Source organism: Rhinoderma darwinii, chromosome 9 (genome assembly GCF_050947455.1).
Source record: "Rhinoderma darwinii isolate aRhiDar2 chromosome 9, aRhiDar2.hap1, whole genome shotgun sequence".
Classification (NCBI taxonomy): domain Eukaryota; kingdom Metazoa; phylum Chordata; class Amphibia; order Anura; family Rhinodermatidae; genus Rhinoderma; species Rhinoderma darwinii.
This window is the reverse complement of record NC_134695.1, coordinates 89,174,106-89,246,194: the sequence shown is the minus strand read 5'-3', so window position 1 is coordinate 89,246,194 and position 72,089 is coordinate 89,174,106. Positions and strand designations below refer to the sequence as shown.

At 42.7% G+C, this 72,089-nt stretch overlaps 3 protein-coding genes, 1 long non-coding RNA gene and 1 other non-coding gene across 5 annotated transcripts in view; 1 reads left to right on the top strand and 4 right to left on the bottom strand.

Annotated features, from left to right (window-relative positions):
* Positions 1 to 12,080, bottom strand: part of LRP3 (LDL receptor related protein 3) — a 34,323-nt gene extending 22,243 nt beyond the window's left edge. Inside the window, exon 1 of the mRNA XM_075838445.1 lies at positions 11,770 to 12,080. Coding sequence (XP_075694560.1) covers positions 11,770 to 11,824 — 55 coding nt within the window. The 5' untranslated portion in view covers positions 11,825 to 12,080. The remainder of the gene's footprint in view (positions 1 to 11,769) is intronic.
* An 11,396-nt stretch (positions 12,081 to 23,476) lies between these two features.
* On the bottom strand, positions 23,477 to 23,550 carry TRNAT-AGU (transfer RNA threonine (anticodon AGU)). The gene has a single exon. It is a non-coding gene; the product is annotated as a tRNA-Thr (tRNA).
* A 2,037-nt stretch (positions 23,551 to 25,587) lies between these two features.
* On the bottom strand, positions 25,588 to 43,596 carry WDR88 (WD repeat domain 88). Its single transcript, XM_075838448.1, has 11 exons — positions 43,433 to 43,596; positions 39,805 to 39,915; positions 38,623 to 38,711; positions 37,892 to 37,955; positions 37,678 to 37,816; positions 36,680 to 36,809; positions 34,884 to 35,068; positions 34,209 to 34,291; positions 26,990 to 27,058; positions 26,617 to 26,709; positions 25,588 to 25,853 (listed from the first exon to the last, which is right to left on the bottom strand). Exons 1-11 carry the CDS (start codon positions 43,517 to 43,519, stop codon positions 25,707 to 25,709), a joined length of 1,197 nt encoding a protein of 398 aa, XP_075694563.1. The 5' UTR covers positions 43,520 to 43,596; the 3' UTR covers positions 25,588 to 25,706.
* Positions 42,697 to 49,642, top strand: LOC142661156 (uncharacterized). Its single transcript, XR_012850653.1, has 3 exons — positions 42,697 to 42,774; positions 49,033 to 49,287; positions 49,386 to 49,642. It is a non-coding gene; the product is annotated as an uncharacterized LOC142661156 (long non-coding RNA).
* Positions 46,319 to 71,728, bottom strand: GPATCH1 (G-patch domain containing 1). Its single transcript, XM_075838447.1, has 20 exons — positions 71,622 to 71,728; positions 68,321 to 68,455; positions 67,625 to 67,710; positions 66,646 to 66,806; positions 66,250 to 66,347; positions 62,782 to 62,840; positions 61,762 to 62,004; positions 61,348 to 61,495; positions 58,692 to 58,771; positions 57,765 to 57,978; positions 57,373 to 57,663; positions 56,457 to 56,635; positions 55,162 to 55,289; positions 53,800 to 53,939; positions 53,163 to 53,332; positions 50,950 to 51,148; positions 49,913 to 50,032; positions 48,959 to 49,080; positions 47,669 to 47,808; positions 46,319 to 46,495 (listed from the first exon to the last, which is right to left on the bottom strand). Exons 1-20 carry the CDS (start codon positions 71,692 to 71,694, stop codon positions 46,459 to 46,461), a joined length of 2,823 nt encoding a protein of 940 aa, XP_075694562.1. The 5' UTR covers positions 71,695 to 71,728; the 3' UTR covers positions 46,319 to 46,458.
* Positions 71,729 to 72,089: the final 361 nt, after the last annotated feature.

The following is a 72,089-nucleotide window of genomic DNA, read 5'->3' as shown; positions in this document are numbered from 1 at the left end:
TGGGTGTTGTGGTTGTGATTCCCCTTGTCAATGGAGCGTGTCCCTACACAGTGTCAGTCTGTGTACGGACGAGACCACCCCGCACCCTAACTGGTAACACACTGTTTTGAATTGATTCATACATTTTTGGAGGAATAACAGAGGAAATGCACAACAAAAATATACCTACTATAATACTACCCCCTATATACAAGAATATAACTACTAGAATACTGCTCCCTATATACAAGAATATAACTACTATAATACTGCCCCTATATACAAGAATATAACTATTATAATACTGCCCCTATATACAAGAATATAACTACTATAATACTGCCCCCTATATACAAGAATATAACTACTAGAATACTGGCCCCTATATACAAGAATATAACTACTATAATACTGCCCCCTATATACAAGAATGTAACTACTATAATACTGTCTACTATATACAAGAATATAACTACTATAATACTGCCCCTATATACAAGAATATAACTACTATAATACTGCCCCTATGTACAAGAATATAACTACTATAATACTGCCCCCTATATAAAAGAATATAACTACTATAATACTGCCCCTATATACAAGAATAGAACTACTGTAATACTGCCCCTTATATACAAGAATAGAACTACTATAATACTGCCCCCTATATACAAGAATATAACTACTATAATACTGCTCCTATATACAAGAATATAACTACTATAATACTGCCCCTATATACAAGAATATAACTACTATAATACTGCCCCCTATATACAAGAATATAACTACTATAATACTGCCCCTATATACAAGAATATAACTACTATAATACTGTCCCTATATACAAGAATATAACTACTATAATACTGTCCCTATATACAAGAATATAACTACTGTAATACTGCTCGCTATATACAAGAATATATCTACTATAATACTGCTCCTATATACAAGAATATAACTACTATAATACTGCCCCTATATACAAGAATATAACTACTATAATACTGCCTCTATATACAAGAATATAACTACTATAATACTGTTCCTATATACAAGAATATAACTACTCTAATACTGCCTCTATATACAAGAATATAACTACTATAATACTGCTCCTATATACAAGAATATAACTACTATAATACTGCCTCTATATACAAGAATATATCTACTATAATACTGCCCCCTATATACAAGAATATAACTACTATAATACTGCCCCCTATATACAAGAATATAACTACTATAATACTGCCCCTATATACAAGAATATAACTACTATAATACTGCCCCCTATATACAAGAATATAACTACTATAATACTGCCCCCTATATACAAGAATATAACTACTATAATACTGCCTCTATATACAAGAATATAACTACTATAATACTGCCCCTATATACAAGAATATAACTACTATAATACTGCCTCTATATACAAGAATATAACTACTATAATACTGCCCCTATGTACAAGAATAGAACTACTATAATACTGCTCCCTATGTACAAGAATATAACTACTATAATACTGCTCCGTATGTACAAGAATATAACTACTATAATTCTGCCCCTATATACAAGAATATAACTACTATAATACTGTCCCTATATACAAGAATATAACTACTGTAATACTGCTCGCTATATACAAGAATATATCTACTATAATACTGCTCCTATATACAAGAATATAACTACTATAATACTGCCCCTATATACAAGAATATAACTACTATAATACTGCCTCTATATACAAGAATATAACTACTATAATACTGTTCCTATATACAAGAATATAACTACTCTAATACTGCCTCTATATACAAGAATATAACTACTATAATACTGCTCCTATATACAAGAATATAACTACTATAATACTGCCTCTATATACAAGAATATATCTACTATAATACTGCCCCCTATATACAAGAATATAACTACTATAATACTGCCCCCTATATACAAGAATATAACTACTATAATACTGCCCCTATATACAAGAATATAACTACTATAATACTGCCCCCTATATACAAGAATATAACTACTATAATACTGCCCCCTATATACAAGAATATAACTACTATAATACTGCCTCTATATACAAGAATATAACTACTATAATACTGCCCCTATATACAAGAATATAACTACTATAATACTGCCTCTATATACAAGAATATAACTACTATAATACTGCCCCTATGTACAAGAATAGAACTACTATAATACTGCTCCCTATGTACAAGAATATAACTACTATAATACTGCTCCGTATGTACAAGAATATAACTACTATAATTCTGCCCCTATATACAAGAATATAACTACTATAATACTGCTCCTATATACAAGAATATAACTACTATAATACTGCCCCTATATACAAGAATATAACTATTATACTACTGCCCCCTCTATACAAGAATATAACTACTATAATACTGCCCCCTATGTACAAGAATAGAACTACTATAATACTGCCCCCTATGTACAAGAATAGAACTACTATAATACTGCTCCCTATGTACAAGAATATAACTACTATAATACTGCTCCGTATGTACAAGAATATAACTACTATAATTCTGCCCCTATATACAAGAATATAACTACTATAATACTGCCCCCTATATACAATAATATAACTACTATAATACTGCCCCTATATACAGGAATATAACTACTATAATACTGCCCCATTTGGAGAAAAATGGAAGTATTTTAATACCGCTTCATACAGGCAATAATATACACAAACAGGAAGAACAAATTTATCTGGTTGGAATTGCTCTTTCAGAGTGACTTGGGTCTGGCTCAGGTAACGACCTATGTGCCTAAAAATTGACCACTCAAACTAGTAATCAGAGATGTTTTCACCCCCTTTCACATTATTTATACAAGTTACTGCCTTTTATTTAGTGGCCGGGCAATAAGAACATTTATAGACATCAATAGAGAAAAAACATAAAAGTTAGACATTCCTAGCACATTTCTTGGCACATTGGCTCCCTAATATGAATGTATTGTGGCTAGACTGGCCCATTAAGAGATGACTACCGTGCTCAAGAAGTGATAATGGTCTCTTGAAAATGAGATGTCATCCAACAGACTTCTACTTGAGATCATTAGCAATAGGTCAAACCTATAGTACTGCATGTGACCGTTCCAATTGATCACCGGTTCAATCATTTTTTGAAACCGGTCAGAACGCCCAAATTGCTTGGGTGGTAAAGCCTCAAAATCCAGCCTGACATTTCGAGGGATTGTAGGCAGACTAGGTGGTGAGCCCGCCAACTCTTATCTTCCAGTTATGTTCTTTCATCTGTATTTGAATTTAATTAGTGAACCCCGAAGGCTAATCCCCAGCATCCATCTCTACATCAAGTCAGTAAATATTCTGCGATCGGCTGACAAACTGAACTAATTCTTCCCATCAATGGGATAATGATCAGTCTGAATTCATTTCTCAACAGCCGAGGAACACAAGAAGATGGAAGCGAGAAGCTGTCTCAATATTGACTTTCGAGTGTTGCCAGCAAGAAGACACTTGCCAAATTGCTGCAGGATTTCGAGCAACTAAGCAACTGCTTGCTCTATTGCTTTATGAAAGACGTCTGGGCCCACCTGCAAAAGTGGAAGCAGCTGAGGCGTGAGATGGGGGGATGTCAGGAGAGGAGACAACGGAGATTTACATAATGATAAAAGACACCGCAAGGCAGAAACACCAATGTCTCTCCCTTCGCTCCAGGTGCCAATGTGATACCATCAAAATAACAGACTTCTTAATGCTGTTCTAGGGCAGCTCAGATGTTTAACTCTTTAAGCTCTTGACTGGCACACACACATTGACACCAGAGAGAAAGAGGTTTCGTCCATGCACTGTCCTCTGCCAACCAGTTGAGTGCCTGGACTCGTAGGGCTCATTGACCTGGTCGAATTATGTGTTGTACAGATCCGTAATACGGTGCCCGTAGACTGCTATAGACCCATACTGTACCCATAATCCCTGAAAAATAAATGGTGGCATCCTCCAAGGCACCTCTTCTAAAGTAGAATACAGTGCCTCATGGCGGCACCATACAGCGACACGCAGAGTGCCTACAGGTGCATGGACCCTAGTAGTGGCTTATCCCTTTCCAAGTTGCTGTTTTCATTATTTTAGTGGGTGATAAGAACCTGCACAGGGATGTGGTCTCTGCAGGTCCGGCAATGTTAGCAAACAAAAAAGTGACAAATTTGCTTGAGTCATGAACATGGTGCAGGTGTTTAGAAGAAGCTTGGTGGTGTCAAGCAGCTCCCGAAAGGGGCCTCATTTTTGTCGTTGCTATGGCCCCCTCTATCCTCTATGTACGCCACTGGTCACTCATTATCGCATTGTGTGACTCTCTTTATCTAAAAACACATCCTTGGTAGATTTCTTATGGTTTTTAACCCATTATCGTTAATAGAGAAAGCCTCGGCATTGAAAATCGTGGTTTTTCAGAAAAGCACTTCTAGGAACCTTTTGCTATCACTGCTTCTTTCAGTGAACCGCAGAGCTAACCCGTGTTTGTTTGCGGTGAGGATTTCTGCAGCAACACTTCCCGTATGTATGAATATGCCCTAAGGGTAAGATTACACGTAGCGTAAATAATGCAAATTTTCCGCAACGGATTTGGTTGCAGCAAATCCTCAGCGTAATACAAGTAGCAGCAAAGTGGATGAGATTGGAACAAACAAATACTGAGCGGAAAAAACGTTTAGAAATTTGCCTGAGGTGCCTTTTTTTTAATCCGCAGCATGTCAATTATATTTGCGTAAACGCTGCTTTTTTGTTGCAGTTTTCCCCACTGAATTCATTGGGGAGGTAAAACCCGCAAGAAATTGCAGATGTTGCGTTTTTTGCAGCAGAAAAGCAGCAAAAAAAACGCAAATCAGGAAAGAAAATAAACCTTATACTTACCCAGAATTCTGTGTTTCTTCTTCCAGGCCGGCCTCCTGGGATGACGTTTTATCCCATGTGACCGCTGCAGCCAATCACAGGCTGCAGCGGTCACATGAGATGGAAAGTAATCCTAGGGCGGCAGAACATCAGGACATCTGAGGGACGCGTCGCCATGGTAAGTATCCAAATTTTTTTTTTTTTCAGTGCATGTTTTTCTGCAGCCGACGTTCAAATTGGTGCGTTTTTTCGGCTGGAATCCCCTGCGGCGACCAGGGTGGATACACTGTGTGCTTTTACGCAGCGTATCCGACCAGTGTGAACATAGCCTAAGGGTCTGAAAGTCAACCCGCTTTGGAAGTTGCACCTCATTGGGGGTCCAAAAAAAAGTGTAGCCTAAAAGATCATCAAAAGAGAGAGCGTCATCCAGCTCGTCTTCTGCTCGTTATATAGAAATGATTGCACTGTGTATAAAAATAAAAATAGGAATGTTCTGTGACCTCATTTTCCTGAGAGAATTCACTACTTAGAATGTTTTTGGACAAGCATTTTGGGAGTGACCCAATCAAATGTGATAACAATTGTACAGAATGTACAGAAAGTGATAAATTGGATCTTGGCTCCTGCTGCAAACAGAGAAATTGAGGGTGGGCGGATTCTGTAGCAGCAAGCTGCCCCCCAGCCGGAGCCAAAAAGCAAAAGCCCCTTCCCTAAATGTATTGTTTCACTTGCTTTAAAACTAATGGGATGGGGGGACAGGATTTTTAAGGCTACTACAATTGATCTCCAGAACACCCCAAAAAATAAGCAGCTCCAGTGGTATGTGTGTGTATATATATATTGCCAGTCCAGCAAAGTGCCGGAATCTGATTGATCTTCTCTACATTGCTTATTATATATGATCCCCATCATGCCAGTATTTTTCTCTAAGACCTAGTTCACATGTTGAAGATATCTGCGGAAATATTCTGCAATCTGATATCCACATTGTTTGCCTCCCATACTAAAGTTTGTTAAAAGGATTCTCCAGTAATATAGGATAGATAGATAGATAGATAGATAGATAGATAGATAGATAGATAGATAGATAGATAGATAGATAGATAGATAGATAGATAGATAGATAGATAGATAGATAGATAGATATGAGATAGATATGAGATAGATATGAGATAGATATGAGATAGATATGAGATAGATATGAGATAGATATGAGATAGATAGATAGATAGATAGATAGATAGATAGATAGATAGATAGATAGATAGATAGATAGATAGATAGATAGATAGATAGATAGATATTAGATAGATAGATAGATAGATAGATAGATAGATAGATAGATAGATAGATAGATAGATAGATAGATATGAGATAGATAGATATGAGATAGATAGATATGAGATAGATAGATATGAGATAGATAGATATGAGATAGATAGATATGAGATAGATAGATATGAGATAGATAGATAGATAGATAGATAGATAGATAGATAGATAGATAGATAGATAGATAGATAGATAGATAGATAGATAGATAGATAGATAGATAGATAGATAGATAGATAGCCCTGGTCACAAAGCAAATTTTATTATTCTCTAAGCGACTATCAGAAATTCTGACAGGGTCGTATGCAACTTTTCCCCATAGAGAATAATCGCATTGTGACTGCGACTTTCATGTACAGTAACTATACGTCCACGTCGCCCCTGCGTTGCGAGTAGCAGAGGAAACATTTCTGCTTGAACATCATTGAAGGGTTTGTTAATTTTTTTCACTTTCTTGTCAAAAATAAAATTATGATGCGCGCCGCATTCTCCGAGCCTGGCTCGCTCTGGTAAACAGGTCCCTGTGAGCACAGGCTTAAGCAGAGTTCACTGAAGATGAAAGACTCGGCTGTGGATTGCAGAATTCATCTGAGAGGTTATTTCCAAGCAACTCAAGACATGGAATAGAAGTGACTTACAAGCAGCTACAAAATATGAAAAACCCTGTTTAATATGTAATTCTGCCATTCGGTCACAAGTGTAAAGTCATAAGTACAAACTAGAAGAAACATTCCCAGGGAGACTGCAGGTTTTTTTTTAACAGTGACAGATGGAGTGCTGCCTCATGACAGCTAGAGTTCCCACATAACAGTGACAGCTGGAGTGCTACATGACAGCTAGAGTGCCCACATAACAGTGACAGCTGGAGTGCTGCTTCATGACAGTTACAGTGCCCACATAATAGTGACAGCTGGAGTGTTACATGACAGCTGGAGTGCCCACATAACAGTGACAGCTGGAGTGCTACATGACAGATAGAGTGCCCACATAACAGTGACAGATGGAGTACTGCCTCATGACAGCTAGAGTGCCCACATAACAGTGACAACTGGAGTGCTACATGACAGCTAGAGTGTCCACATAACAGTGACAGCTGGAGTGCTACATGACAGCTAGAGTGTCCACATAACAGTGACAGCTGGAGTGCTACATGACAGCTAGAGTGCCCACATAACAGTGACAGCTGGAGTTCTACATAATGACAGTCAGTGTCCACATTACAGTGACAGCTGGAGTGCTGCATAATGATAGCCATGGTGCCCACATAACAGTGACAGCTGGAGTGTTACATGGCAGCTGGAGTGCCCACATAACAGTGACAGCTGGAGTGTTACATGGCAGCTGGAGTGCCCACATAACAGTGACAGCTGGAGTGTTACATGGCAGCTGGAGTGCCCACATAACAGTGACAGCTGGAGTGCTACATGACAGCTAGAGTGCCCACACAACAGTGACAGTTGGAGTGCTGGATAATGACAGTCAGAGCGCCCACATAACAGTGACAGCTGGAGTGCTACAAAATTGCATAATGACAGCCATAGTGCCCACGTAACAGTGACAGCTGGAGTGCTGCATAATGACAGTGACAGTACCCACATGACAGTGACAGCTGGAGTGCTACATAATGACAGTGACAGTACCCACATGACAGTGACAGCTGGAGTGCTACATAATGACAGTGACAGTACCCACATGACAGTGACAGCTGGAGTGCCCCCTGATGACAGAGTGCCCCATAACAGTGAGAGCTGAAATTGCCCCATAATGGCAACCAGGGTGCCTCCCACAACAATGCGATTTGTAGTCCCTCATAATGACAGCCAAAGTGCCTTTATAGCAGTGACAGTTGGACTCGTACATAAGGACAACCAGAGCGACCACATAATAGTGAGAGCTAAAATGCCACATTAGACCGCCAGAATGCTCCAAAAACATTTACAGTTGAAGTTCCCCCACAATGAGAGTCAGTTTTCCACAGAAGTCATTCCAGGAACTTTTCCTACAACTGCTTCCTTACAAAGAATCGTGACGCCGATCGTAGCAAAATTGCCGCTAAAACTGCATTAATTAAAACATGATTTTGCAGTAGCCTAATGGTCCTTGCACACGGCCATATTACATATCCATATTTTACAGAAGCAGAACTTGTTGCAAATTTTATATGAAGGCAAACATCATTTTTTAATTGCACGCCATATTAAAGGAGTATTCCCGGAATTGACAATTATCACCTGCCCACAGAAAACTTGATAATTGTCTGATCATTGGGGTGCCCACTGCTGGGACCCCAAATAATGCCAAGAACGGGGGTCCCAAACAACCTGTCCCTCCTCACTGCTCCACTGCAGAGAGGGGGAAATCAAATGGAGCGGCGGTCGAGCATGTGCGCTGCCGCTCTATTCAAAGTCTATGGGAATGATGGAAACAGCCGAGTACAGCGCTCGGCTGTTTCCGTCAGTCCCATAGACATTGAATGGAGTGGCAGGCGCATGCTTGACTGCCACTCCATTCAAGCTCCCCCTCACTGCAGTGGGTGCAGTGAAAAAGAACAGAGGGGTTGGGCCCCCATTCTCGCTATAAGCGGGGGTCCCAGCGATCAGACAATTATCACCTATCTCGTGGAGAGGTGATAATTGTCGATTATGGGAATGGGGGGGGAGTGAGAGTCTATGGGTCCATAATATTAACCAGTGTTGCTCGTATTTGATCATTTTGCTCATTTACACAAGTACAATTATTGTTACAAAAGTCGGCGATCATTAGGATCTCAATAATATTCAGTTCATGTAAAAGGGCCATAAAGCGCGGTCAGATGATGAACTCCTTACTACTTGTCCACATGTGGCCTCTTTGGTAGAATGACCGGTGACAAAACCTAAAAATATCATCCAATGTATGTGATCGCTGACAACAAAGGAGCTGTCTGGTGTCATTAGGGAAAACAACACAATATAATGACCCCAGTCCCTGCTATTTATAACATTGTCAGATGCGCCGCGCCGTGACACATGACGTAATGTTTTATGAACTATGTTACACAACCCTTCAAGGAACGTATATAAGACAATGTCACACCAGCGCTTAATACAATGTAACCCTCCCAGGCAACTGTTCTGACCGCCACTGAAATCACTCAGACTAACCCTAACCCTAACACAAAGAAGTCGATTCATTAAATATGATAAGAACCAAACCCGGTGATCACCTCTAGGACTCGTATGAAATGCATTTATTTCATACATAGATATGTAGTATTAAAAATATATATATGGTCCCTGTTAAAGCGGTGATCTACAACCTGTGGCTCTCCAGCTGTCGTGAAACTACGACTTTAAGCATGCCCTGACACCTTGTCACGTGATGTTGGGAGTTGTAGTTTCGCAACCGCTGGAGAGCCACAAGTTAAAGGGGTATTCCGCCTAAGAGCTGGAGCACAGCGGCATGATTGATGAAATGCTGCTCTGTACAGACAGTCGGACCCCGATCCCCCATTCTAGCGATCGGTCGAGATCCCAGTGATCAGACCCTATCGATCAAATATTTATTAATTATCTAGTGGATAGGTGGAAAATGTTTCAGGCCGGAATACCCCTTTGACAAAAAATAACTTTCCATGAAGTCCTCCTTTTCCTTGATTTTGTTCTGTTTCATAATGCAAAAAATAATAGAAAATGTATATTTCCTGTTATACCAGTAAAGAATAGTTTTGGGTGAGGGGTGGAGCTTAGGCTCCTTTTCCACTGGCTAGGAGGCAGCCTGCTGCAGCAGAAAGCTCCTCCACTACTCTGTCAGCAATGGAGACCAAGCAAGATCAATCACTGCTCTTTTTAGCTTAGCATTACAGCTCCAGTCAAAAAGAAGGGACATAGGAGGTAAAGGATTCTTGTTTCTATGCCGGATGTCAGCGTGCAAAGAGTTTTTGTAAGTTCCTGAAACAAAAAGATGTTTTGTTTTGTTCCTTTAATAAATACATGGGGATGATAGGAATAGGCTATTTTACATGGGGCTGCTTTTCGATCTTATTTTGAAATAAATCTAGATAGAAAATAGAGAAGCTCGCTGGTTTTACAGGTCCAAATTGAGGATAGGCCCAAGAAGTAGGATTCGTGAGGAGGAGGGGGTGATGAATATTTTTGGAGGTCTCCACGCAATGATACTTCTCTTTAGGCCGGGTACACAGAGGGCATTTCTATGGCAATTACAGTTATTTGACATATTGAATGCCCCAACAGCCAGATGTCACATATAAAACAATGGGAAATTATGAATTCACATGCAAGTGTGCACTATGGGGCAAATGTACCAATCCTGTCGTACTCTGAATTTTTTTTATTTGACATATGTCTCTGATGTATCGGGCCTGGTTAATAAGAATCTTGCTTGGTTGCCAAGGGCTCAGCTTTCATTCTTTTATTCCATAGATACTTGCACCCGTGATTTCTCATTGGCAAAAATCGGACAATGCCGGAAATGTATAAGAGCTGTACGATGTAAACAAGGAAAAAAAAAATCCATTCATTAACGGCAAGCAGAGATCTTGAAAATAGTGGGGAATTGAAACACAAAGTATATTAGAATCTTGCAGAATTTTTACATTTAGAATGATTAAGATGTATCAAGTCTATGCTGTGTTGAAAAACACAATTCTACTCATTTAAAGGGGAATGGACGGTAGTATTCCTATATGACAGGCCGTTTAATGGGTTAGATATGTTTTCATATCGTTCACACTCGATGGTATCTTTGACAGGTGAATGTAAGAAAGATGGATCCTGACACTGATAGCATTGATCTCTATGGTGGAAGCATGAGATCACAACCTACGTGTACTAACACTGGAAATAATAGCACTAGACATACACCTTCTAGTATAATCCCAAATTTAAAGGGGATATACGAGATCGGAAAAAAGGGTCTTCTGTTTTTGAAAACAGCGCCACTCCTCTCCATGGGCCATGTATGGTATTGCAGATCTAGTAAACAGGACCGAGCTGCAATACCAGCAGCTGTTTGTTTTTTTTCTAATTTGATAAAAACAGGCATGAACGCACGGACGGACGGACATCTACCGCTGTGCCACCTGTCCTAACCATGTACAAAGCTCCTGTCAGCCAATGGCATATCATCCACACCTGTAATAATATTATAATGTGTTTGCGTTGGCTGCTGTCAGCTGTTCCCGGCTGCTATCTGCAAGAGGATAAAGCCCAGTGATGGATACAGGAGCAAAGGGAGGGCCACAGAAGCAGCCCAAGTCCTGAGTGGCACATTTAGCAGATGAGATCATAGTATTAACCCTTACCATTGCTGGACTGGAACCAAATGCAGACTATAGACAGACCCTGCTGATGAAATACAGCAATACAAACGACTGCAAGGACCACAATAGAACTTATGGTCATTTCATGGAACAGACACCCCAATATTATGCACAATCTAATACTCTCCTGTCTTGATCTTACAAGACATAAATAACACAAGCAACACCTGGATGGGGGGGGGTCACAGGTACTCACCAAAGCAAATGACAGAAATATGATGGAGAAAGTCCAGCCTGGCAGAGCTGTGCATGGTGTTGAGGGGGGCTGTGTTCCTTTGTCAGGCAGCCAGGGGGGTGCAGGAGGAGAGAGGCTCCACATCAGCTGTGTCTTTTGTTAGACAGGGGATGAGCACTTGTTCCAGTAGCAGCAGCACATGCATTAAGTGAGCCTGTGCCTGTGTATGTGCTGTATGGGAGGAGGAGTGCAGGCAGGAGGAGGAAGAGGAGGTGGAGAAAGGAAGCATCTCCTAGTGCTGCAGCTGATGACACTACTTCCTCACACACACATGCAAGACCACCTACCCCTCCTCTTCCTCCACTGTCCCTAGCACCAGTCCCCCCTATTCTAGCAGCAGGACATGCTCACCTCAATACACCTTCCAGCAAAATCCCCCTAACTGCTCAGTTCTCTGTGCCTCCCTCTCCTGGTCAGTCAGAGTACTGCCCCACAGGGAGCTCACCAGCCCCCACTATCCCTGCACTGAGATCATCTGGAATCCCCCTGGGTCTGTGTGACACTGACCTGTGACTAGTGCCTCTCAGCACAGCTGTCACTGTCAGTATATATTATGTATCTATGCAAGAAATGTATCAAATCCTAAAAGGTATCAACCTCTGCAGTAAAGGGAGACAAAAGAAATCTATTAATATTGGGAACTATTGTTTAACTAGCAGGGTTTATTTATTTACATACAGCATGGGAAATGCATATTAATAACAACAATAATACAATTTATAATATGTGTTTTAAAAATATAATAAGCGCAATATATATATATATATATATATATATACTACACTCAGAAAACGTTTATGTCAAACACTGGCAGGTAGGCTTTGTTCAGTCATGTACACAGTGACTCCACCAGCAGAATAGTGAGTGCAGCTCTGGAGTATAATACAGGATGTAACTCAGGATCAGTACAGGATAAGTAATGTAATGTATGTACACAGTGACTCCACCAGCAGAATAGTGAGTGCAGCTCTGGAGTATAATACAGGATGTAACTCAGGATCAGTACAGGATAAGTAATGTAATGTATGTACACAGTGACTCCACCAGCAGAATAGTGAGTGCAGCTCTGGAGTATAATACAGGATGTAACTCAGGATCAGTACAGGATAAGTAATGTAATGTATGTACACAGTGACTCCACCAGCAGAATAGTGAGTGCAGATCTGGAGTATAATACAGGATGTAACTCAGGATCAGTACAGGATAAGTAATCTATGTACACAGTGACTCCACCAGCAGAATAGTGAGTGCAGCTCTGGAGTATAATACAGGATGTAACTCAGGATCAGTACAGGATAAGTAATCTATGTACACAGTGACTCTACCGGCAGAATAGTGAGTGCAGCTCTGGAGTATAACACAGGATGTAACTCAGGATCAGTAATGTATGTACATAGTGACTCCACCAGCAGAATAGTGAGTGAAGCTCTGGAGTATAATACAGGATGGAACTCAGGATCAGTAATGCAATGTATGTAGAGATCTATGTATAAACTGTCAAATGGTGTTCCCTTTAATATTCTTGACCAGTAACAACACATGTATTGAAGAATTAAACTTCACATTTCTGTTCTCTTGCGGTTGCTGGGTCTTAGGGTAAATGCAGGTTTTGCTGCAGATTCACCGCAGATTTCACCCCTGCTACATTGAAAGTGGTAAAATCTCTCTGCAATAGAATAAGAATGCTGAGGATTTGAACATCTGAAGCAGTTTCTTCTGTGGAACAATATCCATAGGATATGGATGAGACTTGAAATATCTCATCCACTTGCCTTGTAATCTGAGGCAGAGTTTACCTGCGCAAATCCACAGGTAAAATCTGCAGGAAATTCACCACGTGTGAATTCACACTTAACGGCCCATTAACATGAAAGGATCAGGGTCAAGAATTGACATTTTTATTTACTAATATCTTTTAGCAGTTTTTTTTATTTATTTTATGTGAATTAATTTACCTTGAACATTCTTATTATTGTATTTTTTAATTCAGCAGAATTACTCATCCGGATTTCCCAGGTTTAAACTCCCGTTATTCCTCCTTTTACATAGATCTCATCTTTATTATTTATAGATTATTTTTTCATTCAGACATTTTAGCATTTACTTTAGAATTATTAATATTCATTGGGTGCTGGTTCTCCCCAGAAATTGCCCTCATTCTGTCATTATCTCCGGTCTAGCAGAAATACTATTTAGTGCATTTACAATATTCTAAAACCGCCACCAAATGGCAAACCCATAGAAGCAAACCACTTAATTAACCCCTTGATGCAATACTAGAGGGACATTCTCCACAATCGGACATATATAACGGCTTCTATTAAATCCATATTTTTGACATCACATCATCTTCCAATATTCTTTTTTTTTTCGAAAAAGTTTTTTTTTTTTTCTAAAATGGAAAAAGATTCTCAAGGAGTTTGCCAGATATGCCCCTCCTCTGCAAGCCCTGTCAACCAATCAGCAGAGCAGAAAGATTTAAGAGTTACAGTTCTAAGGGTCAGGCCTGTGGGGCCAGGGTTAGTTTGGACCACCCGAGTACCAGAGGATCCTCTGGAGGACCCAGGCTCTGACAAAAGAATGGGCCCTCATAGTGACATGTCAGAAGTTTTGATTGGTGGGGGTCCGAGCACTGAGACCCCTACCAATCGCTAAAACGAAGCGGCAGACGCGATGTGCTTCTTTTCTGTTCGGCTTTTTCTGGAAATCAATGTAGCGGTGTACGAGCTCAATAGAATGTCCATTAGCCCGTACACAGCTACATACTAAGTGGCTCAGCGCTCAAACGAGCACTTCTGCCGTTTTGTTTTAACGATCCATGGGGGGGTCTCAGTGCTCGGACCTCCACCAATCATAACTTCTGACATGTCACTATGACATGTCAGAAGTTTGTTGAACATTTAGTTACCCTTTAATACAATAGGGCCCGAGAGCTATATGTATAGATGTAGGGTTGGCCCTCAGAATGATGTCACCAAGCAACCCCAGGCCGACACTGGGCGGGGCTAATTTAATTTTTGCCTATATATATATATATATATATATATATATATATGGAACTGCCTTGCTGATATTTTCAATTATCCATATAGCACTTACCTTTGCGGGAGGGACATATTGCACTGTTTTGCTCATCCTGGGCCTACTGATTCATGAATAAAATGCTAAAACTTCAATTAAGACTGACACTGAGAACAGTAGGAAGGACAAGCTAACACTGCATAATAAAGTCAAAGTGGCAGAAATCTTTAGTAAATAAGTTCACTGTTGTAAGCCATGTCCCCCTTTTTTCTGGGGGGCTTGATAAATATGTCAGTAAGTCCGAGCTCTATTATTTTCACAACAGAATATTTTCATAATTACATTGATAAATATGCCCCGATGTATAGAGCAGATTAAAAAATACAACATGTATATACTATTTTCATCCACTCACTATGTAAGCAGAACAACGTCATCAGTTCCAGAGCCTGGTCAGCAAAACAGAATCTGCAAACATTATCACTATGTCCGAACATTGAGCTTATCATGGATGTAGCTGTTCACGGCCGTCGCCTGGTGGACACAGATAAAATACTTGTATTAAAGGGATTGTCCAATTTAGAAAACCCATTGTCATACACCCTATGAGGGAATTCTGAGTTAATAGAGAGGGGTCCTTTGCTCGGGATCTTGGCCAGAGTGCAGAACGATTACAAAGAGCGTCCTTCTCTCTGGAGGACCTGTCCTGCCCTGCATTACACAGACGACCTAGTTATATAAATGGCCACTGTGTAATACTTCAGTTCCCCTGTGGTGTCGCTGCAGAGGAATTGAACACTTACTACCAGGTTTCCCCACAGATTACAGCAGATCGCTGGGGTCCTACCAGGGGGATACTTTGTGATCAGCTTGTCAGGGAACCCTTCTAACAAGCAGGGATTATACAAAGCGGAGAACCCCTTCACAGCACTATATTCTTACCACCAAAATCACCGAAATCTGACCCTATTATAAGTCAATGGGGTCCATTGGGTGCAGTCTAGATCCGACACCATGTCATGGCTTTTATTATGAATAGAAGCCATGACACAAATGTGAACATAGTCTTATAGCACTTGAATTAATTTCATAGTTGTATCTGTTTCTGGGAAAGCTCGACGACACAATAAGTTTTCACCAAGCTTTCTGAAACTCCTGAATGGCAGCTCTGCCTAGTTATCCTCACTGATGCAATTGCTGTTTATAACGTGTAGGGGTTTTCATAAGTTTCCCAAAAGACATGGACATCTGGTACCCGGAGGCAGCCGGAGCAGCTGATCGGTGCGGGGTCCGAGAGTCGGTGGGGGTCCAACCCTCGGAACCCCAAGTGAATGTAGCTGAGCTGCAGTGCTGGACAAAGCGGCACATACGGACACGCCTCGCTGCCTGGGTAAACATTCAAGGAGATCCAACGCTCTCCTCCTTTGAGGGGATATAATCTTTTGACCATGGGGATCTCCTGATAGCCAGTGGTGTTCTATGTAGCCATTTGGCGCCAGGCGTCCTCTCTGCCGGCACAAAATTGCAGATGTTTTATTGTTCTGACAGCCAGTATGGCGCTGTACATGTTACCACATCCCAAATGCAAAAAGTTGCATTAGGCCTAGTTCACTTATAGCGCTAGTGAAGAGCCACATCGCTACCACACAATTTTCATTTGCTAAAAATCCCCTACACGAACATCTAACATGGTGATAAAATACCACAGCGGCCAGAACAACAAATAACCACCATGTGTGAACAGGGCCTTTAATGCCGAACACGACGATTTCAACTTAACATATGATGGACTCCGACTCTCCCCCAATGGCAGATGACGGGTGAAGGAGGGATAGGCCATGTTGGATATCAACATGCCCGATAATGTGTTCCTACCGGAGATAAGTGGCTGCTAGAGGTGTCCGGGAGCTGCTTATCACCATCTCCCCATTGAAATAAACATGCACGCTCAACCGAAACGAGCTTGCATGTTTATGGTGCAGTCAGGAGAAATAGCTGAGTCATTTCATGTGTATGGGCAGCTTTAATCTCAGGCTGACAGGCGTTTTATTCTCTGGCTGTTCATGGCTGACTCAGAGTGTATTTAAAACTCAAGCAAACTCATTAGCGGCTGATTCCTGACACAATAGTCGGCCCACACAGTATTGTTAGCAAAACAATTGCCAACGTCGCACCTTTCCCACTAACAAACCCAAGGGGAGAATGATTTATTCATTGAAATCTATTCATATTTTCTGTAAAATGTTCTGAACTGACCCTTGAAATGATGCGGAGTACACGGATTGTTCCTAGACATACCATTCAAGTCTCGTTGATTTTCCGATGCGTTGGCGTCGGGCTGCAAAAACGTAAAGAACTCTTCCATTGATTACTGATTTTAGTAGGTATTAATCTTAACATTTTAATGAACGTTTTACTGTGGTCAATTCCATGTCGGGCAGCACTTCCCTATGTGGGAGCGACCTATATTACTGTTCTGTTCATCCCGAGCCTCCTGGTGCACGAACAGAATGCTAAAACTACAGTTAACACTGACACACGGAGAAAGCAGTAGGAGAGGAAGAAGGAAGAGATGACTCTGCATAATAATCTGGGTCAAGTGATTATTACCTAGCACTAGTTACCTGTAATAACTCAGTAACCTCTGAATAATGTAAGGCCGAATGCACACTACGGCCGCGATTTTGCGGTCCGCAAAACCAAGGATCTGGTCTATTTGTCCATAAAAAAACTTTCGTAGTGCATCCGTGTGTGATTAGTATTCACGGATCCGCAAAAAAAAAAGTAAGGCTGGAATTGATGTCACTAGTCTGTCCCAAGCCCCTGAGTTGGTCACATGATCCGCAAATACGGACAGTAAAATGACATGTGCTGAGTTTTTGCAAACCGGACTCGCAGTCCCCACACGGATCCGTGAACATCACTGTCGTGTGCATGGGGTCATATAAATGAACGGGTCTGTGTGCTATCCGTAAAATTGCGAACAGCACACGGACAACAAAACCACGGTCATGTGCATGAGGCCCAAGACTTTATGCAAGAGGACAACTCTTATCCGGTCATCCCAAAATACAAAGGACTAGCCAGTCCCTCCCTTGCCGGATGTGTCTGGTTGCCGCTTATCCCCTTCTCCCTATGGCAGTATACATGCATGCTCAGCCAATATTCGAGGGAGATAGCCGTCAGCGAATATCTTATGTGTATGGCAAATATCTGTTCCCAAGTTATGACCAGGGGACCTCCTCCGACATCTGTATCATGTAAACGCCATTTGTGTGCAGCCCTACCAAGACACATAGACATAGTACCATTGAAATTCTGGGTACTACCTCGAAGAAGCCCCCCAGCTGCTACACGCACAGACATGTGGTACTCTAGTGAAGGTTGCCTATGGAGCCATGAGCAACAGACCCCCATGGGTGCTACTGTACCCCCTGAACAGTCCACCTCACAGGAGCACCCAAGGGCCCTGTTTAAGTATCCCATAAATATCTGATAGATGTGGGTCGCAGGTCTGGAACCTGCACCTATCTCAAGAATGGGGTCCCACAACCCCATCCCCGCTGGCAGCTGCATTCGGGTGGTGGAGGTGATCGGGATACCGGAAACAGCCTTGCCCACTGTTTCCATAACACCCATAGAAATGAATGGGAGATACAAAAACAGCATAGTTCGCTGTAATCTTGGGGGGGGGCACTGTCCCCATCCTCCACCACTAAATCCGCCGATGAAACCGAGGAGACAATGTAAGAGCTGCTCCTACACAGACACTGATGAGGAGACGGCGCTGTAGACAGAAATACGTTATACTCCTCAGTAAAATACTATTAGGCCTCATGCACACGACCGCATTGGTTTTGCGGTCCGCAAAACCACGGGTCCGTTGCAGTCCATCGGACCGCAAAAAACCCTTGTTGTGCGTCCCTGTGTCATCAGGACTCACGGATCCACAACAATTCACCAGTATTGGTGAATTCGCAAATCCGGACCATAAAATGACATGTCCTGAGTTTTTGCGGTCCGGATTTATGGCCCCAAAACCGATCCGTGTAAACCCCAGTCATGTGCATGGGACCATAGAAAAGAATGGGTCAGCAATTTAGCCGCAAAAAAGTTCTGGCCTTAACCGGTTAGATACCTGGACAGTGTTACCTAAATACAGCGGTCATATGTTTGGGTGGCGGGTCACATGACTGACGCCATGTTTATTGCATCCGGTTATCCTATAGATACATTACTATGGACTAATAAGTGAGCTATACCATTTTTTTCTCACACTCTTATAAGAAAGGTATGTGAGAAGAATTTCTAATACATGTAGATCAGAAAATGGTACGATTTCCTATTCTACAACTAAATAAATCTTCAGCAGACTCCTGTTGGGACACCTTTGATCAGTGCTTTTATCCCGTTGCTTAGCAACACCTGTTCGTTAACAGAAGACGGAGCCTGGGCGACGCAGAAGAGTGTAATCGCTTGTCTTCGTGCCGCCATCGTTAGTACATTTTAACAAATAATTAACCCACCTGCATATCACGGCAGACGGCTGCACAATTATTATGACAGTAGATGTAAAGATGTGGGTCATATCTGATGTATTATGTCATATTATTTATATTATGAGCCAGCGTTTCACCTATAGATGGGTATTAGGCACCAGTGCCAACGTTATATATATTTTTTCTTGCAACCTACCCAAAGACGCAATAAATACCTCCCACTATCGCACACGTTCGGCCTCACGCATACGGCAAAGTCCTGTCCCAGAGCTTATACGGAGGCACAGAGCTCCTTGTAAAAGGAGCAAATGAGGGCCGATTTCACGACCCACATTGGCCGGTGTAAAAGGACCTTTAGGGTATGTCCACACGACCTATTTTCGGCCATTTTTCCGGCCGTAAACGTCCCGAAAAACGGCTGAAAAATCGGAAGCAGAACGCCTACAAACATCTGCCCATTGATTTCAATGGGATATACGCCGTTCTGTTCCTACGGGGCGGTTTTTACGGCTCATTTTCAAAAAACGGCGCGTAAAAAGACGCCCCCTGTAAAAAGCTGTTTTTCATGGACTGTACAGAAAAACAGCTCCAAAAATGGCTGTAGAAAACGCAGCAAAAAACGCGAGTTTGATTAAAAAACAGCTGAAAATCAGGAGCTGTTTTCGCTTGAAGACCGCTCCGTATTTTCAGCCGTATTTTGTTAACTGTGTGAACATAGCCTTATACTAGGAGGTGCGGAAAATAATTCATGCCTCACAGCTGGTTGTGTGATTGGGTTGGAATAGTACAAATGGTTTTACAGGGATTTGGAAAGGAGGACGTCTTGTCCTTGTTCCCAGGAAGAGAAGATGCAGAGCATGTCAGGCTCTGTTCACATCACGTTTGTGAACTGCATTCAGCGTATGATCTGGTAAAGCTGCCAGCCGAACGTATCCATAGGGCCCCATTCACCCGGCGGTGTCCTTTTTGCATACGCCAGGCTAGTTTACATTGTTGTTTTTCTGTATAGGTTAGCATAGTAGACTACGCTATTCTATACAGAGGGATGCAGTTTATTACAATGGGACCCTATCGGCGAGTTATGCTACCGTATGCCTATACATCGCAGCCTTTTATCGGAGGTATACTGTACGACATGAAATCCTCAGACGTATACCGCCGACTGAAGGCTCAAAGGTGATGTGAACAGAGCCGGACTCTTGGGTCACTCTTGGATAAAGTCTATGGGAGTTATAGAAACAGATGAGTGGTTGCTTGCTCGCCCCATACCTCTGCGCCATCGCTTGGCAAGTATGGCATGACCCCCTTGCCCATTCTTCTTATTTGCTTGTATTGTAGTGTCCAGAAGAAGCATCGCTTAAGGTCTCACCACCAATGGGGAATGGAGCCAACCTGATCTGAGGATGCGCTTCTACATGACCCTAGAGCAACTGCATTCTCTATGGTATGTTTGTCCTTGAATTGCATTGGGAAAGAGTCTTAATATAGCAGAGCAAACCCACCATCTATATTTATCAATTGTGCCTAAAACCATGGGAAACTCTTTCTGCAAAAACCATGGGAATTACAGCTGGAACGATAAGGGAAATACGAAATGTTTATGTCCTGGAGCCAAAAGACACAGAGTTGTAGGAAAAAATATTCAACTGTGTTCTGGAGGGAGGAGAAGATATTTGGCATGCTGGGATTGAAAATGATTTAACACGGTCACTATTTTTGGAGGATGAATAATCATGAAACCCCTCAAAATAAAGTGGCGTGTCAGAAGTCTGCATCTGTGACGGACCCTCAACTCGGACCCCTGTGATCACTGGGATCTACAAACGGTAATGGGACTATAATTTGCAGGAAGCAGCAGTCATAGAATAGTTGGTCATTTGGATATCAGTGAATGCGAGAGGCTGTCAAATGACAGCTGTTCCATTCTCTCAGGGGCACCAAAGAACTGGGCACGAAGGATGGTGCACTAAACCACTCGCCACATGGTAAAGATTTGGTGCAAACTTTTTTTTTGTCTAAAAAGGCTGCCCCCACTGATGAAAACTTCTACACCAATTTCTGCCTGCTCATGATATTATCCAGAAAGACAGAATGGAGCAGCTGTCATCTGATAGCCTTTCCGTGCACAGATATCAAAATGACCAGTTTTGTGTGAGTGTTTCTGTATTAAAATTAGATGGGTCATTGTTTCAAGCCCCTCCTGGGTAGGTAAGACCCTTATGCACTAGGGGGGGCTTCCTTGCCTGTCTCCTCACGGACCCCTTTAATATTGAAACAGTGGTTGGTTCGCCCATAGGTTATTTGCGCCTGAGCTACATGTCCCTGAATTCGCAAACTGCAGAGCTAGAAGGTTATTTCTGCTTCCGAATAATTAGTTTTATAAATCCAGTTAATATTGAAAATAATTAATAAAAACGCAGAATAATCACCGTAATCATCGTGCCAGGAAACAAATAATTTGTCGTACAAATTAGAAACAAGATCGAGCTGCAAAGTTCAGGACAAATTGTTCCAAAACTAGTACAAAATAAATGTTAGGATTAGAAATGGTCGACGGAGCGCTATCTCAGTACGAAATGTATTTTATTAAATGCCAACTCCTTGCCAGGAGCGTTTTAATTCTCACACGCGATCGTTTAGCTGAGAAGCCTAATGTATAAATCTACAATACCCGACATGGTGTCAATAGGTCTGGGCATCCATGTATCAACCCTCAGGGCCCCCAACCAATCAGATTACAGCTGTCATATTTATAAGGCAATGGAATCAGTGACTTGATTGGTTGTTTAGGCAATTGCGTCACTTTTTTTTACACTTCCTGTACATAAATAGCCGCCATACATTTTTAATGAGGAGAAAGCATACAAGTAATCCCCCCCCCAGATTCTCTGAGACCAGGGGTGTAGGCAGTCGCACGCAGGCCCTTGTGCCCAACAGCCCCTCTGCCATATGAGAAGACACCTGTATTATATTTGGCACATGGTAGATGAGGTCAGCGTTATAGATTTGGATCAGGGTTAACGAAGGCACTGTGGCGGCATTGTTTATGGGGGCACTCTCTGATTAACATTGTTCATGGAGGCACTGTATCTGGCACTGTTTGTGGGGCCAGTTTCAGACTGACATGGATTATGAGGTCACCCTCGGACAGACATGGTTTACGGTGGCACTTTCTGGCAATTGATGGGGTACTACGACTGGCACCGTTTTTGGGGGCACTGTGGTTGCACAGTTATGGGGGCACTCTACGGCAGTGAATGGGGATGAGTCTGGCACCGTTATGGGGGCTCTCTCAGGCAGTTAATTTGTATACTGTAGCTGGCACAGGTATGGGGCACTCTGGCAGTTAATGTGTATAATGTGGCTGGCACAGTTATGGGGGTGCTCTCTGGCAGTTAATGGGGATAATGTGGCTGGCATAATTATGGGCGCACTCTCTGGCAGTTAATGGGGATAATGTGGCTGGCACAGTTATGGGCGCACTCTCTGATAGTTGATGGGATTTGGGGATACTTTCGCTAGCACAGTTATGGAGCACTGTCTGGAAACCTGAGATTGTTCTGACATCATTCACACTAGGAGTCTGCGACACGCCAGGAATACAAGCGATCATATGTTCTAAATATAAATGCCAAACATGTGAATCATCGTTACCTTATGACGTCACATGCGCACGCCGACCAGTCTGGGAGAACAGCAATGGATTTCAGGAACCTCTGTTCTGCCACTAGATGGCGCGCCACGCAATGTTTCCAACGTTCATTTGTAAAGCCGCCTGAAGAAGGAGCTCGGAAAGACGGCAAGCATCATTTTTCCGCTTAACCAATAAAGGTCTCATACCTACAATACTTTGGTCTTTTTTAACATTGCAAAATGTTTAGAATCTATGACTATATTATAATATTACGAGATATGACATCATTATATTCCATATTATATTCATTTACAAGCAAAGAAAACTCAGCGCTAAACTCTTCAGAGAGCAGAGGGAATTATGATGGTGTATAGATAAGGATTTCCTGATTATTTACTGTGTAAGGATAATGACAATGATGGGAAAAAATATATACGATGTTCAGCTCGATCAGGCCAATTTGATGAATACAAAATAGAATAAAAGAAAGAGGCGAAATAGAGTTAAGCGGAAAAGGCACCGCTGGGATTTGAACCCAGGATCTCCTGTTTACTAGACAGGCGCTTTAACCAACTAAGCCACAGCGCCGCACGGTGGCTCAGCCTCAAAATACACATCCTCAGCTACACAGTGTAACCATGGAGATGGCGGTATGGGAAACTATTATTATTATTATTTTCAACCATTTTACTGAATACAATTCTTTTTTAATGTTCTTATTATTCATTTTAGTCATTATTGGTTTTAGTATTTTTTTTAATCATTATTGGAAATAAATTGTATGAATGAATTTTATTTATATTAATGTATTTATTTGTATTATTTATTAAGTTAACCGGTTTCCCACGCAGCGTTTTGACATTTTCAGTGGCGTTTTTCACTGCGTTTGTGTTTTTCTTGGGGGGGGGGGGGACGCTGCACCAAGATTTTAGCGTTTTGTATTTTTTACCATTTTTGAGGTCAGTGGCGTTTTTTCTGGCGTTTTTCTACATGGGTGCCAGGAAAAGCCCTTTAGGCAAAAAAATGGCAGGAAACATACAGGTTACATTTAGAAAACGCTGCAATTTTTACATGGGATTTTTCATGCAATTTAAAACGATAGACAAAAAAAAAAATAAAAAATATGAAGAAAGCCTTGTTATTAAATATTATAAAACAATAAAAATATATATATTATTGATATAGGATATATTATTTATAAGTTGGATTCAGGGGAGTAAAGGCGGCCATACACCTGAGAGGGCACATTTGTCTGACCGCCATCTCTCCCGACTCCACCATAAATATACGCGCCTCGCCGTTTATTTCAACGAGGAGAATAAGCCGCTACACCAGGCACTTCTGGCAGTGACTTACGTCCCATGGGTACAAAGGATCAGCCCCTTTCCTCCTACATCTGCCCCTATACACATAAGATCGCCAAGTTTGGTTCGCTATTATCTTCTGTGTGCGGCGAAGATTTATTTGTAGTCACAAAACTCCATAGCCAAATAATCCCCCATGCCCACTTTGGCTGTGGCCTAACACACTTAGGTCCAGTTGATACCATGTATTTTGGCCCACCTTTGACGTGTATGCCGGGAAAAGCTCAATGGCACCCGTCAACCATAGGCTATAATGGTATTTGTTGAACGTATGCGTCAAACTCTCATGACTCTTTTCATGACACATCCGTTAAACGGATACCATTATAGCCTATGGGTGATGAATGCCACGGTCAGGCATCCGTCACCCGTAAGCTACACATCATGAAAAGCTATTGAAAAGCCCATGACGTATACGTTAAACGGATGCCTGTGACTTACACTATGCCATACAGTGGCATCAGTCAACCCTAAAGGGGATGGGTGAAATACAATAGCGCCCCCCAGAGGTTAGCTTTTATATTTCACCCATCCCCTACAGGTCTTCCCTCATCGTGGTTAATGATATGTGTTCTTTTGTCTAAAATCTTGATATCTATTTGATTAACATGGGTACATATTTCGATTCATTGCCTCTTTCTGCCATCATTGATCATGTATAGCTTTTTCATGGGTATGCTATAAGCCTTTACACCCGTTTTATCCTTCTTGGGTTTACATACCTGGGTGGCGGCCTAGGCCTATAGCCTATTACATTATCTATTTATTTGTTACGATACTCTGGGTAGATAAATTATATTCATTTTAGTGACTGTCGTATCCCGGAGAAAAGTTCGGTACTTTTTGTGGTCATTTTTGGGCTTTCCCATATTTTCTCTATACGTGTGCAGCACTTTGTGTGATGTATATTTTAGTGTGTCCAGATAGGTTATACCTGTATGATCTGCGCACATATGATTTTATTGCTCATACCTAGTCCTGTCGTGGATGGACGGATACATTGTTTCTGTGTCCTTGGATTTTTATTCCATCTTCTTGTCCATATTGTTTCTCTCACCTTTCAACTCTCTTTTTGATACGTTTGTTAGTTATAATTAATAAAGATATTATGGATATAGATTACGGCCATCATGTCCTCCTTCTTAGCTTGACATGTAGGTTTTGGCTTACACAGCTAGATACATATACACACACACACACACACACACACACACACACACATATATATATATACATTACTTTAGAGAGAACCAAGACCAGATTTGAAGGTGTAACGACATAGACATTTTTATTTCGTAATTCTCCATTTTTGAGATCCCTTCCTGGTTTAGGATAAAAATAAAAAAAATCTTATAAAAAATATCGAATAATTACATTATGTCACATGGCACATGTGCCGGTTTGGGGCACAGTGGGTATAGCGGGCATACTATTAGAAGGGGTAGAGAGGCGACAGAAGAAGCATTTGGTGATTACGTTTGCATTGTCCCAGTACATGACAGGAAAGAACTTCTCACATTCTTCACACTGAAAAAAGCAAAAAAACAACAACAAAAAAACATGGATTTTTAGTTAAAGAAAAACCAAACTTTGCATAAACATCGCAAAAAAATCTTTGCCTTGTGACACGCGGAGATGTATCTGCACCCACTAACCCCGGTCATCCAATCTGTCAGTAACGATTTTACACAACATATGCAAATGATTGGTCTAGAGCACTTGGGCCCTATCAAAAGCATTGTGGGGACACGCACATTGGGAACCCGCACATTTTCTTCTGGTACTCTTATTTAAAGAGGTATTCCGGTAATAACAAATTATCACCTCTCGCCAGAACGGGGGTCCCACGTCTCCACTCCCCCTAGCCGCATGACCGATGCCAGGAGGAGTTGAATGGGGCGGCAGTCGAGCATGCTCCCTACCGCTTTATTCAAAGTCTGAGGCACTGACGGAAAAACTACCAAGCACTATGATTGGCTGTTTTCCTCAGTGCCATAGACTTTTTTTTATTTTTAATATGATACATTTTTTTCATTAAAAACTTTTCAAGTTTACAACTATTAACAAAGAATACAAAACACAGACCATCCATCCCTCATTGACATATAATAAAGTGACCGAGCACATGCTCAACCGCTGCTCCATTCTGGTCATCGGTGGGGGTCCAAGCAGTCGGACCCCCACCAACCTAGCAGTTATCACCTATCCAGTGTATAAGTGATCATTTGTTATTACCGGAATACCCCTTTAAGAACATTGCTAATTCTAAATTATTGACAAGGGCAATTACCTGAGACAGCTGAGAGCCAATTGCTTTCTTGTTTTCAATTACAGCAGGTATTTCTTCATGATTCTCTATGTTCCACAATCGTAATGTAGAGTCCTGCGATGATACAAAAATGAATAAGTACACTGCAGTCACATGAACATCGCTTTTATCTTCAACATGACTGCTTTCATCTGACTGTAGCTCCGAGATTTGGAGGACAGGTAAAAGTGCTCATTACCACCGCCATACATGGTCCGATGGGTCATGCTGTAGAATCAGTCATGTATGGGGCCAGCAGTATCATTTTATTTCAATATTCATGTGCTTCTAATGAGCATCATTATTCACAAACGGCTATAATCGCGGATGGAGAAGAAGCAGCTCTTGTTTTCACCTTTGAAGAAGAAAGAATCCACTTTTTATTGGCACTCAATGCAACATCCAGGACCCAATCTGTGTGACCCTAACGATGTGAAAAGAATACAGTTATAAAGTACATAAAAAGATAGACAGATAGACATGAGAGACGATAGATAGAGAGATAGAGAGACAGAGAGACAGAGAGATAGAGAGACAGAGAGATAGATAGATAGATAGATAGATAGATAGATAGATAGATAGATAGATAGATAGATAGATAGATAGATAGATAGATAGATAGATAGATATTAGATAGATAGATAGATAGATAGATAGATAGATAGATAGATAGATAGATAGATAGATAGATAGATATTAGATAGATAGATAGATAGATAGATAGATAGATAGATAGATAGATAGATAGATAGATAGATAGATAGATAGATAGATAGATATGAGATAGATAGATATGAGATAGATAGATATGAGATAGATAGATATGAGATAGATAGATGATAGATAGATAGATAGATAGATAGATAGATGATAGATAGATAGATAGATAGATAGATAGATAGATAGATAGATAGATAGATAGATAGATAGATAGATAGATAGATAGATAGATAGATAGATATGAGATAGATAGATAAATAGATAGATAGATAGATAGATAGATATGAGATAGATAGATAAATAGATAGATAGATAGATAGATAGATAGATAGATAGATAGATAGATAGATGATAGATAGATAGATAGATAGATAGATAGATAGATAGATAGATAGATAGATAGATAGATAGATAGATAGATAGATAGATAGATAGGTTCCCAAGGAGTAAGCAGCACTGAACATGAGCTCCTGAGTCTACATCAATATATACCTTGTAATGAGCAAACTGTAAGGCATAACCTGGATAATACAGACTCCATGGAAGACAGTAGGAAGCAGGACTAAAAGTTCTTCATGAAAAATAAGAAATGTAAAGATTTGAAAGAAAAAACAAGAATTTTGCTTAGAGGACAGACTGCAGCAGAGAACATCAAGTCTGACCGAGTCCAGAGAACTGAGCATCCAAAAGGTAAGAACTTCCTGCAACACCAACACAATCCTACTAGAGAGACAACACCATAGATATAAGGATTTATCTAAAAATGGAAAATCACAACTTAGAACAAGAAATGCAGAATAAAGTAAATGTCCATAAGACGGAGTTTGGGATAGAAGATTCAGACAACAGGGGGTCAGGCACCTTGGAGATCACATACTCCGAAGAGCAGAGGAGCATTCAAGCGAGGAAAGCAGTAAAACATGCCACAATCAGACACAATCCAGAGACACTTTTTGCTGACTTTACCTCTAAAGAAGAAGTCAAGAGGAAAACAAATGTATTATTCTACACTGAGCACCGCTCCGCCTGGCACACAGCCCTGTGCCAGCACTATAAGGACATATCAAAGTGTGGCATCAATAAGGGCCGACAGATCAGAATAAAAGACCCAGGAAATGATGGGAGTATTACACTTACCATAAGTCTATACAATAACGGCAACGTTCTCATACAAGGCAATGAGGACAACCTAGAGGAATTCCAAGAAATCTTTCATCATATTAAAGACCAGGCCCAAACTTACAAAGAACAACAAACTCCAGCAACCCAGACCAGAGATGGACATACAGAGACAATCTCCAGCGACACCCCCCCCCCCCCCCGCTGCCCCATGTCCCAATGTCCCAATGTCCCACACCCCTCACCCGACACCCTCAGAGACTGTTTATCTCAATTAGAAAGAGACTTTGTACAATTCAAAGAAGAACTTCAAAGAAATCTCGGTGACAAAAACACAAATGACCAAGTAATTAAAGAGATAAACAAACTGAAGTGTGAACATGCATCAGCTCTGCAGGAAATACAATGTACACTCCGAGAGCTGCAACAAGAAAATACAAAGCTCAGATTAGAGATAGAAAATCTAAAACCACAAACACAAAGTCTAGGAGCAAGGGAGAGCGCTGACATAAGGACTGCCAATGACCAGGGCGCTAGTACATCAAATCACCCAAACCCAATAAATATTCCTGAAATTAATGAAAACAAACTAGGAGAAAACAGAGCGATACAAGTGGGTACAAAGCCGACCGCCAACCAATCCTCCAGCACAGAACCACAGCAGCACCACATAACACCACCAAGCAGGACCCAGGACACAAGCATCAGACAAGCCACCCGCAAGTCACAATGTCCTGATACTGTCCTAATAATTGACTCAAATGGCAAATACCTTAATTCACGGCGACTCTTCCCAGGAAAAAGGGTCAGTAAAATTCACTGTGCAACTATCCAACAAGTCACATCAGTCATCAATAACCCACATTTTACCAATCCAAACCATCTCATTATACACACGGGTACAAACAACCTCCAAGACCAGCAACAGCAGATTGCAGAACAACTGACCCAACTAGCAAAGACGGCACAACAAAAGTTCCCTGACAGTAAAATAATTATATCATCCGTGCTCCCAAGAAAAGATGTACCCAACGAGATCACCCAGGCCATCAACACAGAGCTGGCAGCGAACATCAGCTCAATGTCAAACATCAGCCTGGCACAACACCCCTCCATAGAGCAGCACCACCTGTATGATGACAAACACCTCAACAAACGAGGGGTCAGCCTTCTGGCCAAAGAACTGAAAGACATTGTGCTGAACAGACCCCCCAGACCTGGACCCCACACCACCCAAAGCCAAAACATGGAGACATCACTAACAATGAAAAGACCTCAAACTCCACACACCTCACTACACCCAGGAGAAAAACCCCTTTACCCAAGGTCAGACCAACAGAGGCAAAAGCCATGGAGAAAACCCCCTGCCTCACACAGAGACACGCAGAGCAGAGACATGGAGGAAACCCCCTGCCTCACACAGAGACACACAGAGCAGAGACATGGAGGAAACCCCCTGCCTCACACAGAGACACACAGAGCAGAGACATGGAGGAAACCCCCTGCCTCACACAGAGACACGCAGAGCAGAGACATGGAGATGATAAAGACCCTGCTCAGCACTCTATGTAAAAAACTAATGTGACTGTACAACACGAGAGCATCTACAACACATCCAACAGTCACATCTCCAGCCCGTCCTACACAGCGCCGCTCATTACAAGGTATATGGACACACAATGACGTCCTTTATAATCAGCAGCTGGAATATTCAAGGCCTCAACGCCTCAGCCTTTGGATGCAAAACTAACGATCCAGACTTCATCCAAAGACTGAAAAATATCGATATACAAATCCTCCTGGAAACATGGACTAGGACAGAGAATGAGTCCCTGGTGCCCACTGGATACAGGGAAATCTCTGTCCCCGCCCTGAAAAATAAACACATCAAGCAGGGTCGGTGTTCAGGAGGAATATTAGTCTGGTACAAGGAGGAGCTCCATGAGCAGATCAAAGCCGTGAAGCGAGGAGACAGCCACATCTGGATAAGAATAGGCAGCTCCATCCTCACCTCTCAGTCTGACATGTATCTCTGCGCAACGTACATCGCACCGCCAGAGTCCCCGTACTCCAACCCAGACAGCTTTGAGATTATACAAAGGGAAGCCGCCCATTTCCAGACCCTGGGCAGCGTTCTCATCTACGGAGACCTCAATGCAAGAACGGGGAGAGATAAAGACTACCTGACCAATGATGGAAATATCTTCATCTTTGGAGCAGAGGCCGACTGTCATAACTCCCTACAGAAAGAGAGAAACAGCTATGACAGCACCGTCAACAAAAGCGGGAAAAAACTACTGAATCTATGTCGAAGCTTAGGACTCCACATACTGAATGGCCGCACCAAGGGAGACTCTTTAGGAAGGTATACACTAAACTCCCATGTAGGCAGCAGTGTAGTAGACTATGCCATCACGGACATGGACCCCGCAAACATTGGCGCACTCATAGTCACTCCACAAACGCACCTGTCAGATCACAACCAATTACTTCTATACATCAAATCCACAACCAAACCATCTGCACAAAAACCACATCAAACCGGCCTCTTCAACCTGCCCCCATCTTATAAATGGTCCAAAACGTCAACTATAAAATATAAAGAGACAATGAACAGACCAGAAGTGCAGGAGATGCTTCACAACCTCTACAACAAGGTGTATGAGACCAGCCCAGGAGGGGTCAATCAGGCCGTAAATGACCTCAATAATATATTCTATACCATGGCAGAGAAGTCTGACCTGAAAAGATGTGACTACAAGAGGCCACAAGAAATACATCCTAACGGTTGGTTTGACCGTGAGTGCAAAGAAGTACGGAAGACCCTAAGAAATGCCTCAAATAAGAAGCACCGAGACCCAAACAACACCGGTCTGAAGGAGGCCTACAGCAACATACAGAGGCAATACAAGACCATCCTCCGAAAGAAAAAACAAAGGCACATCTCCACCAAACTTACCCAACTCCAAGATGCCCTCCATGACAACTCGTTCTGGGAATTATGGAAACACATGGGCAAAAATTGCAAGAAAAACAACCTTCATATTCAAAATGGCAACATCTGGCTCCAATATTTCAGGGACCTCTACAAAGATATCCCGAAAGAAGAACAAAGCCAAGAACAAAAACAAATAATATCAAAATTGAAGGCGATGGAGGAAACACTTAAAGTTTCTCAAAACCCCCTGGATACACCAATAACACTGCAAGAAGTAACAGAGAGAACCTCAGACATAAGGTGTAAAAAATCCAGCGGCCTAGACGGAATCTCACCAGAAATGATAAAACACAGCCCGCCAGAAATACAGGCCGCAATAGTCAAACTATTTAATATGGTGCTGAGTGCCGGCTACTTCCCGCAAATCTGGAACCAAGGCCTTATAACACCAATCCACAAGAGTGGGGACAGGTACGACCCGGCCAACTACCGAGGGATATGTGTCAGCAGCAACCTGGGGAAACTGTTCAGCAGCATCCTGAATAAGAGAATCCTCAGCTTCCTCTCCCAGCACAATGTCCTCCACCAAAGCCAAGCTGGGTTCATGCCAAACCACCGCACCACTGACCACATCTACACCCTGCGCAGAAGAACGGCCGATTTCCAGCAGAGCCGAGGAGTCAGACAAGGCTGCAGCCTCAGTCCAACGCTCTTCAACATCTACATCAATGAACTGGCCACAGCTCTGGAATCCTCCTCAGCACCAGGTCTCGCCCTCCATGACACCCAGGTGAAATTCCTGCTGTATGCAGATGACCTTCTGTTACTATCACCAACCGAGAAAGGTCTCCAAGACAACCTGCAAATCCTAGAAAAATTCAGCTCCACGTGGGCACTACCCATCAATGCAAAGAAAACCAACATCATGGTGTTCCAGAAGAGAAACTCAAAATCCCCCAGGCACCCGACCTTCACACTAAATAACGCCACAATCACAGCGACCGACAGGTACACCTACCTGGGCCTAGAAATCAACCAATCAGGAAGCTTTAAACAAGCCATAGAGATTCTGAAAGACAAGGCGTGCAAAACCTTCTATGCCATCAGACGAAAACTCTATCATCTCAAACCACCAGTGACGGTCTGGCTGAAAATCTTTGACTCCATCATCTCCCCAATCCTCCTGTATGCCAGTGAAGTCTGGGGTCCGGACACATACCCAGACCGGTCAAGGTGGGATTCCAGCCCAACAGAAATCTTCCACCTAGAATTCTGCAAACACCTTCTCCAAGTCCATCGGAGCACCTCAAATAGTGCCTGTCGGGCAGAACTGGGCAGATTCCCACTACACCTCACAATCCAGAAGAGGGCGCTATCATTCTGGGCCCATCTACACAGCAGCAGGCAAAGTTCCTATCACCATAAAGCCCTGTTACACCAAGGGGTCCCAGGTAAACCAGGCCCCCCAGAACATCTCACCCTGACCCGGCCTGAAGAAAATGTCACCCAGCGCGGCCTCACAAAAGCCGAAATCAAGAAGACAATAAACAAAGGCCAAGAGGAGTATATCAGTGACTGGAGGAACGACATAAAGACATCCCAGAAACTGACAATATACCGGAGTCTACAGCGGGAATATAAACTGGCGCCATATCTGGAGAAACTGCCAAACCCCAGAGACAGACAGATCCTGAGCCGCTACAGACTGAGCGCCCACAACCTGCTCATCGAATCCGGGCGCCACAGACAGACCTACAAGCCCAGGGAGAGCCGACTGTGCCAACAGTGCGACCAGGAGGCCGTGGAGGATGAGGCCCACTTCCTGCTACACTGCTCCAAATACTCAGCAGTAAGGGACACTCACTTCAGGAAACTCTCTGATCTCTTACCGGACTTCAGCTCCATGGAAGAGCAAGAGAAACTCTACATCCTGCTGGGTGAAGAGGAAACCACAGTGGGCACAGCGGCACAATATGTCACTGCATGCCATAAACTGAGAGAGACATGATATGCCATGGACTTGTATAACCCCGACCCTAGATATGTCCCTATCCCCCAATCCCTCAGTCCCTATCCCTCATTCCCTTACTTCTTACTTGCTTTGGCAATGCTAATATGTATTTGGTCCTGCCAATAAAGCTTCTTTGAATTGAATTGAATTGATAGATAGATAGATAGATAGATAGATAGATAGATAGATAGATAGATAGATAGATAGATAGATAGATAGATAGATATGAGATAGATAGATAGATAGATAGATATGAGATAGATAGATAGATAGATAGATATGAGATAGATAGATATGAGACAGAGAGACAGAGAGACAGAGAGACAGAGAGACAGAGAGACAGAGAGACAGAGAGACAGAGAGACAGAGAGACAGAGAGACAGAGAGACAGAGAGACAGATAGATAGATAGATAGATAGATAGATAGATAGATAGATAGATAGATAGATAGATATGAGATAGATAGATAGATATGAGATAGAGAGACAGAGAGACAGAGAGACAGAGAGACAGAGAGACAGAGAGACAGAGAGACAGAGAGACAGATAGATAGATAGATAGATAGATAGATAGATAGATAGATAGATAGATAGATAGATAGATAGATAGATAGATAGATAGATAGATAGATAGATAGATAGATAGATAGATATGAGATAGATAGATAGATAGATAGATAGATAGATAGATAGATAGATAGATAGATAGATAGATAGATAGATAGATAGATAGATAGATAGATAGGATTCAATAACATGCAGTTCACCTGTAACTAGGATAACATACCTTCAACACAAGCTTCTTGCACTTGGAGCGCACATCCCAGAGGACAATTGTTCTATCATATCCTCCAGATAATAGGACAGAAGCTGGGGGGGCAGAATACCATGATATTACGTGTCTCAGAAGGACATTGGTTACGATTTGCATCTCATGTATTTTCCATATTGATACATACTATTTAGTGCTATATAACAGTAAAAGCCCTTTTACACGGGTCAATTATCGGGCAAACGCTCGTTCATCTGCTGATTGTATCGTTTTAAAAATCAGAAATATTATGGTTGTCGGCAGCACATCTTGGTGTGTAAACAGGGAGCCGTGCTGCCGACATGATGATAATGTATGGGGACGAGCGATCGGAGTAACGAGCACTTGCCCTCATACTAGCTCCTTGTGAAAGGAGCAAACGAGCGCCGATCAACGAGCTGTCTTGTTGATCGGTGCTCGTTTACACTGCCCAGGGTAAGAGGACCTTTAGGCTCTGATCACACTGGCATTATGGCTTCCTTTTTTACAGAATCCAAGATGGATATGACAGATTCATTGTAACTCGCTGTGATCCGTCATAATCTGTTTTTCTCCACCAATTATCTTATAATGAGTAATAATCAGACTGCCAAAAAGCAAATAAACCTGATGGAAATAAATACAAAGGAAAGTACTTCCAATTTAACTTACCGTCCTGAGAGAACACACAGGAGCTGACGGATCCCGTGTGGGCGTTGAGGAGACGATCTGGTCCGTGGTGGCGAAATTCTCCAGTGTTAACATCCCAGATCTTTAAACCTTTGTCCCAAGACGCTGTACACAAAGAGCGGCCACTAAAACTGAAGCCACAGTCTGAAATAACGTTGTTGTGTGCTCTGCAATAAAAAGAATATAATAATGTGTATTAAAATTTTACCTGGTACAATGACAGAGCAGAGACACATCCTAGGCATGTGATTCATATCATGGAATTTTCCAGATTGCGGCCTTTTCATTTTCTGATACAACGAGAAAAATCAACCTACACATAAGAAAGATTTCTGAACAGATTTAAAGGGGTATTCTGAGGATAGACGATGATGGCATATCCCTAGGACAGGAGCCAGAAACCTTTGAAACTCCAGCTGTTGCGAAACTACAATTCCCAGCATGCCATGACAGCCTTTGGCTAGAATAAAAGCATTTGGCAGGTCAGAGCACGCTGGGAGTTGTAGTTTCTCAACAGCTGGAGTGCCGAAGGTTGCTGACCCCTGTCATAGGATATGCCATAAATGTCTGATTGGTGGAGATATGACCATTACGCCAGCAATGTCTAGAAGAAAGGGACGGCAGTTCTAAGCAAAGCGGCCTCTTTGTTTTTTGGGGTTTTTAGGCTGTGTTCAAATCTGCGTTCCAGGTTCCATTGTCTGCTCCATCATAGGAGCAGAACAATGAGAATATCGGAAACATTGGATCCGACGCATGACGGAAACCAACGGCACCCAAAGAACCTACTGACTTTGAAGGGTTTCCATCATAGTTTCCGTCACTTTGCTGGACAAAATAGCGGTGAATGCCGCAAAAACGACAGAATCTGCGACAATGAAGATGTCCACCGGACCTTCACCATTGTCACTCACTCCTACAGGAACGTCAACACAGTCATATTCACTAGAATGGGGCTGTGATGTAATACCAGGACAGCACCCAAATCTAAGCCCTGCTGCGTCACAGAAAATTATATACCACCTAAAGGCTAGGTTGAGAATTGCGTTGTGGTTCCAGCTTAAAATAGAAGCCAAAATGCATTACCGGATACATCGCACGATGAATAGCAACAGCGCAATTCACTTACAATGGGTTCATTGGGTTCCGACGTGGCGTCTGTTGTTGTGACTGGAAAAATAGTGCTGCAAACATCACTAATCTTTCTGTCAAAAATGATGGAACTGTTGACGGAGGCTGACAGCGGTGTGAACGCAGCCTAAACGTGTTCTATACTTTCATAAATGGCTCCAGGGACAGGAATTGGGAAACGGATTGCAACTTTCTAAACTTTATAGGGTATAAACTTTTGACATGTCATAGTGACATGTCAGACGTGTTGATCGTTGGGGGTCCGAGAACTGAGACCCCCACAGATCGCTAAAACGAAGCGGCAGAAGCGCTCATGTGAGCCACTTAGTTTCTGATCAGCTTTTCTCAAAAGTCGAGCAGTTGGTGTATAGGCCCTTAGACTTTCTATTGAGTCTGTACACATTACATTAACTTTCCGAGAAAAGCCGATCAGAAACCAATCGGCTCAACACTCACCCGTGTGCTTCTGCCGCTTCGTTTTAGCGATCGGTGGTTGTTTCTGTGCTCGGACCCCCACCGATCAAAACTTCTGACATGTCACTATGTCAGAAGTTTTCTGAAAGTTTAGTTACCCTTTCAAAAATTCGTACCACATCCCGATTACTTGCTCTGAGACTCCATTAGAACCTATTAAATGTATTGTTTCTTACCGGTTTAATTGGATAGTTGTACGTTTTGCGGTTATGTCCCACAATTTTACAGATCTGTCAGATGACACAGAACAAATTCTTTTACTTTCTGGATCAAAACAACATCTTGTTATGGTGGACGTGTGATGGTCTGAAAGAGAGAAGATGAATAATGTTTTATTAGTTAGGAAAAATGGCGTGTTTTTTGTTATACATTAACCCCATAAACCCTGCCATGGCACAACATCAGTAGATTATTACAACCTATATGATAGTAGGATGTCTGGTAAGAATTGGAAACATTCCCATTAGACTTAGTAGACCTTTATTCCCCTATATCTCCGCTGTGTGGTAGAAGGATAGTGACAACTCCTATGTGTCATAAAATAGGGGAGGGGGTTTAAACCCACAAAGAAATTGCGTACCTTTACCAACACTTTGGTTTACTTATCTTGTGTTTATTGTGAGAGAGTTAAGCTATTAGATCACATGTCTGACAGAAGGCGGAGCTAAACTGCTGTCTGTTTCCAAGAGCAACCAGCAGAATTTTGAAAGCAGCTTTGTATACGAATGAAGAAAACAAGATACCAATAGCTCAAAATACGTACAAAATAAAGGAAGCCAAGTATTGGCAAAACGGTTTGTCTTTTCATGTAGATTTCAATGCCAACGTTTTGTCAAAAGATAAATTATGCTTAATAGGAAGAATACAGTGTAGTAAATATAAATAATAATAGATCAAGGGTCATAAGTTTATTTGTAATAAACTAAGAGTAGTTCCCAATCTGTAACTCGTGTCTAGAGTCCAGCCAGTACAGGTCAAGGCTGAAGAAAACGCTTTACCCAAAAGGAGACGTGGGATGTTCTTGTCACCCAAGAAAAAATAAATCTCGGGACCATATTCTATCACAACACACAACGGTCTGGCTGCTGATAAACGCCCTGTATTGTATGTGGCTCACAACGTCACACAGGTTGGGGACCCCTGCACTTATATATATCATTAATGAGGGGCTTACCGTTAATAGACATTACTTTAGAAGCTGTTGCGCAATCAATGATACAGACGCCATTGTCCACATCCACGCCACATACGATGTACTTCCCATCTCCTGAAACATTACACGATGTAACAAGGCCATCCAGACTCACCGACCACTGGTAACAGAAAATATTATATATATATATATATATTCAGTCGTGTCATAGCAGTCATTAAGTAACAGGACATACCAGTGCTTTCCCGGTCTGCATATCCCATAGCTTCACAGTTTTGTCATAAGATGATGTCACCATCCTAGAGCACAAGAGAAATATTATTATCACACTGGAAGGGGACATATTAACTGCAAGAAGACTGGTCTATGAGGGATCCGTGAGAATGGGTCCCGCACGGATGCAAATCGTCCGTGAGAAATGGCCGTTTTTCATGGCACGATTTGACACCTGTTCGTATGAATAAGGCCTTAATGTGTCAAAGTTCTGACATACGGTCCTATATATGGCACTTCTGATGGTGACACCTCTGAGAACACGGGCCAGAGATAATACCCAACTGTACAGAACTCACACTTGTTACTTTTAGAGCAAAAAAGAATAAAGCATCGCAAGGCATCCTGTAACCACTGCCATAGCAATCTTTACCATATGGAGAACCAGAGGTTGCAACGCACTGGTCTAGATCCTACACTTGTTTTACCCAACGCCAGCCATATGCAAGCAGTCGATGGTCTCTTCAGTATACAGCACCTCGTTCTCTTCATGCACCATAAAACTTTCAACATGAACTACATGCAGAACGGTTTAATGGTTGCACAAATCGAATTCTACCCCTGTCCATATTCCTATAAGCTATATTTCTCCCGCAGCGGCCACCTCAATGGGAAATAAATGTCCGGGCGCTGCTTCCCTCCGTCATAACAACTCTCTTTAAGACAACACCTTTAAATCCAAAAAATGTTTACCTTTTGTTGTCAGCTGTTGGATTGCACTCAGAGATAGGACCAGTGTGTTCATCTTTAAACTCACAGATAGAGGAACAGGTAGAGAAATCCTAAAAAAAAAAGAAACCGCAAAAATTCCATCCAGTCAATAGAAATCACATTCTGTTAAAATGGAGGTACACTTCAAAGGGGGTTTCTGGTTTGGACAACCTCTTTTCTGTGGGCCGACCCCCTAAAATATAATCTATGGGGCTCCCGACGCTGAAACCCTTAGCAAACAGCTGTCATCGCTAAGAAATCAAGCATTACACAGCATGGTGACCATTAAAAGTGTGTTTCCAGAATCAACAATTATCACCTATTTACAGGATAGGTGATAACTGCCCCCAATGATTGTGAGAATGGGGTCCTGGACCCCCAGATCCTCCTCACTACACCCCCACAGTGAGAAGGAGCTGAAATGGAGAACGAGCATGCGCTCAATGTCTCTGGGCCTGACGGAAACAGCCGAGCATTGTGCTCATCTGTTCCCATCATACCCATAGACCTTCAATAAAGCACATGCTTGAGCGCCGCTTCATTCATTGTCCTACTCACTGCGTTTGAGCTGTGAGGAGGAAGAGGGGGTTTGGGACTCCTTCTCTGGATTATTGGGGGTCCGATCGATCACACAATTATCACCTATTATGGATAGGTGATCATTTTTTATTCTAGATCCATAAATCTCCATTGATTTCACTGGACAACAGCCACCCGTCAGCATGAGAACTTCTCTTTGCAGCAGCTACTCTACTCTGGCTAATAAAGGGGGTCTCAATTGACGGACCCCTTCTTGAACCTTAACATGTTGCAAAGCTCTGTGCATGGACAATGTGCGGCGGCACACTGAGTCCCTAAAAAACCTTTAGACTCTGTGTGCAGGCGTCTTTATCGAGAATACCAGCGTACAAAAGAACAGTTTGGGCCCATAGCAGGTTAAGAGCAAAATATTAAATACAACTGCTCCGTAATGCAGCCGGGAGGGTGAGGACGGCAGAAACTTCATCTTCATCAGTCATTTTTCTTCTCCTGGGCGCCCAGTCATTAATTGTTCAGACTACTGGATGTCGGACTAAAGGTAAAGCATTGTAATACACCAATATGTTAACATCCACAAAGTCACATATAAAAGCGTAGTACCTGAGGCACTCAGAGGTAACCTACCCACAGTTTTGCTGTTCCATCATGGGAACTTGATAGGATTTTTGTATCCTCAAAACAGAAATGGCAGGAACTCACAGCCCCTCTGTGCCCCTTCACGATTCTAAAAGGAACCTGCAAAACAGATCATTTAATTATAGAACATAATATAAAATAATTCAATATCAGTAACAAAAGAATCCGGTGAGATTAACGTAATACTATTTATGTATTCCTCATTATTTTTTTTATATATAAGAACGAGGGTTACTTGGCACCTTGAGAGTTATATATCTTTATATAAGGATTACCATTAGGGCATGGCCACACGTAGCGGATTTGCTCTGGAATTCCGCAGGGGACCCGTTTCTCCATTGCCTTCCACAGCTTTGTGGTTGGGTTCGTTTGCACGTTGCGGACAATTCCGCTGCGGAGCATAGGCTGCGGTGCGGAATTTGGTGTCCGCAGCATACAATGGATGTTGCGGACCTGTGGCGGACTGGTTGCGGACTCATTGCGGAATTTCTCCATTGACTTCAATGGAGATTCAAAATTCTGCAATGAAGTCCGCAGCTGTCATGCACATGTTATGTGTGCTGCGGAGCGTATTGGTTTTTTAACATGACATTTATTCATTCTGGCTGGACCTATGTGTATTTCTAGGTCTACAGCCAGACTGAGGAAGTCAATGGGGCTCCCGGAATTACGGGAGCGTTGCTAGGAGACGTCTGTAAATAGTCACTGTCCAGGGTGCTGAAAGGGTTAAGCGATCGGCAGTAACTGTTTCTGCACCCGGGACAGTGACTACCGATCCCAATATACAGCAACCTGTAAAAAAATAGAAGTTCATACTTACCCAGAACTCCCTGCTTCTGTCTCCAGTCCGGCTTCCCAGGATGACGTTTCAGTCTAAGTGACGGCTGCAGCCAATCACAGGCCAATCACAGGCTGCAGCCAATCACAGGCCAATCACAGGCTGCAGCCAATCACAGGCCAATCACAGGCTGCAGCCAATCACAGGCCAATCACAGGCTGCAGCGGTCACATGGACTGCCGCGTCATCCAGGGAGGTCGGGCTGGATGCCGAAAGAGGGACGCGTCACCAAGACAACGGCCGGTAAGTATGAAATTCTTTTACTTTCACTAGGGAAAGTGCTGTCCCTTCTCTCTATCCTGCACTGATATCCTGCACTGATAGAGAGAAGGGAAGCACTTTCACCTCAATACGCAGCAGCTAGTCCGCATCAATTTACTGCACATTTTGGGCAGATCCGCAACAGAATCTGCAACGCAGATTCTGTGCGGCATTGATGCGGACAGTTGCGGAAGAAATCCGCTACGTGTGGCCATGCCCTTATGGCTATCTGGCCGCACAAAACGTATGTTTACTTGAATTATGATTAAATGTTTATATTAAAGACCTATTGGAAACAACGCCCTGTGTGGAAATGAATGGGACATTTAAATAGGCATTGTACCTTTAAATGTCCGCTATAAAAACAGCTAACTCTGTGAACATGATTGACTGCCTCTGATGAAGTCCCTGATTGGATGAAACGCGTTAGCTAATTGCACGGTGGTGAGAGACGTCATCGCACCGCATACTTCCGGCGTGGTTGTATGCAGCACCACGCCACTAACCACGCTGTGGTAATCGCTACCCTGGCCCTTTTTTCATATCTATACAAAAGTTGCAGTTTGCACTTCAAACCTGGATATCTCCGTCACGGACGAGAGAAGAGGACGATTTCCTCAAGAAACAGCCGTAACCTGAAGCACTTTATTCAATTACTTTGACATATAATTGTACGTAATATACCTTGTTGAAGCAATCTCTTTACCTGGCCAGGTAGTGTTTTTTTACTGGTATTAGTCTGTGGGAAATCGTTATTTCTTTTTTTATATAAATAAATTTGCTACATACATATTTTCTATATCCTTACGAGCTTTAACAAATCTTTTCCACACGCTGCGTAAAATTTCCGACCAGAAATTGACCCGCGGTGCGTATTTTTCATACCGCAGAATGTCAATTCCTGCTGCAGAAAGTGGACTGAATTGCTGCGTTTTTCAGAGATGTCGCCATCTCATAACAATGTGAAAAACGCCGCAAAATACGCACCATTGAGCCGTTTTTTCGTAGCGGAAATCCTGCTAGATTCTGCGGAATTGCTGCAGAAATTTTCTGCAATTCCGTTAAGTGCGGACAACCTTTCTGTCAGGGGAACCCACGAACAGAAACCAAATGGAAACCATAGCTTTCCGTTAGCTTTACCATTGATTTCAATGGTAACGCTTCCGTTGCGAATGGTTTCTGTTTCTCTCTGTTCCGTAGGTTTCTGTTAACGGAAATCATTCGCTATGGAAGCGTTACCATTTAAATCAATGGTAAAGCTAACGGAAAGCTATGGTTTCCATTTGGTTTCTGTTCGTGGGTTTCCCTAAAGGAAAAGTCTGACAGAACCCACGACATGAACCCTGACGCAGATGTGAACGAAGCCTAATTTTGCCCTATACGGTATATATTTATGCACTTTGTGGCGGTATTATTTTGACTATATATATTCCAAACCTGCGCTAGAAAACTGCAGAACCTTATTGGTTGCTATGAGCAACATAATTGCATTATAATTTTGGGGTTGTCACTAGGTGCAAACATCAGGATGCAACCTGGAAATCAAGTCTTAGGCCTCATTTACACGAGCGTATTATACGCGCGTGCGACGTTAAACTGGTTCAGCACCATGGACAGTGACTTCCGCTCCGAAAATCCATGAACCTGTAAAAAAAAAAAGACGTTCTGACTTACCGATAACTCCGGTCCAACCTCCCGGGATGACAGTTCAGTCCAAATGACAGCTGCAGCCAATCACAGGCTGCAGCGGTCTCATGGACTGCGGCGTCATCCTGGGAGGTGGGGCCGGATGGCAAGAGAGGGACGCGTCACCAAGGCAACGGCCGGGAGCCCGGACTGGGGGAAGCAGGAAGTTCTTGGTAAGTATGAAAGTCTTTTTATTTTCACAGGTTGGTGTATATTGTGATCGGCATTCACTGTCGAGGGTGCTGAAAGAGTTACTGCCGATCAGTTAGCTCTTTCAGCACCTTGGACAGTGACGGGCCTCGACTACCTCATCTCTATGATGGCGGCTGCGTGAAAATCACGCAGCCGCGCATCATGACACACGGAGCTGTCAAATGCCTTTTGCGCGTTTAAAACGCAACAAGGCTGCGTATACGCAGTGCATACGCCATGCATACGCGCGCAAAACGCAGCGTTTTTTGCGCGCGCAAAACGCATACGCTCGTGTAAATGAGGCCTTACTGTTATGCCGGAAAGATTGTAGATGTGGCAGAAACACTACTGGCACCAGTACCCTAGTATTGATTAGCAGCCCTAGAAATATACCTCAATGGAAGTCATTTTTATATACCTGAAGCTTTGCTTACTGTGAAACTTATATATAAAGTTTAGTGAGAAAAAAAAAAGGATTGCCCAAAACAACCAGTCAGCTTGCTTCTTTCATTTTCTAACTGCCTTTGAAAACGAAAGCTGCAATCTGATTGGTTGCTAAGGGCAAACACTTATCTATCAATTCTAATGCGCTGCGTTTTATACACTGGCGTTAGGAAAGTGCTGCTGAAAGACGACGACCTGGGATAATTTCTCACTGTGCCACACGTTCTCCGCGCTCGTTTTCGTCTCCATGTCAAGAAGGCTTCGCTTTCCGTTTAGCGGCATCTCCCCATACAACGCAGCTAGACTATCGGCAGCACGTCCGGAGTTTTCGTCCCTATAGCAACTAGCTACAGAGGCCGCGCTGGCCCAAACTACTGTAGTAACGCGCCATCTATAGGCGACTTTGTGGTAGTTTCTACCTTTTAACTAAAGTGCAAACTCACTTAGTCCTGCCCTTCACTTACCATATAAGATGAGGGAGGTTGTTTTGTCCACTTTATTAAATACTAATCTATATTCTGGTTGCAACTTGCAGGAGATACCTCAGGGTAACCTGTATTTTAGGAATGACACATTAGGGAACACGTAAAATTTAATGAAAACCTTTAGACTAGGTGCCGGCCTACACGGTGACTTTGGCTGCAACACAAATCACACGACAAAAAAAACAACGCTATTTCGCCCTGCTTGCATCGCAGGCTATGAAAGTAAATGTTGCCGTTTTATCACCGGCCGGTTGAAGAAACCGACGCAAAAAAACAAAAACCTGCTGTTTTTTTTTACTACGGTCGTGTCGCGCCAACCTGTGGGTCACATCGCGGCCACATTGATTTTCATTAGCTGCAACGCAGGCAGGGCCACACAGCGATCTTTCAGCACGCGATCTGTGTCGCAGCCAAAGTCGCAACAAGGATTTTTAGACCCCTTAAAAGTAGTGGCCCAATTTTATTTATTTCATCTAAACTTACCTTTGAAATTCACCACATTCATGCTATTTTAAAGGGTCGGAAAGAGACTTGTCGTGACCGGTGACGCTTGGCACAGAGGATGAACTAGACTTAAACACAAGACTTCGGTCAGGAGCAATTATGGGATACCGGAAGCAGGATACGGGAACACTCGGAACAGGATACAACTAAGGGGCCATTTGCTAACGAACATGGGTAGACAGAACAACGCTCAGGCGAGGAGGAAGAGGGCAGAGTCCATTTTATAGTCCAGGGTGTGAAGGGATTGGCTGGAGAACTAAACACTGATGCGCGCACACCCTACGGGACACCAAGGGGAGCAGCAGCGCGTGCCGGCGTCTCTAGGGAGGGAGACGCCGGCATGAAGAAAGCGTCCTGCGTGCGTGGCTGCCGGTTTGTAGGACGTGCTGGCGGTCAGCAACAGATTACATGCAACATATTTTTATTTCTCCAGTGCATCTAAAATAATTTTGAAAAATATTCTTTTTTGCGTATGCAGCTCCTATGAAGACCTACAAGTAACCATGGAGCTTCTAGTCTGACACAGGTCAGCATTGGAGCATTTTTTGTTGTTGCTTTTTTTAAAGTGCCCATAGCCTGGAAAAAATGATGATCCAGCATTATACAAGTTCTATTGGAAATCTATGGTAATAAGAGCCACATATAGTAAGGGCTCCTAACCGGACAATCATCCACAGATCGTCACGGTCTGTGGGTATGTGGACCCACTGGGCCGTACAGCCGTAGCGGTATAGCAGCTGGCCAAACAGGGTACAAAGTCAATGTCTATATTTCAGATAAAGGTATCGGTGACAATTCAGACAGTAGCGATGGTTTAGGCTCAGATGGAACTCTGGCAGCAGGCAGACAACAGGTGCGATGAAACACAGCGGGTGTAGCAGGCGACAACACGACTCCAACTCCGTACAGCACAGAAACACGGTAGCACAGGATACAGCTAGCAGGAACGGGAACACTGGGAACTGAAGAACACTCAAGGAACCATTTTCAAAGACTGACATGGGAAGGTACAAACAACGCTCAGGCAAGGAAGGAAGGGGCAGAGCCCTTCGTATAGTCCAGGGTGATCTGGGAGCAATCAGCTCAATTTTGCACTTTCAGCTCTTTAAGACTGGACTGAACTCGGGCGCGCACCCTAGTGGACAGGACGGCCGCATGTGCTGGCTTCTTTGGAGAGAAAGGCGTCGACAGGATGAGAGGAGTTCGTGGTCAGCAACCGCGGACGTTTCACAGATAATTACATATATTCAAAGTTTAAAAGGCAAAACTGACGATTAACGTTTCCCATTTAATATAAAGCGATTTCTCTCTGTTCTCAGCCATCGGCTGCGATTGGCATGCCACCGTATCTGTGTTTACAGTAAAATTCCTATAAACTGGTTTTCTGGGAAAAGAAACCGTAGGATAGTCCATCAATATATGATGGGTGTGGGTTGGACCCCCGCCAATTACCAGAGCGGCTTCAATGATTATAATCCAGACAGTGTCCATACATAAGCCTTTGCTTGATACTGCAGCCCACTGGCATATACAATGGATATATGCGATTGCTGCGGGCAAGACCATTGGGATCCTCATACATATTGAGAATGTAACCCCTTTGGCCTGTATAAATACAGCGCCATGTTCATCCGTGGGCTTGATCTGGTATTGCAAGTCAGCCGCAATAACTTGAATGGGCCTGGGCTGTAATACAAGACAAAGAGCAAGGCCAAAAGGTAGAGCTGGACAAAGCCAAAGGAACCACAAGGGACCCTCTATGATCCAGAGGGGAGAGTCGCTAAGAAGCAGCCGCTCATACTCTGGCCGACTCGGGCCTTTGACGTATCATATGGAAAGCCATTCATCTGCATGGCCTCCATGTAATATTATTTTCTCCCTATAGAGGCCACCGCCAGGAAAATAAGTGGCCAACGTCAACCTCCCCCGGCCAGAGGTCTTGGGAGGATGTCCTGTGGCCCCATATTGAAGTGGTTGTCTGTTTTGAGTTACTACTAATTTTTTCAGACTTCTTGGCCATGTTGTGCCCAATCTTGTAGCAGATCATACATATAGACCAACACAAGGTATAGAATACAAGCAGCAGGCGGGATTATAGTACAAAGTCCTGATTTTATTTAATAGAAACGAATTTCCTTAGAATATACAAATTTACATCCATGATCTTGTATATAAATATATTTAAAGAAAGCTTGTGGGTCGGGAAGATCCATTCACTGACTGATAGGTTGCTCATCGCTGGGAGTGAGGAATAGGAAGATTTTTTAACCTGAAAAAAAAAAATATAACAAAATAAATATATTTTTGCAGTTTTCGTAGCAAAACTAAAGATGCGGATAATTGGGGACATTAATGCACGGTAATGTGCATGAGGCCTTATTCTGTACACTACTACCAAATACACGGAGGAGTAAAAGAAGACTAAGAAGGCAAAATAGGACATTAAAATATATTACAAAAGGAACAGTAAAACATATAAAAAGGTCGAAAATATAAAATAACATCCCAGCATTTCCTTCCTTAGGCCCCGTGCAGACGACCGTGCCCGTAATCACGGTCCGTGATTACGGGTACAGCCAGCTGTTGACAGGACCGTGCTCCCATTATAAAGTATAGGAACCTGGTATGTAAAATAAAAAAAATTTAAAAAAAAAGGAAATGTCCTATTTTTTACGGAAAGTTTCTACAGGCCGGACACCTTCCCGCAAATATACTGGAAGGTGTCAGTCGACCATAGAAATGAATGGGTCCGTAATTACGGATGAAATCTACAGTCGTGTGCATGGGGCCCTAATCTCCTCCTCTCTTTTGATCTTATTTGGTCTCCTAATACAAATAAAGATGAAAAATACATAAAGAAATCTTCTCTATGTGTCCCAGGGGATCAGCCATGTCTCCCTCAATATCCTGTGTCTGGCTGTAAGACAACTGGCTGCAGCAGGATCCTCCCCCCTCTGCCCTGTCTGCAGTAAAACAAAAAGATTGGGTAATCCCCACCCCACCTCAATAGATCAACTTGAAGATTTACCCCTTTGTTCTCTGCAGGATTTGTAAAAGACTATTTGCTTCAGGAACACGGACAAGATACCGCAGACTGACAAAACAGGGAGGGCAAGATTTAAATTTATTATTCACAAGGTTTAGGGTCCTTTCAAATCTATTAGCTACAAGCCAACATCTATGACTTTTATTGCATATAACGGTTTCATTGTAGTGGATGGGACTTTAAACACAAAAAGAAACTACAAACACATTTATATAATGTAATGGACAACCAAGCTGATTTTTTATTGTATTTTTTTATTACACGCCCGATGCGCCTTCCAGTTTTCTCATCATTCGTTCCCATTTACGTCAATGGAGAAAAATGGCAGAATTAAAAAACAATAATAAGTGAAACGGTTGCTCATATTACTTATTTGCATCATTTAAGACCACCGACCTCTTCAGAAGCTCTCTGGGGGTTATGTCCACGGTGTTCTCGGCGTCGCTGAGACTTTCGCTGCTGTCATGATCTGAGCTCTTGTCCTCGGTTTTCCTTTTTTGTTTACTTTTGTGCTTTTGTTTTTTGTGTTTTTTCTTCTATATTACAAAATAAAATCCACATATGATTAGCTTTAAAATCTTTTTTTATTATTACAAATTTTCTGCTCCAAAAGGCTTTGCCTTTTTTTTATATGTTATTGCTTTTAGTATGTCATTAAATTTTATTTGTGTTTTTGTGTTGTACATTTTTCTTTTTACTTCTCTATGGGGGCTGCCATTTTTTTTTTCATCTCTGTATGTGTCGATTAACGACACATACAGAGATGGAATACGGCACATACATCCCCATAGAGAATGCGAACGGAAGCCGTTCCATTCACTATAGCGTACGCCGTCTGTTTGGGAACGGCGCATGCCGGACAGTAAGATGACGACTTCCGTCCATATGTTCAGAAGCAAGGACTAGGAGCGGAGGGAGCGGCAGCGACAGGTAATGTTATGTTTGTGTATGTGATGTGTGTGTATGTTCGGGTTATATTGTCTGATTAACACTGTATCTAATCCTCCTACACTGTGCATTCGCTCAAAAAATGGCAGCACACAGTGTAGGAGGTTTGAACATTCAACCCCCTCCTTTCTCCTGGCACTAGCCAGGATAAGGGAGGGGGGATTGTGTGAGGACACTAGAGTGTGTCTTCTCCAATTTTGCAGCATAAAGCAATGAGGTTGCTTTACCACATGCCAATGCTGCAATTTTGGGAATTGCTCCCTTTAGTGACCAGTACAGGGAAATGTTATAAATTAGAATCTAATTTATAATATTTCCTGACTTGTGAAAAAAATTAGAACAATGTGTAATTATTTATATACTAACAGTTTAACTAAAAAAAATATATATATATATATATATTTATTTTTTTCTAGCGACACATTCGCTTTAAAGACAAAGGTTAAAAGGGGTTTTCGTGTTTTAGGTAATTAAAGATTGATTAAATAATGATAAATTCTGTAATTTTCTCAAAATAATATTAGTTTAAATTCCTCACCACTTAAGATCTCTGCTTGCTTGACTGGTGCTAAAAACGTATCGGTAATGAGCTGCACAGCTTATTACAAGAGATCTCTGATACATCAGCTCCATACCAAAAACAACGGTTAATGACTATCACTACGTCTATGGACAGCTGTAGTTTCGGAGGCAGTGGGGATTCTGGCTCTTCACAGATTAAACAATAGGCAGTCTCACCTTTTCCTTCTTGTGTTTATGTTCCTTTTTTACTTTGTGTTTTTCTTTGTGTTTTTTATGTTTCTGCTTCTTAGGTTCATTCAGACTCCCTGATGAGTAAGTGCTCGACATCGCAGGACCACCTGATTTGGGGCAAATATAAAAAAAGTTACACATTGATGCCAGTGATAACGAACGGCGAGGCATAATAACAAAACTTGGTGCAAATGTTAAATTGGAGGTGTAACCTGTAGTAAACAAATCAGAATACTGCTGGATTTTTGTGACGGGAGAGAAAAAAAACCAAAACACAACAATTTCGCTGCCTATGGAAATTAAAGGAGACTTAGGTAAAACATTAGAAAACAGTCCTGTTACAGGCCCAAAGCCTGAGGCTGCACTACTGAGAGATTCTGACAACAACTTGTTCCTTTCTTATTTCGGTCAGGTGCAGTGCTGTCATGGAGACCTGGCGTGGTTTACGATCACCTAATACATTACTGATGAATGAGGAGCTGCCAATAGCAACCATGGAGATTAAAGGCTATGAACACCTTTGAATTAATTTTTTTCCATAAATATGTCTATCAGTGTGTTTGGGGCAACTTTCTACAATTAATTTTTTTATTAAAAATTATTTTTACTTTTTGGAGATACAGCTGCTTTGTATCTTGTATACAGAGCAGCTGTATCTAGCGCTGAAACCTGTGTCCGTCAGGTCAGCAGCACTGACGGGTGCAGTGTCAGCGGGTCCTGTGTGACTGACACGAAGGATCGAGCTGTTATGAACTTAGATGTGATCGATAACAGGTGGATCCTGCATGTCAGAGTCATGCAGGACCCGCTGACACTGAACCCGTCAGTCCCGCTGACCTGACGGACCCAGCGCTAGAAAACACCCATTTGGAAATGTAAGCAGCAACCCGTGTTCTAGGGACAACACCTCCATTTCTTTGCACCAGATGAACGACTTACTAGATGCAGATACAGGCGGTAACTTAGGACCAAATTCTTCCGTGTCCATTTTATCCAAATCATCCTTTACGGCAGGCGGAACAGTAGGAGGAACTGAAAGTTTTACTGTTGATTCAGGTTCTGTGAATAAAAATACTTCTTGTGAAAACGTGTAGCAGACAAAGATCTCGCTCCGATTCTACATAATTTAATATCCTCTCACTTCTAGTATAGGGATCACAGGGGGATTAAGATTTTCGTGCTAAACCAATAGCGAATACTGCAGAGCAACAATTAGATTATGTGGAGATATTAGACCTCTCTCATAAAGTCAACCTCCAAATAGAAGGAGCTGCAAGCAAAATGTCAAATGTCATGCCGACTATTCAAATGAGTAGCCAACCAGGTAGAACATGGAGCAGTCGTGTCCTCCAGAGCAGCACTCTTTGGCGCATCGAAGGTCGGTCTAAGTAGGGGTGGTCTTCATGAGGCGACTTCTTTAATTGGGCCAGAGCATTGGTGTTTTTATTGCATGATTTACCGAAAAGGTCCGATTTTGTATTTGTTTGGATTCTCTTTGGACTTTTAATATCTAATTTTACATTTTCTTCAGAAATTATTGCTTCATATAAACCAAATCAAACAAATAAAATATTTACTTTGTCAGTGCAAACATTAAGGCAACATTCCAGGAAAACACCACGCAGTATTCTGTATAATGATCTAAGCTGCATTTTTGGGGGTTTATTTGGTCTTTCTGCTATTGCTTCCACAAAAATAATCCAGTGTTGAATCCTTTGGGTGCAATACACTCCACCCCAACTGCAAAAACCTAAAAAAGGCAAAACGAGCAATACCTGCTCTTCTGCATAAACGGGAACGGGAGCCACTCTATACAGCAGCTCTCTAAACTAGGAGGGTTAAAGACCGAGGGCATGTGTCCCTTTAAATAGTCTTCATTTAGGATGACTCCACCCAAAACGTTAAAAAAAAAAAAGTTTTTATCACTGCCCCTTTCATCCAGTGAGGGAGTGATCGCCAACGTCGCGGCGCGTCACCTTGTACTTTGGATGATGCCGCAGCCTCCGATTTGCTGGTTTCAGCGTCTGCATTGGGAGGAGACGAGTCCTCGTCACTTTCTTCATCGGACGAGGAGGATTTCTCATCCGAAGACTCTGCAAATATTGCTTTAAACAAATCAATAGACGGCCTCTTCTCTTCCTCTTCTGAATCCTGCTCTGCGTGCCCTGATGGACCCTAAAAATAAGACATTTAGCACGATAAAGAAATGCGATATCAGTAATGGGAGAAAACATAAATGGTGTCTGGTCCACAATCAATGGCGTGTGATTCGGTGACAGCGATCAATTGTATTTGCCTCCTACTTGAGTTGATAGAGGACTTACACTGGGATGAACCCACTTTTTACCCTTACAAACTGCTTTATTATTTTAAAAAAACACAATAAAGCAAAAAGGTTACGCATATTTGGTATCGCCGCGTCCGTAACGACCCCGACTATAAAGCGGTTACATTATTTAATCCGCACGGTGAACGCTGTAAAAAATAAAATAAAAAACAATGGAAAAATTGCTGTTTTCTGTTAATCCTGACTTTAAAAAAATGTGATAAAAAGTGATCAAAAAGTCGCATCTACTCTCAAATGGTACCAATAAAAACTACAAGTCGTCCTGCAAAAAACAAGCCCTCATACAACTGCATCGGCGGAACAATAAAATAGTTATAGCCCTTCGAATGTGACGATGGAAAAACTTAAAAAATGGCTTAAAGTTTAGTTACCCTTTAATTTAAACATAAATGTATCATTTGTACCATTACTTGACATTAGTTCTTCCCAGTCTATGTCCTGAATTGAAGCCCTCATCCTTAAAATGACAAAGGGAATGTGTCGCTTTTTCAGTTAAACAGTTAGTATATAAATGATTACACATTGTTTTAATTTTTTCACAAGTCAGGAAATATTATAAATTAGATTCTAATTTATAACATTTCCATGTGCTGGTCACTAGAGGGAGCAATTCCCAAAATTGCAGCATTGGCAATGTGGTAAAGCAACCTCATTGCTTTATGCTGCAAATTTGGTGTGGACACACTCTTCTCTAGTGTCCTCACACAATCCCCCCTCCCTTCTTCTGGCTAGTGCCAGGAGAAGGAGGGGGTTGAATCTTCAAACCTCCTACAATGTGTGCCGCCATTTTCTGAGCGAATGCAGTGTAGGAGGATTAGATACAGTGGTAATCAGACAGTATAACACGAACATAATACACACATAATAACACATGAACATAATACACACATCACTTACACAAACATAACTTACCTGCTCCAGCCGCTACCGCCGCCTCCACTCCTAATCCTTGAGTCTGCGCATATGGCCGGAGGTCTTGAACATATGGCCGGAAGCCGCGACCGCAAGTAGTCATCTTACTGTCCGGCCGCGGCTTCCGGTCCACATGAAAATGGAGCCGGATGTCGCTCTACCAAAGACCTTCCTTTTGGTCTGTGTGGGAGCGGCGCATGCGCTGTTCCCACACAGACGGCGTACGCTATAGTGAATGGAACGGCTCCCGTTGGCATTCACTATGGGACTGTATGTGCCGTATTCCATGGCTGTATGTGTCGTTAATCGACACATACAGAGATGGAAAAAAAAATGGCAGCCCCATAGAGAAGAAAAAGAAAGAAAAAAGTACAACACAAAATCACAAATAAAATTAATTTTAACATCAAACTAAAAGCAATATTATATATATAAAAAAAAAAAATAATTTCGTGACACCTTCCCTTTAAGATCTCTGCTTGAAGCTCTTGAATATAAATTTTTTTGGGTTTTCTTCCAGGGAGATAAACATTTGTTTTGGTTATGTAAAAGGTCACACGGGTGCTGGGCTTTCTGCAGTTATCACGGTGTGATCATGACAAGGCCAGGAGAAATATCCATTATCAGGGAGTAAACAGATTTCCATTCATAGAAAGCAAGAAGATTGAGAAAATTGATACACAAAATATAAACATAAGAAAATAGCAAAACTTTCCAGAATATTTATTTAATGCAGTTAGTTGCTTATTGGCAATTAAGGGGTTTCTTTACTACACCAGCAAGACCACAAATGGCTGAAAAATTGAATAAAAAATAAATATTGCCATTTTTAACTATTTAAAAAAAAATAAAAAAGCCTTCCGCTTCTTCCTCTGGTTCCAGCACCAACCTGCCGTTATAAACCTTTTGCATTCATACCTGTAGACATACCTGGGTTGGGACAACAGCAGCTGCTGTAGACGGAGTATCTTTCATCTCTGTGCTCGTTTCTTCTTTTATTCCTTCAGTCTTGCTACGCGCCAGACTTAAAAACTCACTGATCGAGTCTTTCTTCTTTTCTTCAGCAGGCGACATATCCCACCTGGATGATCTCTTCGGTTCTGGAATATATAAATGAATAAAGAAATGCTGCAATGCCACATATGCATCACTTCAAGGCTATGTGCACTTTTGCATCCATTTTTTTTATTTTTTTTTTAATTGCTCCAATGCATTTAAAATTAAATTTTAAAAAATAAGCAGCTTTGCAAATAGACTTGATTTAAAAAAACAATGTATCGTTTTGTGTATACAGCCCTCATACAAAAGTTAATTTGTAGTCTGTAACCACGAAGACACAAGTCTAAATTTTGTTTTAAAAAAAAAACTCTTTGCAAAGTTGCTTCAACTTTTTTTTATATTAAATGCATTGAAGAAATAACAAGTTAATGCCAAAGTGTCCACACCCTTTAAGTGTCAGGAGACCCCAATTCCCTATTAAGACATTTATATAATATCCTGTCGATTTGCCTTAAATGTCTAAAAGGTGAAAAACCCCTTTAAGTAGATTGAAGAAAGGGCGTCTTACTGTTTTCAGAAGTCGGCTGTAGTTTCTCAGGTCTAGCGGAGGTAATCGTGTTAGTTGGTGGTTGTGGTTCAGGAACGGTTAAAAAATTGAAGACTGAGAACTTGTCCCTTTTGACCTTTGGAAGCCCAATGATGGTTGACCTGAAAATCAAAAATATTCTTTATAAAAGTATAAAAAAAAAAAAATATCTATCTCATTGGGTAGCGACCCTCCATGGGAAAAGTAGGGAACAGGACTGGTATGCCACCGAACCAATTACTAGATGATACTAAAAGCACCCCTACCCCAGCTGCCAATCAGGTGGTATATATATATATATATGGCGCGGGTTTAAGCTTGCTGCCCGAGCGATTGGAAAACGGACATCCTGGCACCCGACATTCAAAGACTACCAGGGACCCTGGAGGGAAGACCGAAGCAGTTTTCACTGCCTCTGTCATCTCTGTGCTCATTGGCCCATGTGACTGGTCATATGACCGCCAGGATGCCAGCAGTAGGAGGCTGCTGATTGGTCTAACTAGACCCAGCGCAGTCCTAACAGTGACAATAGTCACTATAAGAGGGCCGATTTCTCATGTAAATAATTTTTTTTCAAACTATAAACCTAAAAAAAAATAAAATGGTGTATATAGAAAAAGTAAAAAAACAAACCTGCGTGGACTCTTGAAAAAAAGAATAAAAAAAATTCACGTCGCCCAACAAAATAGAAACGTTAAAAAGCTGTTTAATTAACGCGTGCTAAAAATGGCTAAACGGTGCCTGGTTCTGAACCAGTTAGGATCTTTTTGTGGTGGGAGGGGGGGGGGACGGACGGTTGGAAATGGATAAGCTTCAGTTAGTGTATAGCTCTTGGAGACATCTGAATGAAACCCCAATTTAGGAATAAACAGCTCTATGATAGTGGTGACAACTATCTTCTTTATTTCAGGTTGTCATAGCCCCGCCTTTTTTTATCTTGCAATTTAAAAACCATCTAAATTATTATAATGTATGGCAAATGTATTGATTATTATGGGACTCTAGGAAACATTGGGCAACTCCATCCAAAAGATTGCTTTCAATTTTGCCTGACTTTCAAGGTCCGTTTGGGTAAGGAAACCATCAGTACAAAGGATAAGAAGAAGTGAATCATACACGGTAGTCAGGGGAACAGCGACACCATTTTCACGCTGGGTGGAGATGGGCTTTGAATACAGTGACACACAAATCTCGGTTTACAATAGGGAGTAAGGAACCGACTATAGGAATCTGGAATCTTCTGGAGGGTCTAGACTATTCATGATTTGCCCCTCTATTGACCGGGCCAACAGGCAAGCCCGGGCCTGCAGAGTGCTGTATGAATGACATTCTCCTGCAGCTTACCCTGGATAAGGATCGGGGATATTAAAGCGTTTACACAGCAGTCTGTCAGGGTGCCACTCGTATTTATCCCTCGTCAATTTTCCAAACATTTTCATTTTCACTGCCGCAGCCTTGTCATCTATGTCACCCTGCAGGAAACATGGGAAGCATGAGAAGGACGACGGGAGCAACGCGGGACAAGAGGAATGAATAAGGGGGGATTTACTCGTAGTGATTTTTCGTACAACACGACCATTTTCTGTTGCATCGTACGATCGTCTTGCGTGTAAACGTGCTCGATTAGCTGCATAGTAAATATTAAAGGGGTATTCCGCATTCTTAAAATGGTCATTCATCTTAATAGGTGTAAAAACAAACTTACATATTCACCTTTAAAATTCTGTGCAATTCCTGCGTAGCCGGAGCGGAGGTCCCACGCGGGGTTTTGTTAGCGCAATGACGTCATGCTGAGCACGTGACCGTAGCAGCCAGTTACTGGTAAAGTGCCGTCCATACGGACATCACTGAGGAGGTCAGTCATCGGCTGCCATGGCGGACTATCCAGTATGACAAATCATGGCGTGTCTTGCAAAAATAAGACCCTGCGGGGGATGGGGTTACCTGCCATGCAGAATTTAAAAGGCGAGTTTATTTCGGTTTGTTGGTTTTGCACACTTGAGATGAATGGCCATTTTCTTAAAAGGGCGGAACACCCCATGAAGGAATTGATTTGATAGCAATTTTTTTGCACCAACATAAATGCTGCTCATTCCATGCAATCCTCCAAATTTCTTCACCTTCTTAACCAGGGACGGACACAGATTTCACAAATTTTACGGTTTGTAGTGGGACCTCGGCCTTTCAGATATAAATGTCTATAGTCAGAATACCCCTTTAAAAGGGGTTGTCAAGGCACAGGGCGATTTTTCATACAGATGCTCTAACCACAAGATAGATCATGAGTATATGATCGGTGGGGGTCCGATCATAGAAGCAGAGCAGCGGCACTGCACCACGGCCGCTATACTGTGACTGGAGCCATCTCCTTCCAGCCGGACTCCCGGTGTCCGGAGGCACCCGGAACAGATGATTGGTGCGGGGTCCGGGTGTCGGAACCCCACCGATCATATACTTATGATCTATCCTATAGATCTTATCAGTATGAAAAATCGCCCCGTGCCCTTTAAGATATGATCATGTTTGGTAATTATTTTTTTTATTTTTTTTAATACTGATCAAATAAAATTAAGTTTGGAAAGAGAGATTACCTAAAAAGTATTGTCCCCCCCCCAAAAAAAAAATTAAAAAAAAAATACCTCTTCATCCCTGGGTATTTCAACTTTGTCAGAATCGTCCTCATGCTTTGCCCGGGTGAAGCGAGAGGAGAGATGGGAGTTGGTGGGTTTATACAGCGCGGCGGATCGCATGAACTCCTCTCTCTCTCGGGAACGTTCCCATTCTGTCATCTTGGCGTCTAGGCAGCCATCAAGGCCGTCTGCATAAAGACAGAATTCAGCTAAGTACTAGATTGTACATACACCAGTAGGAGTAGTTAAAGGTTTTTTTTTTTGGCAAGCCATAAATATACGATCCTTGAGGTTATGGGGTCAGTGGGGAGGTGGTCTTGCTAAAATCAATGGGAATACAGAGAGCGCAAAAACTCTCACTCACCCGATTACTGATCTCCAATTGAATCCAGAGTCACTAGATACGCACAGCCGAATTTTCACAGAGAACAGGCACCGAGACCGCCCTTGTTTTCTAAATCAGTGTAGGTCTCAGCAATCAGACCCCATTGCCTGCGTAGTATGTTCTACCACCCATTATGCAGTAATGGAAACAATGGACATGTACATCTTAAAGGGGTTGTCTTATCACCTATTAGTGCATATAGACTTCATAGAGGAGGGTCCTATATAAGCCACTCAGAAGAGACAATAAGAAGCAGCGGCTTTCGATTTGGCGGACGGTCCATTCATGTATTACATGGGAGCTATTTATTTGAATGGACACACGTAGCGACCACCGCAGAAGTCATAAGCAGCTAATGATAACTTCCCTTGGCAAAATCAGCGGTTTGCCGGAAGTCTTGGGAGCAGGACCCCTGGCAAGAAGTGGTCAGCGGGTCACTGTGAAGCCAGACCTGTGGCGTTTGGTTATCAGCGGATCACTACAGGAGATCTCAAGGGGTTCGCGATGAGACAATCCCTTTAAATGATTAGTCATTAGTACCTTTCTGTCCCTTGTGGAGGTTCCGAATGTAGTTTTCATATCTCTTTTGTTTTTCTGGATTTTTTTCAAACGGCCGGAACTCTTCAGCGTCCTCTGGCACCAACTGCCGGTCAAGAAGACTCTGCTGGAACTTTACGGCCGCCTCCTCCGCAGCCGAGGACTGGAAACGGTTTTTCAAAGCTTCTTGTGCAAGTTTCTGCGCCTTGGATCTTTGTTCTTCCAGATTCTGTTTCACATCCCGGATTCGCTCCCGGTCTTTGTCAGAAAGGAGCTCGAGCACTGAGGTGGGTCCTAAATTATCACACACAAAAAAGGCATTAATGAAAATAACAAGAAAAACTACTAATAATAATAATAATAGCAGCAACACGGCCGGCATTCATCTCACTCACCCTGAAGTGGCGCTTCTCCCAACATCTCCCTTCGTTGGGAAGAATTAAGTTGGTGTCTGCTTTCCGGCTGCTCTTTGACGGGTGTCACACTGGGTTTCAAGGAGGATCCAATCATGGCCTCAAGAACAGCAGAATTCTGACTGTTCTCCGCCAGCACAGGTCTAAAATAGTGAACGGGTCTATAATTCCTTGGAAGGTCAGGAGGTGGATAAATCTGAGGATATTGAAAAAAATAATTGGATATTAAAAGTAATGGGAATCAATTATTCTCAGTGTACTGCTTACACCCAGCAGCCAATATGAACAAGCCAAGCTGCAGTGTAAAGCATGGGGGACAGTGCAATAGCCTGAGCCGCTGAGGAGGTAGAGTAAACTCCTGTTAGATGATGCAGCTAAGCTATAGTAACTGATCATAGTTGTGTCCTCATGGAGAAGAGCTAAAAAGCAGACAACACAAAAAACAAAAAAAAAAACAACTAGTAGATAGTCCTTACAAAAAGTAGGGATTTGTCAATTTATTTTCAAGATTCTTTTACACGGGTGAGCGCTGTGTAAACAAGGCAAAGACAAGCCGATGAACGAGCAAACGCTACTTCATCGGCTGATCGCATCTAGTGCGGCCAAAAAAAATGGTCGCTAGTCAGCAGCACATCTCCATGTGAACAGGGAGACTTGCTGCACACATGATGCAAATGCATGGGGACAAATAATCCTTCATCCCCATAATAAACAATCCGTGTTCCTTTTGAAGGGAGCAAACGAGCGCCGATCAGCGCTCGTTATAGGAGGCAAACACGACGAATATCTGACCATGTAAAACCACTTAAGACCCCAACTTGATATCTACTTTAATCAGAATTAGATGGGTCAAGGCAGCAGAAAAAGAAACGCATGGCTTTATTCCATTCGCTGTAATGAACAATCTACCTTTTTAGACGGAGGAGATTCTGTTGCCAAACAAAAGCCTTCCAGCATTTTGCCGATATATTGAAGTTCTTTTGAAGAGCCTAAAAGACAACACAACACAATTGTTAACTTGGTAAAAAAATAAAATACTGAAAAAAGAAAAAGAATGTAAATAAAATATTTCATGTTAGGGCTTTTAATCCCTATGAACATGTATATAATTCAGAAATCCTCATACTTATTTGTTACTATAGAATTTGCAAAACTGCTCTTCTCCAGAAGTAAGAAAACTCGGACTTACATTGATTTACAGGTGAGCAACCTATAGGTGGCGCTAGAAAGACAGTTTTCTGCCTTCTGGAGAAGAGCTATTATGATAACAAGTTGCACACGTTGCGTATTTTGCTACGGAAAAAAACGCAGCAAAACCGCAGGAAACTTGCAGGGGAAAAACGCACCTGAAGGTGCGTATTTTTATGCGCTTTTCGGAGTGGGTTTTTACGTTTTTCTGAGTAAATGTCTGCGTTTTCATGCGGAGGGGTTTGTTGAATATTTCTGTAGAACTACAGGTATAGAATTCGCGAGCAGAATCGCGAGAAATTTACATGCCGTGGTCTGGAATCTCATGGTCTACGCTGGGCTGGTACTGTATTACGCTGCGGCAATACCGCACGTAATACGCATCGTGTGAATTGACACTAAATGGGTTAGTCTCTGTTCACATCTGTCAGAGGCTTTGTTAGGAGTCTCCGTCGCAGATTCTATCATTTTTGCTTAGCAAAATAGCGTAGCATGTATTGCTATTTTTTCCGGTAAAATGATAGAAACCTGACGAAAACCCAATAAAGCCGCCAACGTGTTCTTACAGGCGCAGTTGGTTTTCGGTCATGCGATGTATCCGGCGCTTCAATTTTCCATATTATTCTGTTCCCCTGATGTAACAGAAAAACGTAAATTGGAGCACAAATGTGAACAGAGCCTGGTTTAAAAAACGAATTTCAATTCAAGAATTTATTTCTTGTTCTGGTGGACTCGGCATATCACCGACAGCCCGTTGATTTCAACTGGAACGGTGTAATGTTTTATTTCCCCTGTGGTGGAGCTGTAGGGAAAATGAACGCTTGCTGTCGGGTTCCTCCACAGATAACAGCTGATCGCTGGGGGTCTTAGCAGCAGGACCACCTGTAATCAGCTTATCGTCAGGGACCCTGCCATGCGGACAGCCTCTGAAGTCTCTTTTTGCTGGACTTCCACAATGGACATCAATGAATCCCCCCCCCCCTTGGCTCCACTTAGATGATGCAAAGAGTGGATCTTGCTCTATAAAACTTAAAACCTTGAATTCCATGGTGTGACATTGAACGGGAGACCACGTAGTACTACAAGGAGCACAGGATGAAAAACGGACATTAAAGAATGAATAAGAACTCAAAAGTAATGCAGGGTGAGGCCCCTAGTGGTGAAAAGGTCTCATTAGATCCTGGCAGCTCAAAATAGTTCCGGTACAGAACGGTCGGATGTGCATTTCTTGCTTATTTTCTGGCAAGGAGAGAGTTAACCTGCCAGCTGTGGTTTACGGAAAGAGAGGAGATGTAAACACGAGTGCACTGCAAACACTCTGCTGCCCACAGCTACGCAAATAAACACAACAATGGGCACACCTCTGTTGATACAAGCGCTTGGCACACAGCGCTCACCAGTCTGGATGTGTGTGAAAGAAAGAGGCTGCCGAAAAGATTACTGCCCTGCTGTACTACAGAGACACCACAGCTGCCCTTATACAAGACCCGCGCTTTACAAATCTCTCCCCATAACAGGCCACAGATAGGTGGTTGTAGTGCGGAGCGTTAAAGAGGTTCTCCGCTTTGGACAATCCCTACTTGTTAGAAGGGTCCCTTGACAATAAGCAGATCAAAAAGTGTCCTCCTGCTGGGACCCCCAGCGATCAGCTGTAATCTATGGGAAAACCTGGCAGTAAGTGATCGATTTCCCTGCAGCGCCACCACAGGAGAAATGAAGTATTACACCGTTTTAGAATTCCCTAATAGGATATATGAAAATAGGTTTTCTGAACTATCATAACCCCTTTAAGGTTTCCTTTTTTTTATCACAATATTAAAATCAATTTAAGGGCAGTAATTTACTTACAGGGGTGTGTATACTTTTATAACTAATTTTTTACTTTTCTAATTCATCTAAAATAAAAAAAGTCTTCATTAAAAAGCTCAGATTATTTTATGTACACAGCTCTTATGCAGGCCTTTGTCTCTTCATGGTTACAGACTACGACTTTATGAGTAGTCCGATTCTGAAGTCATGTGTTACTTCAATCCCTCTCCCGCTCTTCTTCACATCCTACATCCAGTAGAAGAGGGATCAGATAGAAGGGAGTAACACACGACTGCAGGGTCAGGCTACACAAGTTTGTTGAGACTCATTGGCTACGAGCACAACCCGTTTATTTCCTTTGCTTAGCGAATAGGTCAGGAAAAAGCTCCGGATGTATACGCTAAAACGTGGGCTGTGATCAATGCCTAACAGTGGCATTCAACATAGACAGGCCAGTGTTAAAAAAAAAAATAATGTATGCCATATGGAATTAACTTTTTTTGCAGGATCCAAAAGCGTCGTCTCCCACAATATACTTTGCTGCTCGGATCTCAGTGTTGACTATTACCTTTTTTATTTTTATACTCTTTTGGTGCCGTCCATCCAAAGAGTCCATCTCCGGTCTCCTCCTCTCGCAGGACCGTATCGTATTTTGACAAGGGGTCAACACCGTAAATATCGTCATCGTCATCCTCCATTGCGCCAACACCAAAAGCCTGCCAGAAATAGAGGCAATGGTGTACAGCAGTAAGGCTGAGTTCACACGTTGCGGATTTGTCGCAGATTTTATTGCGGTTTCGACGCAGATCTCACCCTTTTGCATTGCAAAGTGTAAAATCTGCGCTGAAAATCTGCGTGAAATCCGCGACGTGTGAACTCAGCCTAACAAGCAAAAATAACATTATATGGGAGCGGTCTAGCATTATAAACCCTCAATGTCATTCTCGTGGATATCTATCCGTGGCAATAACCTGTATCTTACCTGGCCAGAGATTCCAACCTTCCTCCCTTTGCTGTGTCGCACTTCACCAAGTAGATTGCTTGTCTTCTCTGAGGCATCGCTGAATAGATTCATATGTGTGTCCAGAGAACCAAACAAAGCTTGACCAGGATTTAGGCCTCGGTAGCCCAGACCATGGACATCGTCTTTTACTGTGAAATCAATGGGAGTCACGTCTTTTGGTGCAAATGTAATATTCTCAGGTACGTAGTCATCCTCTTCATTCTGTGGGTCAGTGAAGGGAAGAGTTCACGATCTTGTCCGATATCCACAATTTTAGTTTACATATAAAATTAATCTACAAAAAAGTTGAGTCACTATGTAAATACATTGCAGTACTGATCCTGCCTGTATGAGGGTGCAGTCACAGGCGGCAGACTTTATTTTGCAACTGAAAATTCAGTCCAGTTCATCTGAATGGAATGTGCAGAAATCTACGCACCTGCTGCAGAAACAGCCCCATTCAGATAGATGGAACTGATTTTCAATCACTGAAAATTTTGGCAACAAAACCTGCCGCATGTGACTGCATCCTTATACTCCAGAGCTGCACTCACTATTCTGCTGGTGGAGTCACTGTGTACATACATTACTTATCCTGTACTGATCCTGAGTTACATCCTGTATTATACTCCAGAGCTGCACTCACTATTCTGCTGGTGGAGTCACTGTGTACATACATTACATTACTTATCCCGTACTGATCCGGAGTTACATCCTGTATTTTACTCCAGAGCTGCTCTCACTAATCTGCTGAAGTTAATGTGTACATACATTTCTTATGGTTATTATACTCCAGAGCTGCAGTCATAATTCTGCAGTCTTTAGAACGCACATCTTTAAGCATATCCTGCTGGTTCAATGACAACTAACACAACCGTGAATGCAGCATTGGATTAGATGGCATTACAAGGCAGCAGTTCTGATGAGTAACAGCTCTACACTCAGAAGGGCCCCCTGAACTTGCTCTTTTGCAAAAGAATGTTAATTATGATAACAAACCTCAGATTCCTCGGAGCCCGTAGGAGGCAGCACACAGCCATACGTCTTCACATTACCTCCTGAAAAGCAAAAATAACAGTCAAACCTGACAATCCTCGGTCTATAATGAATAGATATAATCGTAGCCGTAAAAATAAAATACCTTAAATGACCTTAAAAGGATATATAAACAATTGTTCACGGCTTCTTCGCTTTCTTGCACGACCTTACATCAGAAATGGAGAGACGCAGGGAGCACGCTTGAAGGTATAGCAGCCGAGGCAGCTTTACAATGCCTAAGGAGCGCTGTGCATGGATCCTATTCTAATAAATAGGAGCCGTACACGAAACACCTCTGATGCTGCATGGTGGCCTCAGCATCTGTACTGCCCAGCGTGCCACCTGCGTCTCTCCATGCCCGACGTCAGATCCGGCAAGAGTGCCAAGCAGCTGTGACCTTTAAGGCCCTGTTCACACAGTTTTTTTTTGAAGGCGGAAAACTCTGCCTCAAAAATCCTTGAGGCAGATTTTAGCCCGCCTGCACTCTCTTTGCCACGTTTTTCGGGGCATTTTTTTAGCCACAGCCATCGAGCGCCTCGGGCAAAAAACGCAGCGGAAACCGCTTTCTCTGCCTCCCTTGGATGTCAACGCTCACAGGAAAAGAAAAACACCTCCGCCTCCCATTGAAATCAATGGGAGGCGCTTCTGGACGTCTGTTGGCGCGGTTTACGCGCCAAAAAAAAAACCAGTGTGAACAGGGCCTAAGGGCTTGTCCACACGTAATGGAATTGCTGCCTATTTTCCATCCGGAATTGCGGACGGAAAACACAACGCAGAATACAGTAGCAGCAAAGTGGGTGAGAATGAACAAATCTGATCCACACGCTGCGGAAAATTTTCGCGCAGAAATTCACCTGCGGTGCGTATTTTTCGTACCGCAGCGTGTTAATTCCTGCTGCGGAAAGTAGACTGAATTGCTGCGTTTTTCAGAAGAGTTGTCATCATCCCCCAACATTGAGAAAAATGCCGCAAAATCCGCACCATTTTCTGCAGTAAAAACTGCAGGAAGTGGTGCGTTTTTTCCGCAGCGCAGTTTCTGCTACTTTCTGCGGAATTGCTGCAGAAAATTCTGTTACGTGTGGACAAGCCCTAATGGTCTAACTGAAGAGGAAAGGATGAATGTAACAGGGGCGCCCCTCTGGATCCCTCCTTATTCCACCTGCAAGGTTCTTCCCAAGCTTTAATACTTATCAGCAAAAGCAATGCATCATGGGAGAATATTAGCAAATAAGACAAAAGTTATTTTTGATCAGTATTATCTTCACATAGAAAAGAGTTGATGTTTATTACATGTTAAACACAAGTTTATTAGGAGGGAAAAAAATATATTTTTACAGTGATCACCTTTCTCCTACATTAAAGGGTTTGCTCAGTTGCAGCAGTTCCCTGGACGACGTGCGGATAGCAGGAGGGGGTTTTGTCCCACCCCTGGTGATCAGACGTTAGCGCATGTGTAAGGAGAGAAGTTATGTACTACATGGCGTCCAATCAAGCAGGAGACCCCTCCTCTCCATTACCTTCAAAAAGGTGGACAATGCCTTATAAGCTTTGTACACCTTTAAAATCTTTTTTTTTTTTTTTTAAAGAAATTATCAGTGTGTTTTGTGCAACTTTCCAAATACTTTTTATTAAAAAATGTTACTTTATGAGATACAGCTGCTTTGTATCCCGTATATAGAGCAGTTGTATATAGCGCTGAAACCTGAATCCGTCAGATCAGGGGGACTAACGGGTTCAGTGACAGCAGGTCCTGCATGCAGCAGTTACCGATCACATCTAAAGTTCATAACAGATGTGATGGATAACCGGTGAATCCTGCGTGTCAGAGACCCGCTGCACCGAACCCGTCAGTCCCGCTGATCTGACAGATACAGCTCTCAGCGCACGATACAGCTGCTCTGTATACAGGATACAAAGCAGCTGTATCTCAAAAAAGTTAAAATCATTTTTAATAAAAAAATATATAAAATAAAACAAAACTTTAGTCAATGTTTGTGTCAGACTATTAGACATTCTGGATTACCGGATGGTCGCAGTACAGAATTATAAGTCCCTTATTAAATTACAAATATGCAGAAAAACAAGATCCATTCCTGCCATGCCAGACCTGTTTATAAGAGAAGCCGACAATCTGCAAGATGCACATAAAGATATGACAGAGAGTGGCCCGGTATGACCTTCACTATATAAATAGCATATTCATGGATTACCTGCCTACCCGTCCATGTAACGGAAGAATATATGTAGAGGACACTTGTTTTATGAGGTGTTTATGTTACTATAAATGTTCTCTTACAAATGCAGATGAATCAGTGCAGGAATTCCTACGCAGCAGAACAGCCTCACCCACAACGGTCGCTCGGAAGTCATGCATTGCTGATCGTTCATAAACAGGTCGTAGTTTTCCTATAAAAATGTGTATTATCCTCCAGCGAGATCCTTATTTATACTAAAGAGAACATAGGCGGCCTGTAAAACATGACTACATTCCTTACACAATTAAAGGGGTTGTCCAGTTTTATAAAATGTGTCTCTAATAAGAGGTAATAAAAAGTTATATCACTTACTCATATATAAGGTTTCAAATGTGCATCGATTCGGAGGTTCAGCGTGCACACCCCGGAGGTAAACGACATACCATAGGAGAAAAATCTATATGGCATTCTTAATTTGTGGTCATGTGATAAAATGACAGGCCGAAATTTCATGATACCGGCCAGGCAGAGTCCCATGTGCCTCTGTATGGCGTTTCTCTGTGAGACACTGTATTCTCACCTGGCCAGGCACCTGGTGGTTCATCATACATCCTCAGCATAGATCATCAGTATATTATCAGTGGGGTCCGACACCCGGATCCCGCACCGGTCAGCTTTTACAGCTGCCTCCGGGCGCAGGAGGCTATGAAGTGGCCGGTGCTGGAAGGAGATGGCTCCGGTCACTGTATATAGCGGCCGTGCTGGATTACTGCAGTTCCATTCAGATCAGAGCTGCAGAACAGCCGCTGTGCTTTGGTCAGTCTTCTGCTTCCAGCACGACCCTGCATAGTATTCGGCGCGTGGTGGCACCCGGAAAAGCTGATCGGTGTGGGGTCCGGGAGTCAGAACACCACCGATAATATACCGATGAACTATGCTGGGGATAGGTCAATACGAAAAACCGCCCCATGCATGAACAACCCCTTTAAGCAAATGCCTCTAGTGGAAAATATATCTCATAACACATTATGAAACGGTGTAACCCCAATTATTTTTCATATTGATTCCCTATAGATACGAAAGTGAGAAAAAAATAAAATAATGTGTGCACCTTCAGTTTTGTAGCGGTTTAGCACGGGCCCATATCCATATCACGGATCCATACAACAAGGAACCGCAATACGGTCGCCTGTGCAATGCCTTCGTTTTTTGCGTTCAGTATCGTTCCACCTACCAGGTTTTTGTTTCTGAGCTCTCCTCTTTATCCTGGGCCCCACTCCTTGCCCTTCTTTCCACCCCATCTGACGCAACAGCTGCACTCCTATTGTGATCCTGAAGATAATAGAAAAGCACAGGTCACCATTTGAATTTGATTAATCTACCCTTGCATCTGGGGGCGGGGGGCAAATTCACAGCACATACCTACAGCCAGATAGGTAAAATTTCCTAGATCTAGGTAACAAATGCATAATGGTCCCCCATTCACTGACAGCAAGCAGTCATATTGAAAATGGCACTTTAGATATTAAAATCTGGAATGCGCCTTTAAATTCATGGACGATCCCTTTAAGACTAGTACAACGTTGGTAATGCTGAAACCTATGCTGACTCGATATAAAGGTTTAAGTACTTTGCCGGAGATATTAGATCCTCCAGTATGGTCGCTCCTGGGATTGGTGCGGTGACTGACGCAAGCTCTCTGGCTTTTTCCAGGATTCGGTCTTTGGTTTTGGACGCAAAATCGTCGGTAGTCATTATCTCCGTTGGCGCTATCCCAAACTCACCGAGATCCTGTAAATCAAATAAAGTTATATAGTCATTCAGCTTCCACCGATGATGACCGATTGACAAGGAGATTTGTCATTGACACTTGGGGAGACATCGGTTCTTTTGAAGACCAATCAGCTCAGCCAACAAGATCTAGTAGGTCTCAATGGCGGAACATGAGCAGCGACCATCTTTCTACACTTTACTATGTAATATGGGAGACAAGGACAACCTCTGCGGCAGCTATAATTGGTGGTTTTATTGGTCATCACCCAGCTTCTTAGACATTACAAAGAAACGGCTGATTGAACCAACAAGTGAAATTAAGTGGATTTACGGTTACCCAGCTTTCTGGGGATCCTGAATGACAGATGTGTTTAAAGGGGTTTTTCATAATTAGATAAACATGGCTGCTTTCCTCCATAAACAGCGTCACTCCTGTGCACGGGGTTGTGTGTGGTATTGCCACTCAGCCCCATTCACTTCAATAATGTTGAGCTGCAATGCCTGACACAACCCTCGCACAGGTGTGGCGCTGTTTCTGGAAGAAAGCAGCCAGGTTTTTCTAAATACTATACAACCCCTTTAAATATGGAGCAATATAGCATCATGTGACTAAGTAGACATACAATTCAGGAGTAGGATAAGGCTGGGTGACAACCCTTGTGCGAGGTAAAACCGCAGACATATTGGTGGTCTCCCAGCTTTCCCAGGAACAGATTATACTGATCAATAGCGACATAGACCGGTCGACAACGTGCCAGAAAACGACACTTATATTTATGGTTAACCCTTTAATATGTCATACTATGAATTCACAAGTTATGGTGTCCTTTTTATACCTCATCATCCATAAAATCCTCCGGTCTACTGACATTCTTCTCCGACTTCCCCTGACGAGAAGATACAAACGTTGACGGCGTCCAACCTAAAAAACAAGAAACAAATGATTACAACACGGCAATCTACAAACCTATATAGACTCCGGCTACTTAAAGGAGAAAACGTTACACTAAGGCATCATTTACACGAGCGTAATATACGCGCGTGCTTTTCACGCGTGTCGTACGCACCTATATTAATCTATGGGGCAGTGCAGACAGTGCGTGAATTTTGCGCAGCGCAAGTGTGTTGCGTAAAACTCACGACATGTCCTATCTTTGTGCGCTGTTCGCGCATCACGCACCCATTGAAGTCAATGGGTGCGTGAAAACCACGCATGCCGCAGGGAAGCACTTCCGTGCGAACTGTGTGGTTCGCGAATCAGCTGTCTAACTCTGAATGTAAACAGAAAAGCACCACGTGCTTTTCTGTTTACAAACATCCAAACGGAGTGTCATAATGATGGCGGCTGCGCGAAAATCACGCATCATACGCTGATGACACACGGAGCTGTTAAGTGCCTTTTGCGCGCACAAAACACCGCGTTTTTTGCGTGCGCAAAACGCACATGCTCGTTTAAATCCGGCCTAAGACGTCTTCTATTTAACCAGAATGCCAAATTCTGCTCATTTTAAAATAAGAATACGAGGACTCACCTTCTTTTGAGCCAACCGTGTTATAGTATCCTGCAGAAAAGCCTCCCATGAAGGCGCCATGGAAACGTTTATAGCGCCCCTTCTCATCTTTCACCGTTTGATCCTGGAGGGGTATTGGCTTCTTGGGCCGTTCTCCTAATCAAATAAAACACATTTCATGATAAATGACAGCATTTAAAAACCTCTGCACCAGGACGTGACACTCGCGCCACACCATTTCTCTAACATATACCCTGCTGAATTCGCCAGCAGAGGACTCACACCCTCCATATTTGTCCAAATGGGTGCCGGACCTTAAAGGGGTTGTCCGAGATAAAAGGACTACGTGTTAATGCTTGTAATTAATTACTATAAATACATTTGCACTTCCATTTTCCAAAGTGGCCCCGTTTCCAGATCCTGCCAGGGGGTACTTGACGGGTGACGTCACTCTCCGGCCGCTGTGTTGATCTTCAATTATTTTCCGGGTATACGAAACGTCACTTGTGACGTGCCGAGTATGGGCTGCTCTGCTGTACCGCCCGTGACACGCGGGTCCTGCTGTTATCTCGAGAACAGCAGCGACAGCGAGAACAGAAGGGACCACGCATGCGCGTTACGGGCGGTACAGCAGAACAGCCCATACTCGGCACGTCACAAGTGACGTTTCGTATACCCGGAAAATAATTGAAGATCAACACAGCGGCCGGAGAGTGACGTCACCCGTCAAGTACCCCCTGGCAGGATCTGGAAACGGGGCCACTTTGGAAAATGGAAGTGCAAATGTATTTATATTAATTAATTACAAGCATTAACACGTAGTCCTTTTATCTCGGACAACCCCTTTAACCTCACCTTTGCAGCTGACGACTGTACTCGGACGTACACCAGGACACATAAAGCCTCAATATCAAGTAGAATACAGGAAGCAGACTTCAAGATACTGACGAGATGGTGCAGAGTCCCCTCCAAAGGCCATAGTTTTTACCCCGAGGTCTCCCCCCCTGTGCTGGAGATGTGGTACCCAGGTAGGTGATCTCTTGCATAACTTTTGGAATTGCCCCAGGCTGACCACCTTCTGGGACGATGTCTGGCCCGTCACCTCAAAGTTTACTGACTTCTTCCTGCTCCATCTGTGTGACATCCCTATCTCTAGATACCAAAAAAAAAAAACAACCGGTTGTACGTCACTTAGCCAACATGGCCCACGCATGTGTCCCGGCCTTGTGGAAACAAGTTGACCCACCTACAATGCGCCTTGGGTTTCAGAAGATCCAGGAGGTGAAACGCACGGAGGAGCTCACGGCCCCTCGAAGGCCTTATTCAGACCAACGTGTATTACGTCCGTGTGACGACTGTTGAAACTACGGCCATCACACGGACCTATATAATTCAATGTGGCCGTTCACTCGGCCGTTGTTTCAACTAAGCGTGTGAAGGGTCCGTGAGAATATAGGACATGTCCTATGGGGGTTGCGTGATCTGCGCTGCGGGACGCGCTAGCACGGATGCACCTCGGACGTCAAAAACGCCAGTTTTTCACGTCCGAGATGCGCAACGCCCGTCTGAATCTAGCCTAAAGGACGCACACGACAAATTCATGCACTCCTGGTTTCACTGGGTGAACTTTGGGAACTCGCTTGAATACGTCTCCTTGTTGTCCTAAAGCTGTACCCGGTATGGGGGGGGAGGAGAGGTTTACTAGAAGGGTACTGAGGTACGCCCGGTCATCCTTACCCCCCCCCCCCTCTTCAGGTTTCTCCCAGTCCATTCTAAATGGACTAGTAAGATGATTTGCATTGTCAAACACTCTAAGGCCTTATTCACACGAGCATATCCGATTCACACGCGTGAAAAACGCGCGTGAATCTGGTCTGTGCGTGTGGCGTTATGCATCAGTGTGGTTTGCGAGTGGCATGCGTTATTCACGCACTCGCAAAGAACGTTTTTTATTTTTTCAATTATTTTAAACTGAATTGATGCGCAAATCGCACACCGAACACGCATGTGCGGTGCGGGGTTTTCACGCACCCATTGACTTCAATAGGGGCGTGATAACGCACCAATATAGGACACGCAGTGGACTCTCGCATGTGTGAACGGCCCTATTGAATTCAATGGGTGCGTGTGCTGCGCGTGGTTTCAACGCACAGCACACGGACGTGATTCGCGCTCGGGTGAATGAGGCCTAACTTTTATGGTAGGTCAATAAGTTGTGAACTCGTTTTTGGCTCTTCTATTACCTTTTCTAATAAGAAAAACAGAATTTATAAAAGAAAAAAAAATGATGTATAAATGATGGGACTGGTTTATCAACACCTTCAGGAGACAATGAAGGGGAAACAGGAATACCATAGTAAATAGTCTAACCTACCGGCAAAAACAGGTGCAGACAAGTCAAATAATGGAGTACGGCATCGTCCATGCCAAAGGGGCACGCTGGCTAGTTCATTATAAAGCAATTCAGCCGGAGCGGTTACGGAGGCATGGTTGGTATTTGAAGGCAGCGTTTATGACTTCATGACTGGCGCAGACCATAGGGCAGTGCCCCTCTGAGTGTATGTTCAGCTTTTGAGGACAGACTTATAAAAGTTATGTACACCTTTTAATAAAAATGTCTATCAGTGTGATTGGTGCAACTTTGTGATTACATTTTATTAAAAATTATTTTTACTTTTTGAGATACAGCTGCTTTGTATCGTGCACCGAGTCCTGTATCCGTCAGGTCAGCGGCACTGACGGGTTCACTGACAGCGGGTCCGGTGGGTCCCTGACACGCAGAATCCACCTGTAATTGATCACATCTAAGTTATGAACTTAGATATGACCGGTAACAGCTCGATCCTGTGTGACCCGCTGAAACCGAACCCGTCAGTACCGCTGACCTGATGGATACAAGATATAAAGCAGCTGTATCTCAAAAAGGAAAAATTATTTTTAATAAAATGTAATCACAAAGTTGTCCCAAACACACTGATAGACTGTAATATATATATGATAGATATAAAAAGTTCAATGAATCCCTCCGGGACCAGGATAAAAAGTATCAAAACAACAACAAATCTTTCATGTGACGTCATCATGCAGTATGCCGGAAATAACATACAATGACAGGCGGCTGTAACTTTATCCCGCTCTTGTTTATTGCTAATATTGTATTATGAATAAAGAATTAAAAAAAAAAAAAAAAACAACACATGCTCCCCTCCCCCATCGCTTTGCCCCCACCACACAACTAGAGCCAAGATAGCAGCGGAACGATCGCTCCAATGTCTCCCTAGAATCGTCCCCACACTGCCGAGCTCCTGACAATCCCCCTTACCCTCTTCGTACAGTTCCAGGGACTTCCCGTAGGTGACAAAATCCTCTTCTTCATCGCTATCGTGCGCGGCCATCTTTGATATTCAACTACGGATGCCGAGCAGGGCCCAAAGTCCACCACGTGATTCGCTCCCTAGTGGCGGATGTGCGTTTCCATGGTAACCGCGAGGCGCTGGGAATGCTGCCAGTCCTTGCTTTCTGTTATGGAGGGCAGGCGGCTGTGTGGCTGCCGGGTACAGTTACCAGTCTCTGGCAGGAGTTCTGTACTTTATACTGTGGACGTCTGTAGTTTTGCTGCCATTACAGTGCATATAAGTCAATGGCGTTATATCTGTAAAATCCCATAAAGTATACAATGCCCTCCAACAAAAACAAGTCAATAAAAAGTAAACGACCCCCCATACAATAATATTCACACATGCACATAAATGTGCCCCTTTTGCAGTGCCCCCACATTGTCTCCATAAGA

Bases quoted from the DNA above. Each gene is read 5' to 3' on its own strand.
- GPATCH1 (XM_075838447.1), bottom strand. From the start codon at position 71,694: ATGGCCGCGCACGATAGCGATGAAGAAGAGGATTTTGTCACCTACGGG. The intron at 67,711-68,320 runs GTGAGTCCTCGT...CTTGTTTTTTAG, and splicing joins CACGGTTGGCTCAAAAGAAG to GTTGGACGCCGTCAACGTTT. The intron at 57,664-57,764 runs GTGAGTGAGATG...GTGATAATTTAG, and splicing joins GGGAGAAGCGCCACTTCAGG to GACCCACCTCAGTGCTCGAG.
- WDR88 (XM_075838448.1), bottom strand. From the start codon at position 43,519: ATGCCGCTAAACGGAAAGCGAAGCCTTCTTGACATGGAGACGAAAACG. The intron at 39,916-43,432 runs GTCGTCGTCTTT...TCTGTTTTGCAG, and splicing joins ACAGTGAGAAATTATCCCAG to GTTCCTTTTAGAATCGTGAA. The intron at 38,712-39,804 runs GTAGGTTACCTC...TTTTTTTTTTAG, and splicing joins ATGGAACAGCAAAACTGTGG to GATTTCTCTACCTGTTCCTC.